The 62,306-nt window shown below is 44.8% G+C and overlaps 2 protein-coding genes across 2 annotated transcripts in view; both read left to right on the plus strand.

The window, feature by feature from the left end:
- Nucleotides 1–3,341: 3,341 nt before the first annotated feature.
- Nucleotides 3,342–23,326, plus strand: BDNF (brain derived neurotrophic factor). The gene is made up of 2 exons (XM_075094940.1): nucleotides 3,342–3,431; nucleotides 21,915–23,326. The coding sequence occupies exon 2, from the start codon at nucleotides 21,936–21,938 to the stop codon at nucleotides 22,674–22,676; it is 741 nt and encodes a 246-aa protein (XP_074951041.1). The 5' UTR covers nucleotides 3,342–3,431; nucleotides 21,915–21,935; the 3' UTR covers nucleotides 22,677–23,326.
- Nucleotides 23,327–61,243: 37,917 nt separating this feature from the next.
- LIN7C (lin-7 cell polarity scaffold C) overlaps nucleotides 61,244–62,306 on the plus strand; it is an 11,617-nt gene continuing 10,554 nt past the window's right edge. Inside the window, exon 1 of the mRNA XM_075094941.1 lies at nucleotides 61,244–61,310. Within this exon, the coding sequence (XP_074951042.1) occupies nucleotides 61,274–61,310 (37 nt within the window). The 5' untranslated portion in view covers nucleotides 61,244–61,273. The remainder of the gene's footprint in view (nucleotides 61,311–62,306) is intronic.

A 62,306-nucleotide genomic window follows, 5' to 3' on the forward strand; every position in this document is an offset into this window, starting at 1 on the left:
GCGTGCTTCTGCTTTCTTCTTTGTAGCATCTACAGCATCATTAGTGCTTATGCTACAGTTTAAATTGAATTCAGCAAAAAGCAATGGTCTTAGCCCCCTGCAAGCAGTCTGATACTGCTGCAGGAATAAATCAACGTTACGTTGATTGACAACTCGTACTCTTTCTTACTCCTTCCCTGTCGCTGTATGGGAAAGGGTGAAGTGTAATTTGTGTATGCAAAAAGGAATTTTAACTAGTTAGGTATAGGAAAAAGATACCGGGTTTCAAGGTGAATGCTGTCAAGGCGGGCATCCGCCTGGGAATCCGTGGAAACATCAGGACGTCTGATCATTGCATCGTACGCATCCCGCAAATTTCAAAGGCGAGGGCGTATGTATCCCTCTAAGCTTACAGTACGTCTCGTGGACAAAGGAGTGGAGCTCTGACAGGGGCAGCGTCTCCATGTGATGACTATCAGTTGCTTCACAAACTAATACCTTGTGGGCCCAATCTTTTGGGGCTCTTTCATTCAAAATTCTCCTTGAAGTCAGGGCCTGATTGAAAAATAAGGAACCCAGCTTGGATGTGCATTAAAAATCCAAACAGATAATTATTTACACTTTTTTTATTTTTTTTTCAATTTTCCCAGTAATCAAGCACTGGCTGGTAATAATCCCCAAAGGGCCGATTATACCAGCTAGATAGAGCAGCGCTTTGACCTCACCTCTTCCCTGGGAAAACCTCTACACTGGGGCAAAAGGCAGCGTATTTGTAGCAGAGGAAAACGGGAATTTCAGCGCCCGGTTGCCTGGAATTGATGGTTCTCACGTTCTTAGCAGAGCCGAGCTGAAAGCGCGTACCACAGAGCGAGGACTTGTCAGGCGGTCCATAACACGCTTCCTTTCCAAAATTAAAAAACTTACTCTGATTGCAAGCAGACTTTTTCAGAATACGTGCCTTCTCCTTCGCTCCCGAGAACACGCCAGCAGATGCTTCGGTGTCTCTAAAGCATGATACTCGCTGCTGCTCATCTGCATGTCTAGTGTACCAGGATAAGAGTCCTTCCTCCAGGAATAACATGTGTGTAATGTATTACATTACAGCTGATTAAAGTAGCCTCTGCTGCTGCTGTTAAACTTGACTGGTAGATCATCCAAATATTTGCAGGCATCATCTTATGAACACAGAATATTAAAACTGTGCTGTCTTATCACTATGCAAAAAGGCTGCTGAAAACATGCTGCCCTGGTGAAATCAGGCACCTGCACTAACACGGTCGTACCTGGAAAGCTGAATGGTGTCCTGAAGTCCAAAACTGCAAAATAAAACGCACACGCTAACTTAGCGAGCTCCAGCTGCCATCCCTGTGTTTGAAACCTGCACTCCATCCTGCACTGCGATCCCCGTGCACCCAAGCCTGCACCTGGCAGTATCGCGGAGAGATACGGGGTCGTACCGCTTTATTACAGTGGGGAAAGAGGTGGCAGATGTATTCCTAATGGCAGAATTTGAATATTACAGAAATAGCCGAGCAGGACTTGGGCTGAAGAGCTACCTTTATTAGCGACTATATATCAGACAGCAAGAGCTGGGCGTGATTCCTCAGGCCCAGGCTGTTAGCGAGGACTTTGAAAACCACCTCCCTTCTGGTAAATTGAGTAGATTCGGACTGGAGATCACCGGGACAAAAGAGGTGGAACTGTCTTCACAGCTCAGTGATGCTTTTAGTTCAAACATGCGAAACCAAACCCCCAAGTGCAAGAAGGATAGTAATGTGGCACTGGAACATGATTTTTAAAGAAGTTCTTAAAGCTGCAAAGGATATTAACCACCAGGATTGTTTCCCTTAATATATATTAAAAGCTGTTTTATATGGAAGGCCTTAGGTGTACTCAAATTTCAAACGCCTGGGATATTTTATTACTTTACTGATCTAATAAATGCAGGTGTTTCATAGCAAAAGCACACAGGCAATCAGACTGTCTGAAGGAGGCAATGAGTTGCACACATTTCTCCCAGTATAAATAAACGGCCGCGAGCGCACTGAAGCGGACGGGCCTTTGGCGTTAATTGCAATTAGATGGCAGTCAGGCTTTAAGGCGTAGAAAGGTACTTGTTTTAACCGATTCATCCAAGAGGTGGGATATCTTCTTCTGAAAATCGACCGCCTCCGATTTTCCCAGCGAGGGGACAGGGCAGGGCGGAGGTGAGGCCACGGCGCCCCGTGCCAGGCTGGGGGCAGACCCCACGCTGGCTCTCGCCGTGGGACGTGGCACAGGCCCTCGCGCCCCGCCGGCACAGGCGCACGCTCCCGCTCGCCAGTGTCCGCTCCCGCTCGCCGCAGCTGGCCTGGCCGGGGCGCGTGCCATCTCTCTGTCTTTACCAAGATCAAATGGAGCCAGTCAATCAGGGGATGCCATTATTGCCTCCACCACGCAATTTCCACTATCAATAATTTACCGTATTTGCTGCACGGGCAAGAAGAGGGAAAAGGCAAGACAGATTTTTGACAGGAGGGAAGGAAAAACCACCCCGCGGGCAGCTGGGCAGAGCCGAGCGGGGCGTTTTGCCCGGGGTCCCGCGGGCACCGCGGCTGCCCCCGACTTCCCCGGCGGGCGCTGGCGGGACGGGCGGCTCTGGCCGTCGGTCCCGGTGCCGGTGCCGGTGGCAGTCCCGGTGCCGGTGGCGGTGGCCGGCCGGGCAGAGCCGCCTGCGGGCCGCCTGGATTGAGCACCCGCGCCCGCCGCGCGCCTCCAGAAAGTCACCGGTGTAACGTTACCTGGGGCGCTCATTAATAAGCAATGCCTGTTATTATCTTGATTGCATTCTTAATAGGCAAACTACGGAGAGGTCAGCGCCGGAGCGATATTTAAAGGGATCGGGCTCGCTTAATACCCGGCGGAGTAAACCAATATCCCGCGGCGGGCGGGCGAGCGGGCCGACCCCCCCCCCCCCCCCCGCGCCCAGCTCCGCTCCCCGCCCGGCCCGGCCCCTCCGCGCCCTGCCCGCCGCTCGGGGGGCGCCGGGGGAGCGGGGGCCGGGCCGGGCCGGGCGGGCGGGGCGGGGGCGGTGGCGGGGCCGGGGAGGCGGCGCGGAGGCTTTAAGCGGGGCAGCGCGGGGCGGTGCGGTGCCTGCGGCCGCCGCAGCCGCTGGCCGGAGGTGCCCGGGCGGGGGGCGAAGCCGCTCCGCGGGGAGGCGGCGGGACCGGGAGCGGGAGCGGGAGCGGGAGCGGGAGCAGAGCGGGGCCGGGCCGGGCCGGGAGGCTCCCGTTGGGCGGCGGGGGTGGGGGATCCGGCTCCGCTGCCCTCCCGCCCCTCATAAAGCTTTGATGAGACACTTGAGCCGCCGCCTGTGTTGCCGGGGCGGCGGGAGGCGGCCGGTGGGACTGGGCGCCCGGGAGAGGATGTGACTTCCCGGAGGGGACCCGGACAGGCTTTGTGTGGACGACGAGGTACGCGGCGCCCCGCCGGGAAACTTGAGGGACCGGGGGTGGGCGGGCGGCGGCGGCGGGCCGGTGCGGGGAGCGGGAAGGGCGGCGGGGCGGGGAGGGCCGGGCCGGGGCAGGGCAGCCCCGCACCCCTTTGTTCCCGCACCTGTCGGGCCGGCCGGTGCCCGGCGGGGTTTCTGTGGGGACCCGGCCCCGCGGAGGCGGGAGCGCGCTGCCGTCGCCCTGAGGGGGAGCGCGGGGCCGGGGCGGCCGCGGAGGCGCCGGCGGCGCTTCTTCCCTCGACGGCGCTTCCCCGACGGCGCCGCCGCCCCCCCACCCTGCGGCGGGGCGAGGCGGGACCGGGCGCGGGGCGCGCGCTGCCCGCGTGGCGGCGCCCTGCGCGGGGCGGGGCGCGGCGGGCGGGCGGTGAGCGGCGCCCCCTGGCGGTCGCCCCGGGCCCCTCCCGCTCGGCGGCGGGCGGGGGCCGCGGTGCCGGTGCCGGCGGCGGGACCCCGGCGCGGGGCGCGCCGCGGCGGCCGCGAGGGGAGCGGCGGGCGGGGAGGCACCGGGCGCCGCCCCGGCGCTGGCGGGCGAGGTGCCGTCAGGGAGGGGAGCGCCGCACTTGTCGGAGCGCGGCCGTCGCTGGAATGTGAAGCACGCCGGGCACCCGCGGCAGGACTGCGGTGCCATGGGGGCTCTGCCCTCCGCCTCTCCCGCCGGGCGCGGGGAGCGCGGAGGGCGGGGAAGGCGGCGCGGAGCGGGGGCTCCGCGGCGCCGGGCCGGGCGTCTGCGCACGTCGGGGCGCGGGGAGGAGGAGGAGGAGGAGGAGGAGGAGGAGGAGGAGGAGGAGAGGGGCGAGGTGGGGTCCTCCGCTCCGCCAGCCCCAGTGGTTTTGGTTTCCTGTTGGTGCGGAAAGCACTCCTCCGCCAGCCAGGAGGGAATTGATGTTAGACGGTAAATTTGGTTGGCGAAGATTTAATTAACACTTTGGAAGCCTCCCCTTTTTTTCCCCTTCTTCTTTTATAGGATTAAAAGCATGAAGCGTTACAACTGTGGGCCATGGTTGCTTTGCTTGTTTGTTTTTAAGAGGTGCTATTGGTGTCTTGGTTTGTACATTACGGTGAAAATATGTACTTTTCCTTTCGGTTTATTGTAGTTTGCTGTTCTGAGGTTATGACTATTGTGAGATCAATAGTCATTACTTATTTATGTTTCTAGTAACACAGTTCTAATGAATGCGAAGAATCTATCCTGGCGATACATTTTTCCTCAGCAAGTATTTCTGTAATCTTCAATTCATGGCGTGATACGTACATAAACCAAATTTCCTTGGTCATCTTTAGACAGGAGCGAAGGGCCGGGCAACAAGCTGCCCGCTCGTGGCCAGGAGCAGCTTTCGCGTCGCCAAGTTTGAGTGGCTGTTGGGTAGCGGAAGCGAAAGGCTTCGCTCTGTCCGCGCGTGGTCGGCTGTCCCAAGCGAGAAGGTCATCGCGTCGTCCTGCTCGTCTGTGTCGGGTAGCGCCTTGGTGCAAAGCGACGGCTCCGCTTGCAGAGCTGGAGGGCTGCCTGCGAGCGCGTGGGTGAAAACTTGACCCTGGTGATGGCCCAGAGTTAGCCTAGGTATGGAAGAACGTGAGCAGAGGAGACGCTCGTGGCTCTCCCCAGGCTGCGAATCCCACGGTTTGGGACGCGAGAGGGGGCAGCAGCTGTCAGGGGGATGCCACGGCTCCCTGCGTGCGGAGCGGCAGGGCACTGGCTGTGTAAACAGACCTGGGGCGAGGGAAAGGAGAAGGCAAACCGCGATGTTCTGCCTGCTCTGGGAGCAGCAGGACGGAGTGCCGTCCCTCACCAGTGTCTCAGGGCAAAGAAATGTCTCCGTTTCAACTCTAAAATACCTTGAAGGAGCTGGTAGACACTTCAGCTTTACTTAACACTCCTAGATACGGGAGCCTTCCTACGGGGCTCTGTAACTCACAACAATTTTCTGCTGTAGTACTACCACTTAATGTTCAGCTTCACTGAACCTCGGCTGGGAAAACCCATTTGTAAGTAGCGTGCCTTCTGTTCGCGTCGCCAGCGCTCTCTGCTTTCCGGAGCTGCAGGGTAGATCCTGTCGTTCTGTGGCTGTGAAATCAGGGTAAACCGGGTCAGGAGGATCAAGAACACTTTATCTGAATAATCCAGATATAACAGTGGAGCAAAGGACTTTTTATCTTGGAGGGAGTAAGGCTAAACTGAAAAATGTTTGATTTCAAGTGGCGTGCTTTTAAACACGGAGGCATTATGGTGTAGCATAGTGCTACGGGAGTAGTACAATATGTTGGAATACTACGAAACATAGTGCACAGATGCAAAGGATTTTAAAGACTCATTAAAAAGTTAAAGAATATAGTGGAAAATTCAAGATCTGCACTTTTGCTTAAAGGCTTTGCATATAGTGACAGTGCTGAGCTGAAAGTAGCTGCAGTTAAAAGTCCTTGCAGGACCTGTAGCACTTTCTTCAGCTGGTACTCTGCTGTTACAGTGAGGAGAGCACAAAAGCTGCGTGTCTAGCTCAGATAATCGTTGTCTGCTGGGCTGAAGGTATAAAAGCAGGTCACAAGAAGCTCGTGAGCAGGAGACCCTCTCATCCCTTCTGTGGGTAAGCCTGCATGAAGGTGAGAAACAATCCACTCTGAGTGAATTGTGTAATAAGTGTGGTCATATTAAAAAAAATATTTCCCATATCTGCCTTCCTGGCTTGCATAAAAGGCTAAAATGTTGTTCTAAGAATGTGTCCTGCGCCTACACAAGAAATCTCACGTTAGGCTTTGTGTGAATTGGTGGAGGCTCCACTAGAAGAGGATATATGCTTTTAATAGGTTAATTACTAACTTGTCTTGACCTGTTTTCAAGCATGTGTTGTGAGCACTTGGTTCCTCCTCAATAGCTAAAATGCTGCTTAATTAGGAAACTCTCAATCATTTCTTAGATCGGTTCATATGCTGGCATTCTTGGTAATGCTTAGCTGTGAACACCCTTTAAAACAAAGCTTTTAAAAGCACTGAAGCTAAGCTGGTTTTGTGCATTGCCAAAATGAAGTGGTAACTCAATAACCTACTGTCTTCAGTTCCAGCAGGGAAGGTGCTGCGTATAACAACGCTTTTGCTCCCTGCGCCACACCATTAGGAAGCAGTACAGGTGTGTGCTGAGCAAACTGCCTGATGCACAAGCTGGGATGGGGCTGGCAGGCTGTGCCCGCCGTCTGTCAGCTCGCAAATCTTACGGTTTCCTTTCCTTATCCATGCCTATTATTCAGTCTTATCTTTGACTGTGAGTCGTTTGGGGCAGAGATCATCTTGCCTGCCTTCTGTTCCTGGTACCTGACAAGGACTTCTCAGAACTTTTGTAATACAAACAATAATTCACAGCTTTTGCTACGCAGTGTGTACTGGCAACTCTGTTACGGTGCCTTAAGCTGACATGTTATCGACAGAAATCCTCATGCTGCTTGGTTTGGAAACACCAGAATACACAATAACAGAAGAAGAAAATGCTTTAATTTTGGAGATATGTGTGAGTTGACAGGGCAGCCATTATGCCATGGCCTGTGTCCTCTGATATAATCTTATGTTGGCCATGTTGCTTAAAATTCTAGACTCTGGGCAACCCAACGAGGAACACTCTAGTAGTTGTCCATGCAGAAGAGGACAAACAGTCACATGCACAAAGTGTAGGTTATCTGTAGCGTCAGGCTCATATTTTCCTCCTTTTCAACATTCAGGACCTAATTATCGGGGAACTATAGAGTGGTAAGAGTTCAACTCCTACACCCAACAGTAGCAGTCAGCGTGGAATGGTCTGAAATACCGAAGATGCTGTGGACTTGACTGAATGGGCAACAGTCTTACACAAAAAAAAAGCCAACTTCATCTCAGGGACAATTTCTACCCATTATAAATTGTGAACAGAGGGTTGGCTGGGATGATGCTGATTTGACGTGATTGTAATCCTTCAATAACGCTGATACTAGTGGTAGCAGAACATCCCATTACAGCATAATTTAGGCATCACAAATGGCTACAGCTGTCTGAAGATGAGTCCCGTGGACAACCAGAGGAAGTGAAAGGGAACTTCATTTAGTGAATTTTCGTGCCCCGGTGACAGCTGCCATAAGGCTGTAGCAGTTGTATACTTTCTGAAAGATACAATATTCTTACCGAGGAGAAGTCATTTTTTGAAACCAGTTAATTAGGACAGTTATTTCTGGCCGTGGCATTTGTACAGAACAGAAGGCATGATTGTTCTTATGTTTGTTTCTCTGAGTCCTTTGATCGACTAGAAGCTCTCAATGCTTTACGCTATAAATTACCTCAATACTTTGGCAGTTCATTTCTTTTCTTGTGTACTTGGTTAGGAAAATGCAGAAATCCTTGTGACTCAGCTTCAGACTACTATAAATTATAAAGAAAGGGGGGAGGGGGGTCACATTTCAAATTAGGAAAGGCAGTTCTGGGAGGATGGGAGGAATACTGGTTGCTAAATTTGAGATAAGCATCTCTCGGTATCTCAAAATCTGAGCAGCTACCGCCACCTAGAGATGCATGGACCAAACACGCTGCTATGGCTGGCTCTTGCAAGTGAGGCTGGACAATTAAAATGAGCGAGGCTGCTAATCCCAACCACTCTTACTCGCAGCAGTAAGTTTAGCGCACGGATGCGGGCGCTTTTTAACCCTGTAACTGAGGTGGCACCTGCGAGTCCTATTACAGCGATGCACATAACTAATCTTTATACAGTCTTCCTTGTGTGGCTCGAATAGGTAAACAAGAAGGCTCACTTTCCATAAATCATTTGCTGACTGAACTTTAGACTACACCTGAGGAAGTATTTGCAAGCCAAATTTATACTGGCTTGTTACAGCTGTCCGTAAGACTTGATAGCGTGTCTGAAGCTTGCACCAAAAAAGTGCAATGTAGAACCAGTCCCTTTAAGGATTTGAGTTGGTTTGGGGGAAGATGGGCTTTGTTCCCCCAGCTCATCACTGAAGTCGACTTGGTAGGAAGTATCCTTTAGCAGATATTTGGAATAGAAAAAAGTGTGATTTTTTTTTTTTCTTTTTCCTTAATGTATTGACTCAGCAGCTTGGTTTACTAGATGCAAGATTTTTCCAATGTCAGTATTAAGTATGGAAGTTAACTTGGGTATGTGGGTATTTCTTAGATTTAGGATAGTAACACATGGAACATACCTTTTATATCTGCCCCTTAGTTCTTAGGATATAGTTTCCTGGTTTGTTTTGAGCTCACAACTTCTGATTTGTATGTTTCGTATATCAATCTTTGACTTTAGCAGGGTTTTCCTCTGCATTTGGGAGAGAAGAATAAGCATTGTTACTTATTTAATTTGTCAGGAACTGCTTATAAAGAGAAACAATGTGCCTTTTTTACCTGCCGAGCTCATAATCTCGTGTGCAATTATTTCTGTTTGACTCTTACAGACACAGTACATTTCGGGGGCTTTTATAATAACTGCTAGCTTATGGCTATCAAATGCCCAGTGGACTAAGAAACCCAACACAACTAAACCTCACTGGGAGTTGAGAACTTCCATCGTGCAGAGCCTTGAAAATGCAAGCCACTGGTTGATGGCATGCACTGTGTATCTTTCCAGGTGAAGGTCTTGATAATTTCTTAAGACAGCTGAAATCTGTCAGTGTGAAGTGTATCGGGTTAGTGCTTAATGTATAGCTTCTGAGGGAACAGAGTCTTCCTGTGGGAAACTGAGGAGCTGTGGCACAGGGGTATTTGCCGTTCAAGCCTAGGAGGCAACTGCAGGCTGCTGATGCCATACGAGGGTGTGTGAGGAGAGAGCCATTTTACCAAACTAGTGTTTGAAAAGCTGCCCTTGGCTCAGCTGGAGTTCTACATCCAACCTCTGTCTCTCCAGTATGTGCACTGGGCTACAGGTAGGCTTGTAGTCCTTTGCAGGCGTGTAGCGTAGCAGGAGGAGTCTGGAAAAAGATTGAACTAGGTGAAGTCTTAAGCAAAGTGCTGGTATGCGCTCTTTATTAGCTCAGCATGCGGAAGACTTGGAGCATGTTGCTGCATTTAAGGCTGTAACAATAAGAACAGGACTCGAGTCTTTCTCTTCCCTCCCCCCCGCCCCAAATACTGTAGTACATATCTTATAAAAGAGAGTTAAACATAATCTTATGCCAATTCTAGCACATGTTGTGCCTTATCTAACGTGATCAAAACACTGCGTTCTTCAACATCACAGCTCCTGGAGAAATGCGGTTTTGCCTAGATCAAGGAATTAAAGGTTATGATCTCTGGATTCCTTAGTCTGTCATGCCATTTACTTTCGAAGCTTGGTGCAACACTTAGTGTCCATATGGTTTAGTTTACCCTTCTTTACGCTGGCCACGGTGCTTTTGGTGACTGTTCAGTACTTGATATACTGAGATGAAAAGAAGTGAAATATAAACTTTATTCAAGGGCTGGATTAGTAAGTAAACCAACCTCCCCCTAGTCATAGGTGTCACCGTACTACAGAAGGGTATGGGCACTGTTGGGATGAGCGACAGGACTTGTTTTGCGGTATTTCTAGATAATTGTGCCTGCTGGCTGCCTGCATTGAGACTTGGATCGTCACTTGCTATTTACATTCCTTTTGAGTTGATAATCCAGTTTGACTGAGCCATAAATGCCAAGAGAGAAATGCTATTTGATAGAATTTGTACTGAAAGCCAGTGTGAGTCCAAGGGGGAAGCAAAGCCACTAACAAGTTCAAGCTGGCAAGGGTAACTTAACCAGAACCCTTGCCAGGAAACTGTGGTGAAGTACAAATTTGCTGCCGAACATCATGACTGCCCTTTATCTTTATAATGGGTTGAACCAAAACTAGAAATAAACACATCTGAAGTTCTCCATTTTTGCTTTTCCAGATACAAACATTACAGTTTATGTCAATGTCATTTTTTTTTTTTTGTTGGCAGCTAATATCCTGCAGGCTGGTGAAGAAGGTTTGTTTTTATTTCATGGGAGGCAGAGAAGGATGCTTTATGTCTCATTACAACAGCAGGGTACTTACTGGTATGGTGTCTGCAGGTTGCTGCCAATGAAATGGTGCAAAGAGAGGATAAGCAGGTGCTTTTTTAAAAATCTCACAGAAATAGGAATTTTGCATAAAGACACGCAAAAGAATAGCTTTTACGGGGAGAACTAATATTCAGACAATGATTCATACCTGAATTTAAAGCAAAGGACAAAGCTGCCTTCCTTGGAAGACTCTTTTTACATCCTCTTCTCTCTCTTTGGCACTAATGATTAATTTCTGCTGCACCCTGTACAAAACTTTTTTGCCCTTGTAACTGCAAAAGTAGCAGCAGTGTTAATGATGAGCAAGGATGTTGCAAAAGGGCAACTGAGTCAATTCCACATGCCTCCATTAAAACAACAACTACAAAAACACCACAAAAAACAAACAAAAACCCAACTAGCAGAAATAAGATTTAAGAAACTATTCATAGGTCTAAGTCTCCAAAGAAGGCTACCTCCCAGTCTGACAAACCTAGATGCAACATCTTGACTTCCACAATCCTCAAGCATGAAGTCATATCACGTGGTTCTTAATCAGTTTTGTTCAACATAGATATTGTTGTATATTTTTTTCCTTGCTCTGATTCCTGTAACTTATGAAAATTATAGAATCTTATGCTTGGAAATACCAGGAATCATTTCCCCTGCCTCTAGCTAATGGAAGGACAGGTATACAATGAGAGCTAGAAAACAGAGTAAGGAACTTTCATGTCTACTCTAAATCAAACACTTTGGAGCAAGCCTTCAGTTGCAAAGCACCACCAGACCTGTTAGTATTCAAGTTATACTCTCTAGAAAATGACTGCAGGGGAACTGCCGATACTCTGCATATCTTGTAATTAGTCATGTTCGGGCATCCTTCAAAACATGACCCGTAGTTTTGTTGAAGACAGTTGTGAGCCATTTGTGTTTTTAACAAAAAGATGCCTCTGTGGAGATGCATTGGGGAAAAAGAAAAATGACCAGATGACTCAGTCATCTTTCTTCCTTTCCTTGTTTTGATGGGGATGGTGCTGCTACGCTGGCTTCATCCCTTGTAACGGCTCAGCGTCGAGTAGGCATAGCCTTGCTCTTCTCTGTTTTATACAAATGAAGGCTGACCTTTGGTCCCTGGCAAGCTGCCTGGTTTGTGTTTGCAGGGCTGGTAAATGCCTACTTGTGCAGTAGTAGTTCTCCATGGGAATACGTCTTTCTTGATTTCCATAGCAAATTTGCTGTGGGTAAAAGCAGCCTCTGGATGAGACAGGAAGCTGTGTTGCATTTCAAGTCAAACCTCTTAGAGTTTTAATGGAGAAGAATGTTTCTATTTTAACACTAGGTTTGCTTTTCTTGTTGTTGTTTGTTATATAATGGTCGAGCCCACAAATTAGAAGCATGAGGCTAAAAACTGAAGAACGAAGCAAGAAACAAAAGGCCATATGGCAATAGCAGGAGGTCCTGCCACCCCACCTTAGGCTCGTGACAACATGCCCTACATTTAACCTACAGTCAGAAACTAATTAACGACACAGATGGAAGTGAGCTAGCATATGTATTCAAAATAATACCCCTAAGGTTTTAATCAGCTGCCCTGCCTCTTTCTGGGTTAGACATCTAAGTTACCATAGAGAGATTTGCAAAATAAGTGAATGATACATATGGCTAAAGCAGCTTTGTGTAGTGGCTGAAGCGAGGGATTGGGAGCGGGGGCTCCCCTCTTCTCTGGTTCAGCAGCGACTTGCTGGGCAGTCCGGGGTAAGTTGCTTAAACGTGTTTATGGGCTTCAGCCTACCCAGAGGAAAACGGGATTTCTGATGCGGTTCCTCCTCACCTAAGTATGTTGAGATTCAGTGGCTGCAAAGCACTTTGGAAGCTTTGACAGTGCATTCTCCAAGAAATGTCGTACAAGTGGAGAGTCACAGCAGCATAAGTACCAGGTCTCTCTGCTCTCTCAACTTCTAAGTGTGGTTTTTTCCTCTCTAGAACTACCAATTAACTCTGATAATACAGCTCTGCTTTTGATTTTGGATAGGATGGTGACTTCTAGATAATCTATCGTGTTGTGCAGAGATTGGGGAGAGAGAGAACACTTTGCTGTTTTCAACAGACTAATTGGGTAATTTAATGTTTCTCGTTTTAACTTTCTCTTTCCTCCCCCCCACCCCCAGCTATCTGGAGAGGCTCTCCTTCCCTGCAGGGCAGTTGGATCTGCTTATGTGAAGGGACAGGTATTGAAGTTTTTCTAGAGAAGTGTTTATTTAATGACTGAAATCCCATATACAAACCTACCCTTTGGAGCTTAAGGGCTCTCACAGTGAGAACAGTGCGCTGGCGGCAAAGCCAGTTTCTTCAGCGGGGGTGCGCGCGCGTGAAACAAGACACCCAAGTGCAGAGCAGAGGAGAGTTAGGTGGTGTTGGGCTGGATTTTGCATGCTTCTGTTTATAGGCATGTCTGGGCTATTTATGCGCTTATATCAGTGGGGGAAGGGAGGAGCTAGTCTGCACACCTAGAAAGCTTTTTTCCCCTTCCTCTTTAAAGTGTAATTATGACCAAATATGCATGTATCCCTCAGGAGTCCTGAGCGTGAGGAAGCTGTTTTGCTGAAACCTGTCACGCTTAGTTCTGACAACAGCTATTAGCTATAGTTTAGGTGTTGGCCCCATCTGATGTTTTCTATGACCACCTTCACAGCTGGTATAAATCAACGAACGGAGCGCTATGGATTTACCCCAGGCAGTGACTGTGTCCACCAGAACTGGGTCCACTGGAACATACTGCTTCAGTGAACCTCAGCAGTTTTTGTGGAAATAACTTCCCATGATGCCACGATGTGTAGTTGTAGCTGGTGGCAAGTATGAACCAGGTAAACTGCATTTTTAATCCGGGAGGGGAAGGACCCAATGTCCATGTAATCCACAGGAATCACAGTGTAATACTCCTCTGTGAAAGAAATTACACCATTATACAACTAAGGGAAGGCAGGAGCCTGATAAATTATTTTTCCTGCAAGGCTGCAGGTTTTCTTTATGTTCCATTAGACGTTTGTACCTTGAGCAGTACAACTAATGGAAGCTTGTTTTCAGACACTTGCACCTTTGCTAGATGTACCTCCTTACCCCTTCTAGTAATTCCAAACCCGCTTCTTCGTTGGAGCTTGTGAAACGAAAGCAACAATACGCAGTGCTGTGAGTGGGTGAGCCCGTACGCTGGTGATTGCCTGACTAAGGATGGAGTGCGGGGGGGCTTATTTGTGTGGGTCTCAGCTACTTGCATGCAGCATGTGACCGTGGAAATAGTGTTGTCTATGGAACTTGTACCCCTCTATTGAATCTGGTTGAAGTTGGCCCCCAATTTCTTAAGATAGATCAAGGATAGAGATGCAGGCATAGCAATGGGAAAAGTCTTGTTTCAACATGAAACCACTTAGAAGGTGAAAAAAAGCTGAAAACTATAAAGCTTTGAAATATGTGGTGTGCTGCATTGTCGTAGTAAAATATCACTGGTGAAAGAGCTCTTCTTGCCAAAGTGTTTTCAGTACAATTACGTTAACATATTAACATAATTTTCCAACAGTGTTATCTCCAAAGATAACGCCGTTATCACAGCAGGGCACATGCAGGGCTGGCTGCCGAGTGAGGCGGGTTAGATTCCTAATGAGTACATCCTTGTTAAATACAAATTCCTCATTATTCCGTCAGTGTAGGGGGCTTTGCAAACTTACAAACTTCTGCTCCTGGCCTGGTTGTTCCCATGTAACTTTGGACTTGAATACTCCCAGAAGCTGCTCTGGTACCCCAGTGTAAGCTTTTATCCCTTGCCCCGTCTATGTAAAGTGTTTCCATAGAGATCATAGAACCATAGGTTTTATGATTCTATAGAGAGATGCTCTACAGAGATGCCGTGCTAACAACTGGAGTGAGCATGTGTCAAGAGAACTTTGCACAGGAGGGCTGGCAGCCAAAAGATGACTGATAACACCACTGGCAAATGCAGGCATAGTGTTAATACCTGTCAGGGCTCTGCCAACAGGCATTTCCAGTTTCTGGTTCACGCACATCACAACGTACTGATCTGCTTCATTTCAAGGACTGACTATGGCTAAAAGCAAGGAATTCTCTTACAGCAATGCCACACACAGTCAGGGTCTCAGCAAAGGTAAGAGTCTTGCAATAAATGGGTATAGCCCTTGCTCTCCTCCCTTACCTGAGAGAAAGCACTGCCTGCCCAAACCATGGGTAACTGCTCCATGCGATGCTTATGCTTTTTTAACCGTTGATTTTCCTTGGCTAAGCTTCACTCATGTTCCTGTTGAGTGCATAATGTTCTATAGGTCCTAGGAAGTTTGCCACTTGCAGCAGAGCCGATGGGTGCGTGGGATGTTTTACATGCTGTTCAATAGTTTATAGGCACTCGTAAGATCCAAGCTCAACTGGTACAGCAGCTTCTGGGTTGTTCCAGGGCTGCTGGACACATGTCACAGTACAAGGGATCCAACTCACGCTAGTTTGCATGCAACGTGCACCGTTCTGTTCCTGCTCTCGGGTGCCAATTATCCTTGACTTCAGTGGGAGCTTCATGTGTGTACTTGGCAGAATAGCCTAGTCCTGTGACAATTCAGCACAGTATTTCATAGCAAAGAGCCCTAGTGAAACAGAAGACAAACCACAGAGGCTGCTCAAAGGTCTGAGGTTCTGCCCTAACGTTCTTCTGTGCACAGGTTGAATTAACATTATATAAAGCTCTAGTGAATATCGAAGCAAATGATTTCAGAGAACGGTAATTATCTTCTCCCACGGAGGAACCAGATAGTATCTTGGCACAGAGTAATTATTTCATGGAGTGGTTTTTGTGGTTGTTTTTCTTGGGGGTGGGGGGGTGTGTTAGGTAGCCTATTCTGTAGGTGAACTTTCCTTTCACAGAGGTTGTTCCTTTTGAATGAACACGGTAATGGCATGAATATATCTTGACATACTCTAAAACAGATCAATGCAGCTTTCTAAGCCTGAAGTCAGTTTTGAAATTGGAATTTGCTAATACTTAGGTTTTAGGCTTGGAAGTGGTGTCCGTACTGTACAGTAGAAGTACGTCATGTTACCCTACCCATGATACTCCTGATGAGCAAAACCAAACCTGCTGGTAGCACTTCTATTTAGGGGGAGACTTTTGCTGCATGCCCTGGTGTTTCAACATGAAGTTTTGGCAAAAAAAGGTTGTGGTAAAGCATATTGTGTTCAATACGTACAGTGGCATGCACACAAGTACCCTTTCGGGGCTGAGTTGTGTTGTTCACGGTAGGGATCGTGCAGCCCTGTGCAGTTTGAGTGTCCCGTGTGCGGGATGCTGTACAAACAGCTGGAAAGGCAGTGTGTGTGTCACTGGCTCAATAATCAGTTCCCATTGTAAAAGTATAAAAATAGTACACATCTGTTCTCTTCCATGGGTGTTGTGTCTCTGAAAGCTCTGATACCAGCTGTGAGTCTGGCCTCCTATTCTTTCACTCATGCCTACTGCCAAAACCCATCCTGCCTGTTTCCTGGTATGGGCAGAATGGGTCTGTGATCCATCCAACAGAAATCCTACTGGGAACTCCTCGTAGTTCTGCACTTGGCCAATTTAAGTATAAGCATGCTTGTAATGAGGAGGCTGTCTGGTCTGTGCCCATTAGAGCAGCTGAATTCTCTTTCTCTGAGCTTTGAAGCAAGCGTGCCCTTTGCATGGCTGTTTGAGTGTCCAGAAAGGTATGATGGAAGTTCGTAGGAAACTCTGATACATAACTCTGTGAAAGATAGGGGATGTAATATTATGGCATTATTATTTTGCCGTTATTTTCTTTGAGTTCTTTCCCACCTCTGGTTGACAAGAGAAGATGTGATTTATTTTTTTTATGCACTGGGTAGAGAGTCTGATAAAACCTTGGAACCGCACAAAAACTCTATGTAGTGCTTTAAACAGATGCACACTTCTCCAGCGCCAGTGTAGGCATGGCTGGAGTTTCGGTGCTCTCAGAAGCTGTACCAAAGGCAATATTTAGCAACATAAGATGAAAGCAAATTTCTTGTTTTAAAAGTTGTAGTTTACAAACTACTTGTAAATTTGCTTGCTATTTATCTTAGTCTTCAAAATGGTTCTTCGTCTCTGCCATCTCTGGCATTATGGCTAAGTAGACTTTATTACCTCAGGGAAAACCAACATGAGAATAAAAATAAAACAGGTTTCTTCTTCCTGACATGAAAACCAACTTACAAGAATACAAATTGGGTGTGGGTGTGCATGTGTATGTATTAGGGGGGAGGGCGCTTTATTTTCAGTAATAAAAAGTAATTATATAGTTTGCTGCATAAATAGCCGCAAGGATAACCAGAGTGCGTCAGACTTCCAGTTATGCATGTGTTAAAGGTTAATACTATTTGTTCTCAGTACATTTAGTCTTTGCAAATCATGTGCTGACATGCATCCCACTTTGGTATCTGTTCACACACTCGGGTAATGATGCGTAGAGCAGGAGCTCATGCCTGTGCCATTCAGTAGTATTTAGTAAATTGAACTTTTGTATAAAGGTCTTAGAAAATGGCAAGGCAGAAAACGAATGTCTTGCTGCTAATTTTATCTTCCACCACACACTCCTTTCTGGAGATTAAAGCGTTATGAATCTATTCACTACTGAAAGTTATTTCAACTTTCATAGCACGTATCAGAATGCAGAAAAGCAAGTACACGTAGACAGCTGTTCCTCGGGTCTCTCTGCTGGAAATACAACCTGTTAGGCTGCTAGATTTCTGCTTAAAGTAACTAAAAATAATGAAATAAAACAATTAACTGGTGAATCCTCATGAAATACAAATACTGAAATAAATAGTACAGCTAGGTAATTGACTGCATATGTAAACTAGCTGTAGATAATTGATGTGACCTTCATTTAACGAGCCACCTTCCCGTTAGCCGAGATGACTCCCACAATTATGTGCCCTTATTCTAGCTGTAATTGTATGGACTTTGTTGAAGTACAAAGTAGGTCATGTCTTCCTGAGATCTGGTCCATAGTGGGTGACCTCTTTTTCATGGCTTCAGCTTTGCTATGCTGCATGAGAGAAGGGGGGATGTTCTTGCAGCCAGGAGAATGGCTGCCATTTGGGAAACAAGTCTCAAATGTTACTTTGACAGGCATATCTGTGTGACCTGAGGGACTAGCTGGAGGCTAGCATGCATCTATTTTAAAAAGCTTATATCTATTTTATACGAGTTAGTAGGTGTATACAACAGTCTATGGGACAGCAATTGAATGAAGATTTCTTCTCCTAGAGAAGTCTTTGACCTTTTATGCCTAGTGACCTAGCTGAACAGGAGGAGTGCAAAAGCTGCAGCCTTTAGTTGTCGTTCCTGGAAGGTGGGGAGTAGAGACCTGAACCTCCTACAGCTGAGAAGGGAGGGGATGGGTGCATGATAGCACTGCAGACTGGGGCAGTATCGTTAGTGATCTTTATATTGCATTTTTCTAGCTGCATGTCTGACTAAAAGTGGCCATGGCTACTCTGTTTTGTGTGGCATTCAGTTGTATTGATGCCCTCAGAACATAAGGTGTCAGCCAGTTTGCTCCAGTTAAGAAATACTCAGCGCTGATAAGCCTCCATGGGAAATAGTTGCTCGGTCTGCTGGGGTAGCATCAGGCGTGGGTGTACCCAGCAGTACTGGGACATCTCCATGCAAGGCCCTGTAGCGGTGGATGAGCCCAGCATGGAAAGGGGAAGCACCTTGCTCAGTAGTAGCATGCTGGGAAATCAGGTAAATAGAGCTTTCTCCCACATTGCCACCCCGATTCTGCTTCCTCACAGGGTGCCACGGTGACTTCCTCGTAATCGGAAGAGTGTACGTAATCTGTCAGTGTTCGGGGTTTACAAGGCACTTACTGTAACAGGACAGGTAGTATCTTTAATCTTTGCAAGGTAATGAAGGTTTGATCGTGGGGGAACAGGAAAAGGGCTGGAAGTTGCCATCCAAAGTGTTTGCAGTGACCTTTTTGGTGTTGCCTTGGGCTATTAGTCCTGCCTCACTAAGTAAGAGATGAACTGTGTATTCATCAGTCAGTTCAACAGTAGCTGAAATGTTGTGTTTCTGCCTATGGAGTGAGATTTAAATCTTATTCTGCTACAGTGTTGTAATCCAGTAGATCTTGAGCAGCTGCTACTAGAAATTGCTATGGCTCTAAATGAAGAGACTTCCTAGGTATTAAAATATGACTTCCTCATATTAAATCAGTGATACCATTTTGCTGCCAAAGACGAGGACTGTGTATATTGCTCAAGTCTCTGTCAAGATAGAGAAGACTCTTTCCACATCCTGCCTGCAGAGTTCAGCTTAGTCTGGGACTCATTCACAAAGTAGATGTTTGATCTGTGTTTGCTTGCTAGCAATATTCCATGTGTCTGTGCTGCTAAAGCTTACTTTGACATATTCATCTTCTGTTATAAATGGGAGGAAGATGGGTGGCTTTTAGGGGAACACATTTTCTCGTGCATTATCAGTATGCTATGTGGATAATGGCTGTCTTAAAGTTGTTGGTTTTCAGAGCCTAGTTGTACATGGTATCTTGCTACCCCAGAGAGGAGCAGCAGTCGTATGTCATCAGATGGGATGTAAATTGATCAAGCTTGACAGGAGTTTCCTTCCTAAATGGAAGGCAAAATTGATTCAGGAAGGATTAATTTAATGTGAGATAAAAAGGTACTGTTAGATCTGGTGACCAACCAGCCATTGGCAGAGGATGCTGAGGGCTTATTGATGTCAATTGGTGAGGTTTCTCTGCACCTCTCTGTCCTCTGTCTTCTTCCTTGTAAGAAAAATGTCCATGCAAATGAAGTTGCACAGCCGCTATTCCATTAGTTTCACATCCCTCCAAGTTCATGGCTACCATAAGATGTAAACAACCCAATGACAATAGTGAGGGATGTGGCCTACTCTAGGAATCCGTCGATCCTTTGTTCACCTACCTAACTTGAAAAGCAAATGTTCAGCCTCCTAGTGGCACACTTAGCTGATGGGTGCAAGCTTCCCCTTCTGTTTTGTGCTTGTCTTGGTGCCCTCCTGTGTTGTATCCTCTCTGTTACACTGGAAGGCCCTTTGGGGTACTACGTGCTCAGACAGAGTCTATCCTCCAGAGTCAAGATATTGGCTGGGACCTCTGGGCACTACTCGAACAAAAATAACAGGAACTTGATTAGGAGCCAGAAGATCTGTGTTCTGTTCACTGCTCTGGTGGTCACAAAGTGTGATGTGGGTGTTTGGTGGGTTGTTTTGGGTTTTTTTTTTCCCCCTTTTAAGTTTTATATAAAGCAATTCTCAGAAGAGGGAATGTATGAATATTATTATTGTTGTTGCCTGTTCCACTGGCTCTGCATTTGTATGCTAGCTGAACCACCCCTGCTCCCTCTTGTCTTGTCTCTCCTTGTTTGAAAAAGGAAGACTGATAACCTTCTTCCTTGTGTTGTAAATCTCTGTAGTGTCTCTCTTCCTCCCCTTGGAGGAAGAAATACGTTATTATTCCCTGTAGAATGTTTTAAAAGTCCTAGGATGAAAAAAATCTGAAAAAAATATTAATGTTGTGCATGGTTAGAGCAAACACTCTGTTCCTGTGAGTCACAGATGTCAGGTTTGTTTAATCTTAATAAATCTATGCCACAATAACACTTTTAAACAGGAAGAGAGATGGAGGGATGAAGGAAGAGTTGTGCTGGGGTAGAGAGGATTCTAAGCCAAAATCTTGTTTAGTGGGGGTGAGGGGGCCATGGACACAAACCCAAACACCTCCCACACACACACGCTTCATTAAGTAAACATTGAGACCTACATTTTGGGCACTGCCTTTCTAGTACATATTTAATTTTCTTTGTATGTTTTATGATAGATTGTCTTTCCATGTTAGAGTCTTAAGAGTACTAGTTTCCCACAGCATATTTGCAGGAGATGAAGTAAGGCTTTTTACATAGCACCCTGTTGGCAAACAGAAATAGCATTTACTCCAATGAGCCCTGCCAAGTATGAGGTACTTCCGAATGAACTTCAAAAGCTCTGAAACAAGCATTAGCTGCTGCTTCAAAAATGTGAACAATGCCATTGCTTTCTAGCAAGCAGAACTGGTGAGAGCAGGGATCAGAAGGAGGAGACATAACAACTGGATGTGATGGATGTTGTAGTAGCACTTGGGATCAGACAGAAAACATAGCTCTCTGTCACTGCAGGATTTGGGGTGTTCTTGTTCTAATAGTACCTAAAGTGTGTACTCTGCACTTGAGGAGGAAACAATTTCTACCCTGAGGAATGTACAATCTACAGAGACTTGAAGTGCTTGGGAAGGATCAGTCGTAGAAGCCCAGGCTGTTGGGAGTGCTGATAGGAGTGAGTCGCGCTGGTTCCAAGGCTGGTGAGGAGTGGTGCTACCCATCCATGCTCAATGAGGACAGAGCCAAGTGCACACGTAAGCCTCAAAGCATGGCCCATGCGCCAGAACTTGGGACAGAATGTGAGAGAAGCAAGCAAACCGCTGTGTTTCAATGTGGCCGTAGGGCTGGTTGTGCTTCTAGTTTTCGTGCTGAGCTCTGGGCTTTAACTGGGTTTAAATACGTGCTTTGCCCACTTGAGAACAGGTGGTACAGGGCTCTGGGAAAGTATGGAACCGTGGTTCTGGTCCTGTCATTTCAGTATAGCTCTTTATCAGCTCTGTATTCCAGCAAGTCCTCTCCAAGGCATTCACATGATGCAAGCAATCTTTCCAGCTCAAAATCAGTATGGTAGCAAGCATACTGTCCTGGACTGTTCTGTCGTTCTATATTTATGCATACGTACCTGCTACTTTTAGATGAGGAATCGACCTGCTGAGGCCTCAGAATTTGTATGGCCTCTTCCTGTGTTTTGAAGGTTGCTTTCAAAATACAAGTGCAGTTTTTCCTGGTGCTGTTCAGTTTCTTGTGGATAGAACGATGAAATATTTTTGGCATAGAGAGATCTTAAAAATCAAATATTTGCATTCGCACTTGAAATGGAAGTCTTGCCTTTCACGCTTGCGAAGCAGCCTTTTACTGCTGAAATGCTGCATTGCTAAATAGCGGTTCTGCTTTTGCTGTTACTTGAAATAGGTGTAATCAGTCAATAAATAAGGAGTCTGCGTAGTATCTAATCTAATGCTTACTACAGAAAGACTTTGGCACATAAGAATTCTGACTTGCCGGTATCTGTGTTGCCTAAGCATTGGCACGTGCTCTAAAAACTAAACTAAATCAAAGAACGCCCTTGTACAAGAGTACGCTTTGTCACCGGTAATAAGTTGCGGCTGCATGCAGCAGTTCTGTGCAGAAAATGCATAATGTCTCGTGACAACTCAGATGAATTTTTATTACTCCATCCCTTGTAAGTTAAATCTTTTGTTTTGTTTTCTCTTGTTCTTGTCCTTAACAGTTCCACCAAGTGAGAAGAGTGATGACCATCCTTTTCCTTACTATGGTTATCTCATACTTCAGTTGCATGAAAGCTGCCCCGATGAAAGAAGCTAGTGTAAGAGGACAAGGCAGCTTGGCTTACCCAGGTCTTCGGACCCATGGGACTCTTGAGAGCCTAAACGGGCCCAATGCTGGTTCAAGAGGACTGACATCGCTGGCGGACACATTTGAACATGTCATAGAGGAGCTTCTAGATGAGGACCAGGACATCCAGCCCAGCGAGGAGAACAAGGATGCAGACTTGTACACATCCCGAGTCATGCTAAGCAGTCAAGTGCCTTTGGAACCCCCACTGCTCTTTCTGCTCGAGGAGTACAAAAACTACTTGGATGCTGCAAACATGTCCATGAGGGTCCGGCGCCACTCTGACCCAGCTCGCCGCGGGGAACTGAGCGTATGTGACAGCACGAGCGAGTGGGTGACGGCGGCAGAGAAAAAGACTGCAGTGGACATGTCCGGGGCGACTGTCACAGTCCTGGAAAAAGTCCCGGTACCCAAAGGCCAACTGAAGCAATACTTCTATGAGACCAAATGCAACCCCAAGGGGTACACAAAGGAGGGCTGCAGGGGCATAGACAAGAGGCACTGGAACTCCCAGTGCCGAACTACCCAGTCTTACGTGAGAGCTCTCACCATGGATAATAAAAAGAGAGTTGGCTGGCGCTTTATAAGGATAGACACTTCCTGTGTATGTACATTAACCATTAAAAGGGGAAGATAGTGGATTCGTGTTGTATAGATTATATTGAGACAAAATTATCTATTTGTATATATACATAACAGGGTAAATTATTCAGTAAAAAATAATTTTATGGACTGCATGTATAACTGAAGTTTATACAGTACAGTGGTTCCACAATCTATTTATTGAACATATCCATGACCTGAAGGGGAACAAAAGTCATTTGCGCACAAGTTTAAAAAAAAAAAAAAACCAAAAAAAAAAAAAGGAAAACAAGCAAACAAAAAAGTCTGCATTACATTCCTCGATAACATTGTGGTTTGTCGCCGTTGCCAAGAATTGAAAATATAAAAAGTTTAAAAAAAAAAAGAATAAAATTGCATGCTGCTTCAATTGTGAATTGATGATAAACTGTCCTCTTTCAGAAAAATAAATTGAACCAAAACATTCCGTTTACATTTTAGACAGTAAGTATCTTTATTCCTGTTAGTATTAAATCTGTTTACTGCTTTTAACTTCTGATAGCGTTGGAATTAAAACAATGTCAAGGTGCTGTTGTCATAGTTCTACTGTTTCTCTTTTACTTTTGAATTCCCATCAGATTGAAAAAAAAAAAATCATTACCTTATTCTGGATTTAAAAAATTGTTTTTTGTATGTTGTGAAGGTGTTTGCGATAGCAGTCCAACTACTGACAAAAAAAAAAAAAAATAAAAAAAGAGGCAACTGAAAAAGAATGGTGATGTTCCACTTCACATTGTTGAACTTCAGGCTTAAAGACAGCACTTATTTTAACTGTATGGCAACATGCTTTTTTTGGGCTTTTTTTTTTTCTTTTTTTTTTTTTTAATTTGCTGTCTTTTGAGACCTGCATTTGCTTATACCATGTTTGTTTGTGTTTGGGGTTTTCTCTTTTTGCCCCCCTTCCTCCCTCTGGAAAGATGTTGGTTGTCATCTTTAAAATGTTTCACTTACCATACAACTGGAGCTTGTCAGATAGAAAATATTCTATAGGGTGCTGAGAGCAATGATTTTCATGTAATAAAAGACTCTGTGCTTGGATCAAACGTCTTGGTGAAGGACAAGAATGTTGTAGCAAGATGATAGTGGATCTGAAATCAGGTTGGTCATGGGACTGGGTAGCTCAGCCAGTTCAGGGACAAATAACGGTGTTATGAGTTGACTGAGGCTATCCAATCTGTAGCCAGCACTGCCTGAGGTCCTGTGCATCCTCTGAGTGTTGCAGGTAGCACAGCCTTACCCTCCAGAGCTCGTCCAGCAGCCCCAGGCCCGCAAAATGCGGCGTGCAAACTGCTGTGGCATCCCTGCCCGAAGGAGCCCTGGGGAAGAGCTAGGGCGTGAGGCAGACAGGCCCTGCCTCTAAGTGAAAGCAATTAGCCTTGACGTTCGTGTGGCTCTACTTCTGCTGTCAGCCTTACTTTATGAAACAAATATTGGCATAAAAAATACTCTGAAGTTCGTGAAGAGCAAGTGCTGGAGGAGTTGGCTTAACATTGCTTAGGTTTTGATAGACGTATTTAGCCCTGCGCTACCCCTCTAACTGTTCTGACAGAAGTATGTCTAAAAAGGCAGGGTGTAAGCTGAAGAGCTGTGCATAGCACTTGCACTGACTACAGTGGGCAGAGAGGCAGGAATAGCTCGTTAATGAGCTCACTGAAGACAGATGCTATATTTGTAATTCCTGTAGATGAAGAAGAGTAGCTGAACGAAGAGGAAAATACACTAAAACATAACTGCCTCTGAATGCTGCAGAATCTGCATTGGTCTGTCTTGCTCTTGAAGTTAATTAAAAACCTGGACTGGGCAAAGCTTGTCTGAAATACGATCCCCCATGATAATTCCCTTTGAAGACTATATCTAATGCTGAGTTTATGTCATTACTAGTAGAAACCCGTGCTAGAAGCTGAGAGACACTTTTAAAATCAGTGATCTCTTCTACTTAAGCTAGAAGGGCCTCCCCTTCCCTAGGATAACTGACTATCCAAGGGGAACCATCCCAGCTGAAAATAGAAACCTTTTGCACTGGCCATGTGTTTGCTGGACAATGAATTAGAAGAGAAAGTCGTGTGACCCACCTGAACCTCACTCCAGCCTTCCCAATCAATTGCAGATATTCAGGCTTCCACACAGAAATCAGAAGTGACGAAAAACCCTACTGAAATGTCTCAAAACTTCCGCTGAAGTATTCTTCATGCAAATTGAACATCGGTGTAAGGGAGAATTTAATGTCACTCTGGCTAGTATCTGTATGTGTATTATAATTCTGTGCATTTAATAACGCAGGCGTGGCTCAGGAGCTATGCTCAGCGGTATTCCTAAACTACAGCAGAGGGACGGTGTAATGGTGGCTGCCCTCAAAACTGGGGTGGGCTGCTTAGGAAAGGGAAAGGGCCATGCTAATGAGTGAATAACAAACAGATCACTCATCTAGACCGGAAAAAGAAATGCTAGCTAGGATGTGACAGTAATCTAATTCAGATACAGGAGTAAAATAATTCCCAGCTCAAATAAATTGGATTTCCAAAAGAGGAGTATTAATGCATAAATCATGCTAGAGATAAAGTTCCTCATTTCCTGATGTTAATTATGGAAATATCTGTAAGTCAGAAGTCCTCACCTGGGGTGAGTAAGGGTGGCACGGGTGTGGCAGAATTAAAACCGTGGGATGGTGGGTTCGGAGGGGTAAAGGGCAGCCCAGGCGAGTGGGGGACTAAGGGATGGAGTTGAGAACCCACAGAAGAACCGTGTCCTGTAAGTACCGAGGGCAATATTCCCCGTAAGGCGCCAGTCCTGTGCCTACTGACAGAACATGAAACTGGCAATTAAACTGCAGTCCCGCGGCTCTCACCCGCCTGACCGAATACATCCACGATCCCCGGCTTGGCAGTTCTGGTTAAAACAGAGGTGGGGGCGGGGGGTGGTTTTCTTTCATGTCACTTAATTAAACTCTTGCTGTGGTCTGTTTGTGACAAAGGTATATCATGCATGTCAGCAGGCCTAGTGCTGTGTTAAAGTAAAGACTCTTGCAACTGTAAGTTAATGTCTGTGGCCTTGTTCTCTATTATTCACCTTGTGTAACATAAATATTTATTGTATATTTATATAATTTTATGTTTTTTGGGAAAAACTGAAATTGGCATTAAAATTTAAAAGCAACTGCGTCATATTGTAAATATAATTAAGCTATATTTAAGTGTACTGATTAACATAATATATGTTTAACTATAGAGTTTTTTATGTTTTTAAATATATTTTCAAAATATATATATAAAACTCGGGGTTTTTTGGGGGACCATGTGACTCTTTTCTCTAATTGTAAAACAAACTTGAGTTTTACTATAAAGATGTGTGTTCTTTGTTTTAAAACAATTTTTACTTTATTTTAGCAATAAAATCTCCCTCGGAGGGCAGACAGCCCCCTGTTTCACAGCCGGACAGTTAGCCTTGGGAGGGGAGGGGTGGCAAGAATTTACTTCCCATAAAAGTTGGGGATACTTGCAGAATGATGTATTTCCATTTAATTCTAGCCCATAAGTCCTCGTGAGACTAAATATCCATGAATGACACGTATAAATTATTTCATTCAGCCATAAAATAATGAGCATAATGGAAGTAAGAGGGAGGGGTTAATAACCTTAGTAACTAAGCAATAAATGAGACATAAACTCAAGAGCTATAGTCCAGTCATGTACCTGATTTTTAAATGCTGTCATGTATATTTATGTCCCCTGCGCTGAACTTATTTATGACCCCACGGAGTACTAGGAGTGGAATTCCTTGGATTTAACATATTGCTAGCATTTCTAAAAGAATATGCTCTACTATAACTGCCAAGCCTTTGTATATTTAATTATCCCATAGCCCTAGAACAATCAATAAATCTTCATGATGAATACAAAACTTTCATATAACTTGTGGGGGGAAGCACAAACCCAAACTCTTAAAAAATTCCATTGCTGCACATTTCCCAAGAGCCCGGTGCCAGCACCGTCTCCACAAGAACCGAGGAAATGGTGCTTCTGCAAATTATCATTTATATTAAACACACATGCGTGCACATTGCTTGCTTTATTGTTGTCTTAAAATAAGCTAACGGAAGCAGTAACAGATACTCAAATCATTGGCGTATGGAAGGATGGGGCCACGTTATTACTGCACCATGTGCCTGACCCTGGCCGCGGGAGCCGGCTCCGCTCGGCCCCTGCCTCCTCCCCTAGACAGGACAGAGGAGAGTGAGGTTGCTTTAACTTATTTTACTGTTAAATATATGGCATAGCTACCTAGGGAATGAAATGGGCACCCTCAAAATACATATTTGAAGCACAGGGAGACATGGGAGCTAACCCTCTATCCATACGCTCTACTGAATCCTAGCTCTGTAGGGGAAGAGAAAGATATTTCCATAGCTTTTACCATTTGGAGCAGAAATAAAGGCATATAGCTAGACTTTTAAATTACTCGGCCTGAGAGCAATAGCAAGCAGTAAAAGATTTTTGAAGAGAATATCAAGGCTACATTTAAGTGCAATGAGAGGGGGAGGACATTTATTTCAATTTGTCCCAGATGGATCCAACACACTGCTTCCACAGGCTACTTCTCCTAATTATCTTAATTAGAAAACACCTTCCCATTGAGAAGACACCTTCTGGCAGGGCAATTAAAAAGCAATGGATGCACTTGTTTGGAGTAAATATAAAGAGCACCAAGGTCTTACATTGTGCTACAGTTTTAAAATTAGGGAGGTTTTGTAGGGGGTGTTTTGGAAGAAGAGGGAAGTCTGGGATTTTTTTTGTTTTGTTCTTAACCGCTTGCTACCATTCTGGGTAGTCAAAGGCGGTGGTATCGATATAAATCAATGGAGTTGAACTGTTAGCTTTTTTTTGTTGTTTTTTGGATGCCTACTGGAGAGGAAGGCCTGGAGATGGCATGAGTGGGTTCAACTTTTCCAAGCAAGATTTTGATTCACTGTGGAATTTGAGATGCTTCTGGAAATGAAGTCTTTTAAATCTCATCCTGTTAGATGGCAGCAGAATTCATTTGGAGGTAAGCTGCTCTTTACTACACAAACCCTCTGTTGAGGGACACAACACGTAGCTGCTGGGTTTTGCTTTGCTGTGCAAGAATGCATCTCTAAAACCTACCTGACCACATCTCTTTGGGGTCTAGAGGGAATTCATGTATATGTATCTATCTAGACGTAAAATACCTGCTGGTACTGCTGGCTGGTCTCTGTTGATCAGGCTGGTGCTGTGTTTGTTGACCCCATATGGGATTGTGGCCACCTTACCTGTTGCTGCAGGTCCCCGTCTCCGTAGGAATAAGCTGCAGAAGGAACTGAGGAGTGGCAGTTCCCAGTAATTCCCAGTGCCCAGGAGGGCTGCGCAGGCAGTGAGGGCCTCCCTGCTGCCAGGAGCCCTCAGCTACGTTGGCTCGCAGCAGGCACCACTGATCTCGTGAGCCCAACCATTGCCAAGTAGCTCACGCAGGGATTTTAGGGGATGACGAGGAGGATGTGGCACAGAGGTGCAAGCCACCTTGTCTAAATCCCTCCTTTCTACTTCTACCAGCTGGGCAAAGTACCCGTGTGGCATTGGGAAGAGGCAGCGAGCTGCAGGGCCAGGGCTGTCCATAACCACAGGGGTTTGCTCGTGGAGGTTTGCCTTTAGTCCCCACCATGGCAAAGGGATGCTGTGGTGGGCCGTCCTGCCCGCTGCCTGGGACTGGCACCACCTTCCAGCTGCAGAAGGCTGTGACTGGGCTTGGATGCCTTCCCAATAGGGCCAGGTAGAGGGCTAGAATAAAACAGGCTCAGGAAAATTGGGCTAAAATGGAGAAGAAATCTGTTTGTGTGTACTGATACCAGTGAGCAGAAACCTAAGTTCCTGGTAGATGTGTTGCTCTTATCCATCGGCAGAATGTGAAATAATGCTCTCCCTTATCTTCCTCTGAACCTGAATAAGCTCCCTTCATACCACGGTAAAGAATGCCAGAGCAGGAACTCCAAAAGCATTTGATTTATTTAATAGGAGTAATCTCTCAGGTGATATGCAAAGGGATGGGTTACAAGGAAGGAATATATCCTGCTAGGATTGTAGAGGTTTGCGCTTTCAGAAACAGCATCTCATGCATCTGCACTCTGAAAACGTTTCCCCTCCCTAAAATAATTCTTTCCTTACACCGTTCCCTCCCCCCCTTTAGTAAGAAAAGACCTGAGCAAACAGTCTGGTCTAGCCTAAGCCTATAAAGTACTGGTGTTTCCAAGTTAAAGCTGCCGTTCATGTTTGTAAACCAAGCTATCTTCTCCTACTGTGTCATGTTGGTTATAGCAGCCTTTAAAACTACTCAGTCTCTGAATAAGAGTATAGGTACTCACAGCACTAAATATTCCTTCAAGTGGCAACCACACTGAGGATTTTAAATTACACTAATAAGATTTCCAATTAGAATTTTTTTCTGACCTTTAACTAAAACTCCTCTGCTGGAAGACTCACTTTTGCTCTAACCCTAGCGTGGTCCTTCATGGAAGTTTCACTATATTTGGACTCCAGTCTTGAGAATCTGTTACTTAAAGACAATACAAAATACGTGCGGCCATGTTGGTGTTACAAAAATAGTTAGTGCTGCCAACTTTGTCATTTAGATCCATGAAACAGCCCAATGAGGCCATTTCACTCCCAGTTCTAAGCTCTGCTCTTACTTGAATGCACGTAATACAGGCTCCGATTGGTACAGCTGTAAAATTGAATGGAAGGACATAAGCAAAAAAGCTTTGAGAGACGTAAAAAGAACAAATCCAGTGAGCTTTGTCAAAAGCAAAGCACAGATGATGTGATGCAGGACAGTTGCAACTGATGTGCTGCTGCTGCTCCTTTTAGTAGCAGGATGGACATCCACCCATCTTTGCCAGTCAACTCTTTTGGAGCAGAAACAAAAACAACAAATGCGTACCCAAAGTCCTGTTTAGTTGCAAGAAGTACACTTACTTGAACAGTCAGCACAAAGACAGCTCTTTTCTTGCCCAGACTGTGCAGCATCTCTCCCCTCCTCTGCCCCAAGTCTGGCTTGCTTTATTCTTGGGACAAGCAAGATTGCCATCCTTGGTGTCCCTTAATGGTGCAGCCCACCTGGAGAGCAACAACACTTGTCTCAGCAGCAACAGGAGTGCATTTATTTAAAAACTAATTTTTAAAAAATCACTACATCACCTTGTAAATTAATGTCCTTTCTGCTCCAGAGGGTATGGTCAAATGGAAGTGGTGCTGGTGTAGGTGCAGATCTCTGCTGACAGAAGGCACCTGCCAGTGCTGGGATGTAGCAACAAGGTGACTTGTGCTCACTTTATTTAATGTCAAATCACCTCCCAGCTAGTTACATCTCTTGGCCGCTATTCCCTTGGATTTGATTGATGTATTAGTCTTGGATATGCCATAGTCTGGCTGTTTAATTTTGAAGGGTGCACAAGAAAGTCTCACTCAGCTTCAGCTTAACTATCCACAATGGCTATATTATCTTACACTTTTCTTCCTCTGAATTTCCCCTCCTTGCTGCCAGCTGTGCTGGCGTGGAGTACTTGCTTCCCCATTTCAGGGGATATAAGTTCAGACATGCTCATCCAGTCTTGTGAATAGCTGCTGGTACATACCTCTGAGCCGCACAGGTCTCTGACAAAGAGCTGCCACGGCAGGAGAGGAGCCATGGGGATGTGGCTTTGGAAACCTAAGGGGACCCGCTGCTTGGGAAGGCAGGGCATGGCAGCGTGCAGCTGGCTCTCCTTGCCTTGCTATGCAATGTTTGAATCGAGATGTAGTAGGTATAAAACAGGAGTCCTTGATAGTTCACTGCAAGGTATGACGTGGGGTGTAGGTGACCTCGTGCTTAATTCTGACAACTGGCAGTCTCCGCTTAGTGCTTCAGGAGGAATAAGCCCCATTCCTGTTTTCAGAAGTCTTATTGCGAGCGAGCTGCCTAGTGAAATGGAAATTCATCACCTGAAGTGCTAAACAGCAGCTTTGTTTTGCAAGGGGAAACTAGGGCAAACGCTCAGAAGAGGCTATTGGAGGGAAAGCATTGGTTTGCATGTTCCCGTGGAATATGCATTACCTTTAGCTTCCCAAAAAGCTGAAAATCTTCATGTGACTGTATGAATTGAGTCAATTACTCAATAGTCAATTACTTTATTCCAGTAAGCCTAGCGAGCACCGGGACCGCAGGACCGTATTTGCCAGCTGTTAAATTCAACTTGCGCAGCGTGGGACACAGAGGAAAGGCGGACAAGCACGTGAAATCTCTTCATAAATCTGTCAGGTAGGCATCCGTGGTTAGCAGTAGCAGTGCTCTTCTTGTCTTGCCTCCCCTAAATTAAACCACAGATTCCAGGCATAACTCTGCATGTCCTTACGGCTTTATAATTGTTGCCTGCATGGCAAGTTGGAGAAATAATGAGGATAAAGTAGTGCAAACAATAGCTATACAAGCTAATTACCCCTGCCTGCCACTGAAAATAATACCGTAGATGGGCTGACTATCTAAAGCCTTGCTTGAACTTTCAAGACAGGAAGTTAGTACAAAGAGATCCTGAAATAAAGCGTTCCTGTAGCCTGAGATGGTTTTAGGGGTCTGCAATCCATTACCTACTCAATGGTCACATCATAAATTCCCCTTTAGAACCACAGTACTCTATTACGTGCTTCATAACACAGAAGATATCTACTGTTTCTAAGAATTGGTGCAACATCTCTAATAAAGTATGTGTCAGGTATTACGCAGGGCTATAACTACAGTATAATTTACAGTTTGGTGCCAGACTACTGAAATGACCACCTACGCAGTGATGTGTTGGAGCATTCCAGGCTTGCAGCTTTGTTCTGAAACCTCTGCAAATCTTCTTTCTTGGAGCTTTCATCTTTCTCTCCTTTAAATAGGACAACTTCTCCTTTAGCACAGAGCCTAATTCTGCATTTGAAAAAGACGGTATCTACTGAATTTGGTGGGAGGACTGAAGAGCAACTCAATAAATCAACAGAGAATAAACCTAGCAAAAGTCATTCTGTACAGTATCAGGTTTTCGCTCAGGAGGTCCCTGGGATGAAGACTGCTGAAGGAGTATTCTGGGAGGAAATAGCTATGAAATTGCCTGGATTTTACCCCCATATTGGGCACGGGCTGTTGGCCACCACTGGAGGTCAAGCCTGAGGGTGGCCAGACCAGTGGTCTCATTTGGTGTGGGCTTTCTCAGAAATGCATCTCTCTGCTTGCAGAGTAATGTGAAAAAAAAAAGGTGCTGTAGCTGGCGGGGCTGACAGGAGGACCCAGACCCCGCTGAGGCATGCACCTCTGTGGCTTCCAGCTCTGGTGACCATTGACCCTGGGGGAGGAGGGAGTGGGACCTCGCCTGGGCTGGGAGGCAGCTCCGAGTGCAGGGGGGGTGTAGAGCCTTCTCCTGGGGGCCTGAAAACAACCACATGTGTAACTTCTTCCTGCTACTTTGGTCTTTATGCTCTTAAATTGTGTGAGTTCGGCTTTCTGGCAAATTAAAGTCAGGCCAGTGGTCTGTTTCAGATTTACATACATGTATTTGAGATACAGCTAGCCTAGGGAATTGAGCAAGGATGAGAAACCCGTTGTGTCTCGGCAGTGCCACAGACTTGACACATGGCCTCAGGCACACTTGAGCTCCCCGGCTCAGCTTTCCCATTGAGTTTTGTCCTTTTTTTGTTGTTGTTGTTGCTCTGAATGTTGTTGATTATATTTTTTTTAAGCACGTTGCTAGCTGCAGAGCCCTGTGCCCACGGGTGGGCAGATGTCCCGCAGCTGTGCAGCTGGCCAGGGATTCCCACTTTGCTTTGAAGCAAATGAGCTTGTTCCACCCAGGGTTTTAATCCCCCACCAGACAGTGCAGACCCTGTGCTCTGGTTCAGGGCTGTGGCCACCATCTATTTCTGCTTCTTCATGTGCTATAGATCATACCCAGGGGTTTTGGTCATTACGCAGGAAGGGCTTGTGCTGTGTCTGTCCCTAAGCATCGTCGTGTCCCAGTAAGGAGGCACTTATGGACTTGCCTTTAGGATCCCGCAGTGTTTTGCAATGTGTTGGTGTTAGAGAAGTAAAATTATTTCCGAGCTGGTGCGCTGTTTGCTTTGCAGTAGGGGAGGTTGGTGTGTTTTTCAGCATCTGGTGTGAGGGCAGTTAAAGCCTGTTGGGTGCTGCCTTTGCCCAGCAGTGCCCTGATGGAAAGGCAGTGCGTGACATGCACCCACGCTATCACGCCACCACCACGCCACCGCCACACAGGCAGCGCCCTGCTGTCTCCTCCCAACCCACAGCCTGGGGAGCCCCAAAACTTGCTGAAAATGAGCGTGGGTTTGGGCTGGAGGAGAGGCACAGCCTGGCTCCTGCGGCAGGAGGAGACGGGTCACCCAGAGCCCTGTGGCAGGCGAGGGCTCCCGTCCTGGCTGGCTGTGCCAGGCAGGCGCTGCGCCACGGCAAACCCCACAGGGGCCCTTTTCCCCTTGGAGTCCACACTGCTCGATGGCTGCTGCAGATCTGCCTTCATGCAGAGAGATTTTGAATACTGGCTCTTCTTAATCCTGTATCACCAAACACACATGTTACCTTGAGACCAGAAAGCATACACGGGAAGCCTCCACGAGCTGAATGGGTGCAGAGCTCCACCAGCATCCCACAGCTGGGTGATGGGGAGGCACCCACGTGTTTCAGGCTGGTATGGGAGTCCTGTGGACTTTGCCAAGCCTCATCCCAGCCTACCCTAAATTCCATGACCCCCATAGATTCCCATCCCACCATGGCTTTTGAACTTTCTGTCTCCAATCCTACCTTTGCGCACCGAGAGGCACAGCAAACCCCACACTTCAGGATGGGGTGGCTGCTGTGCCTCGGGCTTTTTAAGCTTGCTCTTTGGGTGCACTCATCCTGTTGCTCAGCTGTTGGGACCACGAGTGCCCAGCAAGCAGCCCTGCATGGTGCTGGGGCCTGTGGGGAGGCAGCCAGGCATGCACTGGGCAGGAGGGTTGCAGGCAAGAAGGTGCTTTGGCACCTGTGAGCCTAAAGAGTAGGGAAAGGTTTGGCATCTGATCCAAAACGCTCGGCACTAATTGCAGTTCAAAGAATCAGGACTGGGAAGTGGCGTTTCCGAGGCACTGAAAGCAGCAAGCAGGAAGTTGTATTTCCCATGAAGTGCTGCAGAAGCTGGCAAGTCTCTGTCATCAGGGAAGTTTAAATTGTCCACCCCTCTGAAGTCTCAGAGAAAAAAATCAAAATGATTTTTTGGAGAACTTTTTCCTTTCCAGTGGCTACCAAATGTTTTGAAGCCCTTTGTGGCTTGGCTTCCCTACAGGGGAGACGTTTATGAATTCAGATACTGGTGCTGTGGTTTCTGCCTGTGTAGATGGAGGTGGACTCTGCTGAACACATATATTTAAAAAAAACCAAACCCCAAACCAAAAAACCCCACCACACAACAGAAGAGACTTTCTGCCAAAGCTGTGATTGCTGTGAGTAGTAACTAGGGAGCTGAGAGAGCTTGTATTCAAAATACAATGTTTGAGCTGCAAAGATAAAACTCTGCCTCCTCTTGCACGGCTGGCACACTGATCTGTCTTTGTGGGCCAGCTCGGTCTACAGGGCAGCAAACCTAGAGCTATGCCTTAATAGATCTATTCTAGATGAACCAAGTGTACCTGGGAGAAAAATTTGGGCCAGTGACACCACTTGGGTTGGGAAGTATAACAGGATTTGACTAAACATTAATGTGATTAGGAGAAGTGTTTCTTTCAACTACTACACCATACTTCTGACCTACAGTTTTCTTTTGAGATGAGCAATATATGATGTCAAAAACGTTTTAGTTTTGAAAAACATATTTATGAGGACTTAAGCACGTCACTGCATGAAAACTCTATCCTTTCTATAAATATGTATTGCGAAATATCTGTTAATTGAAGTTAAAATATCTACAATATAAATATTTTGTAATATAAATATAACTCTAAATAACTAAACAAAACCCATGACAGTCTGTGTGAGTCACTGGTGCAGATACATGCTGTATCGATTGCCAATGCAAAAGTCCACTTTGTAGGCTGATTTTATTTATCAGAATACATGCACCGCTCCAAAACTGGAAATACTCCTACCCGCAGAGTATTTAAAGGATGTTCAAAATAAAATCCCCCTCTGCAAGCATAAAACTCTGTCAAAGACTTCAGACTCCTCAAGTACACTTAGGCTTGAAATGACAGAAAATATGGGCTCCAGACTTTTCTTCTTCTTTTTTTTTTTGGCCTGGCAACCAAATGTTGTGACATCTCCCGATGAGGTCCCTGGATCCAGCCCTCCCCTGCACAGTGATGGGCACGCACTGCAAAGCAGCTCTTGCACTTGGCGTTTGGAGGGTCCAGCTCAGCTGGGATCCAGTGCTGTCTGTGCTCGTTTCCTGCAGATACTTGACTCTAATCCGAAGCTGGGCATATCAACGCCAGCCCTTTAAGATGGGTGCAACTGAGGGTCCGAGTGTCTGGCTCCAGTAAGCCTAGGTAATTGAGGACTGGGGAAAAATACCAGGACCCCGGTATTACCCATCCAAAAATCCCTGTGGATAATTAACTAGTGGCACTTTGTGATCACACCATTGTTGGTCTCATCCCTTTGGTCCCACTTCCCTCCTGTTGTTTCTCTAACTCCTCACTTGGGGGAAAGCCCAGGGTGAGAACAGGCTTCCTCCATGGCCAAGGCCGCTGCACAAACCTGGCTCCAGGGCTGGGCCATGTCGGTGCAAAGACACTCTGCATCCACAAGACACCTCCGGAGACCCATCCCCATGGATGAAGCAGCGGTGGCACAGCTCACAGCACATTTGTGGGGGGTGGCCCTGGAGGTCTGTGCTCTTCACCAAGGGGGTAAGAACAGTTAACAGCTTCCTGCAAAGGAAAAAAACAGGACAAAACCATTCCTGGCAGAGGGGACAGGATTTGTCCCAGGAAGGAGCAGCCCGAGGGATCTCTGCTGCCTGGGAAGTGCATGGGAAGTTGCCTTCCTGGCTTCTCACAGCCTCAGGGAGAAGAGGCCAAGATGTAGCATGTGGAGGTGACTAGATGGGGCAACTGGAAAGAAAATTTGGGGAAACTAAACCCAGGGGAAAATGCTGGCAGGTGGTTGAGTGTGTTTGCAAGAAGGAGAAAAATAAACAGGGGCGATGCAGCTGGCCAGGGCAGCGGGTGAACTCGCAATACTGCATTGAGCTGCAGGCCAGGGGATGCTGCTGAGCACAGTGGGTTAGTGAGAGGCTGGAGGTGCTGGGAGGGGACCGGGGTGGCCGAATGCAGAGGCCACAAGCTTAATGTGGGGGTTCAGCCATGAGCAGCCTCTGCTCGGGCTTGTTGGTGCTTGCGCGCTCTCGGTGTCTGAAACAGAGCAGCTTTGCTAATGAGCAGATGTTTTCTCCATGTGGCTGTTACAACATCCTTTAGGGTTCCTGCTAGAGATCTGTAACCAGTCCCTCCCCACCCACGCTCTGGCTTTGGATGCAAGCCGTAATACACAGTTGTGCAACAGCATTTGCTTCACGCCGCTCCTGACGGTCCAAGGTATGTACAGAAACTGGAGCTTTAAAAATAAAAATAATCCTGCTACTGCTATAAATGACTTGATGTTTCTGATCTTCAGACACTCGGCGATCTGCCTTGCTCGGAAACCTGAATGTGGGGTTCTCAGTGTGCCAGCCACCTGCGCTGCCTGCTTTGCAGTTTCTTCTTCTCTGGCTCTGGAGCTGCTTAGTAAGGTCACCCCAGTCCGTACCCAAATTGAGTACAGGGCACACGGGGTACCAGAGCCGCGTTCCCATCACCTCCTCCAAACTGAGCAGCCATTTCACTATGATGATACTAAGGGTGTAAAAAACCATCGGGGTAGCGTAGAGTAACAACGGAAACGGCACTCGCGTGAGCCACAAGTGCTTGCTGCTTTCCTGAGCGCTAGAGTGGGATATCAGAAACTTTTCAGAGAAAACCCCCAGCCATCTGCGTGCACCTAATCAATGCAGCAATCAGTTAAAACCACTGGCAGGGACGTTGTACAAAGGATGTTGTTTATGTTGCATCCAGCTGTAAAGCAAAAAAACAATGCTGTGGGTTTTAGATAGTGCATACTGTAATTGATGGCTTAATTATAGCCTACCTGAGGCATAAGTCTGATCTCTTCCATTTTTCTGGAATAGTCTTGTTCAGTTTCTCGTTTATCACCTGAGAATTAACGTCTCGCACAGGCACCACAGAAGGAGGAAGAGTAAGCATTGCTTCGGTGCTAAAAACATTTTCATGAAAATGGAACAAATAATAATAAGTGCTTGTTTGTTTTTCCTAATGGATTAGCTGGCCTTTTAAAAGAGATTACTTTTCTTTACTAATCTCATTTAAATATGCAGTTGTGCGCTTCTCATATTTCGCTCTCTGTGTTTGAATGGTATTTCTGAACCTCCCTAATTGCTGCTGTTATTTGTGCCTGAGCAGGGTGAGGAGCAAAATTCTGCTTTGATTTAAGCAGATGTGTTTGCATATCGCCTAGGTTACCATTTGCATGGAAGGGAAAAAGATTGCAACCACGGCATCTTCCGTCTTTCCTGGCTGAACTGTGGTCTGTGGAAAACGCTAAATGCTGAAGAAAGCATCAATAAATCATAACGCTCTTCCCTGTTTGAGCAGTTTATCCCAGAGAATCTGAAATTGCAGTTATTTTCAGAATACTGCTGTGAGGTCCGCGGGTGTTTTATGGTGGGGTAAACTCGGCACAGAGTGTTTAAAGGATTCACTCAAGATCTCGCAGCAAAGTAATGGCAGAATCACCATGTCTTCTTTCTTCTCCAAATTGGCCCATCATCTTTCATTTGAAAGAAAATGAGAAAATCCCTCGCGTCTCCCTTCTCCAGGTTGCAATGCAGAAACAGGGTTCTCAAGGGGAGGTTTCGGGTGCAGAGGCACTTGGCACTGTGGCCAGGAGGAGGCGAAGGCACTGCAGGCAGCCTGGCTGGGGTAAGCTGAGGCTGAGCCCTCTGGGGCCACTGCCACAGGGGACAGGGCAAGGGTGGCAATGCCTGGGGACCTGCTGGTACCCCAGGGGCTGCCAGCGGCCACCTGCTCTCCCTTCTTCCACTCCCCTTGTGTTTGCCCTGTTTGAAGTCCCTGTGGCAGGGGAGCAGCCAGCCTTGGGGTGCAAGAGGCACGGGGAAGGACCAGCAGGTTACAGCAGAGCCGATGCTGGGGCGGCTCTACTCCGTGGCGTAACTTCTGCGCTACGCAGGACCATGTGTTTGTAACCCATACTACGAGTGTGACACGTGGCGCCTGATGTGCGTACGCTCCGCTGCCTGGGATGCTTTTGTAGTCATCTTTCTCCTGATGCCAAATTAAGTTTCCCACGCAAAATGTTCAACAAAGATTATCTTTTATGCAAAGCAACAGTATCCTATCTGCAAAGCTTGCCTCCGCCGCAATTGCTGTTGACATTATCCTTCGAGCAGCTAAAGTTCAAATAAGAAACAAACTGTCTCGGGAATGGGGTGAGGGAGGACTCAGCGAAGCAGTAATAAACGGGGGTGAGGAGGGAAGCCGACATCTTCTAGCAAGGTTACAGCCTTGCCTGAAACGTTGGGATTAAAAGGCTGTCAGATGCACAAATAAGACTGTTGCAGTTAAATTAATTCTAGCTCAATAAAGCTGAATCTCTTCCGCAGGCTTCACCAGCACTATTAAATGGCGTTAAAGCCTAGCTATGTAGTGATACGTGGAGATGCACATCGCCAGATTTGGGCAGGGATCCCAAAGGGTGGCAGCTCGGATAGAGGGGGGGTGGCTAAACTATTTTCCCCTACTCTGTGTATAATTTTCCCACACAGCTACACTGTCTGTAACGCTCATGGTTATAGAAGCCCAAAGTGTAGAGCTGAAGCTCTATTATTATGGGTTTTTTAACAGTAGATGCTCAGGTACCTCTCATTTGCTTTAGGAGCCTTTGGAATTGACACTTTATCTGTATCCATCAGGGTTGGAAGCCTTTATTTCCCTAATAAAAGCTGTGATTTTCACGTAATAACATGATTCTGGTAACTAGAGCTTTAAAAAAAGGTCAGATAATGAGGCACTTGCAATAAAAGCTCAAGATTTGACAAAGCCATATTTAGTGCAGTTCCCAGCTGAATGGGGAGTAGCCATTATGCGTTCAGTTTATAGTACACTTACATTTATTCCAGGAAAGCTCTAATGCAGCTTTTCCTATTAGCTAAATAAAAGATTAAGTTAATGCTGCCACTTATTTTAAAATTTACTGAAAATATTGGGGGTGGGGAGGAAGGTGAAGACTTTTGTAGATGATTGCTATAGAAATACACAATGTTGGTAAAACTTTGCTTGGCATCATTCATTAATATTCACAGTAGAATTCACTAATTATAGTCTGAAGCAACGCTTCCTTGTGTTCTTTTATACCTTTTTCGTCGTTTCACAGAATTTCTGGTGTTGTTTTATTAGCCAGTGAGCATGGGTCTCTTGAAAGCAGGGACAGGAGAATGAGTTTCAGGGCACGTACTGCTCAGAGGCAGTGAAGAGGGTGAGGGGATGTCTACAGACATCTGCTGTTAGTCTTTGTCCTACCAGGGGTTTGATATCAGGACAGGGTTCTCGTGGAAATTAAGCATCCTCCCTCCTTTCACGTGGAAAAATTGCTTTATGTGGGACACCCACCGTCACGTTTTATCCTCCCAGTTCTTCCAGCACAAGCACATAAAGAGCAAGACTACAAATAACAAGAATACAAATTTGGGCAATGAAGTTACTTTTTCTTTCCAGCATGGGCCAGCTTGGATAAGAATTTTTTTTCCCCCGCACTTTCTAATGGGTGTCAAGCTTTTGTGTCCACAGTACGGAGCGTTCAGGGTTAAAATGGCTGAGAAATAATCTTTTTTGTTTATTTGTTTAGCTAAACCATGTCCTTTGCCCCAAAAGACTTTGCAAGGGTACCTCTGACGCTTTCTTTAATGAAAAGGATTCCACCACATGCTTTTTATGAGAAAAGAGAAATATGTCAAAATTGGTCAAAAATAACCTGTGCAAATAACATTCAATATTGTAAATATGATCATGAAACCATTTGTGGTAAAATTTGTGTGTTTATATTCATAAAGATTCTTCCAGAAAGGATATTTTATTCCATTTTCCCTTATTTCACTACTAAGCAACAACATTTTATTGCTTCTCATATATCCATGCTTGCTTTTTACCAGCACTGCTGATATATAATGTGATTTCACATATTCTTGCCACTGTTTACCAAAACATCTTTAAATTATTGAATCTGGTCCTGTATTAGCCTTTCGCCATGGGCTTCATTGGGTAGGCAAAGCATGGGGTCTGATTCGTAGCCTTGCTCCTTCCTTTTTGCTTGTTAATTAATCAGTTTCATACCATTCATCAAATTTTGAGGGCTAAAGACTGTTTTCCTGTGTGCTAAAAATACACAAAGAAATGTTGCTGTAAAGGTCTGGCGTTCACAGAAGGAGCGATTACTGGCTCCAGCAAGCATCTAGAGTAGAGTAGCATCTACTGGAAATTAAATGAAATGACAGCTCAGAAATGAAAAGTGCAATAAAACCTTGGCAATACAGAGGAGGTGGCTGCTTCCACTCCTTGGACGCAAACTTTCCGCAGCCCATGGGACAACGTGACTAGGAGAAGACCAACCTGGATAAATCCACATAGCCAGGCTGCTTGGCATATCCCTCAGTTAGACTTCATTGGGGCTCTTAAATGGAGGAGACGACCTCACAGGGCACAAGTCAGTGCCTGGCCCAGTTGCATACCTGTCCCCTCCTCCCTCCACAGGTTTTCAGGGACCAGTGTCCTGAAAGCATCCATGAGGGGGAATGGATGCTGGGGCACGGTCCCCCGCCTCTGCCGGCCGGTCCCTACATTGTCCTACATCTGGGGACAGGCACCCTTCTCCCCCAGAGCAAGGCTTTGACTGAAGATCCTCCACGGGAAAGGAGAAGGGGTTTTGCCAGAGTTGAAAGTGAACTCCTTCAGTATTTTGGCTTGGGATTTCTGTACTCCCCTGTCCCCCCAGAGGTAACGCATGGCCGGCTTCTCTGTTAGCATCGCTTCACGTAGGTAGCTTGAACCATTCGTCTGGAGCGAAAGAGGGAAGGTACTTTCACTAAGTGAGCTGCCATTGATTTTCATATGTTCATAGGTATTAGAGGGGAAAAAGTTCTATTAAATCATCTAGTCAGTATCATCAGTGCAGAACTGTTCCCTGCTGGACATTTACGGGTGGTTTGTCAACTCTAGTTCAGGAAATTGAGTTGTAGTGTTCAATATAATGGATTCTAAATTTCCATTTAATATCAGTTTTCTTTGGTTTCTGCTTTTACATTAATGCATTGATGCGCATTATATTGATTGACTTTTCTTAGTGTAATGAGAACAAAATGCCACTTATCATTTAAGTCATTTAACTCAAACTAGCAAGCTATCAAGCTAGCTCCTCCCAGGGGAAAATCGTAATGGCTGTAGCAGAGAGCCATGTCAATACAGAAGTGTCGGTAAGATAGATAATTCTACAAATGTTTTAATTTATTTCAGAACAATGGTAGAGAGTTATACAACTGACTATACCATCAAAAACTGCTCAAACAATGAATTAAGCCCTCAGCACTAATCTTCCCAGTCCTACTTCTCTTCCAGATTCCTAGCAGTTTTATACATCTTACGTGCTCGGCTGCCTTTTCAAAAACAGAGGAAATTCTTCAAAATCATGTGAAACAGAGCAAACATAACATTAACCTTTGAGCCAAATCCCTATTCGGTTATGACCGCTATTCCATGGAGATCTGCTTGAGAAGGACTGAAAGAAGAAGAGTAGACCCATTGCTTTCCCGCCCCTCAACTAATAAAATGTGATGCTACTAGCACTGGATTATTCATAGATTTCGAAGTAGCAGCAGACCTAGCGTGAGAATAGGTGACAGAAGGAGGTGTTTTGATCCTTATGAATAGGTTGCCAAAAAGATGCTGTGATTACTGTCATATATATCATTACTTAATATGAAAAATATAATACCCCTCTAGTACCAGGCTCTTATAAATGTGTTCTAACACCCAACTGTTTCGCAAATGCTGCCAAACTGTTAGTCACTGGAACAGAGCTCTGGGCTTAAACATCTGTACAGTGCAGATGCGGTGCAGTGTGAAGTGTAATCTAAAACTGCCAGAAAGCAATTAAAATCTTACTGTTCTTAGTAACACATCACTGTAATTATTTATAGCATTATTTTTGAATATCGGTGAGGAGCCTTCCCTACATGTTGGGTAAGAAATCATCGAACTGAAGATGAGGTACTCCTGCGATACGCTCCTTGCACTAGATTTTTATGAACTTTTAAGAAGTTTGGGGTCAAGAAATAAGGCAGATGATGCAATATTTTCTCCTTGCAGAATGATGCAGTCGTTTTTAATTATGAATTCATTAGAAGGTAGTAGGAGGAAAACCCATCCAGATCCTTTCTTACTCCCTTTGTGTTGTCTGCTGTCACGTTTACGGTATTGCAGTAGTCTACGTCTCGCCCAGAGCATGCAATTACTGGCAGAAGTTCAGTTTTTACCCAGTATTTCTCTGAGGTGTTCCAATCCAGCCTGAAAATATAAAAGCCTTACGACCACTTCTGACTGTCAGCAGATCTGTTCTCATTCCCTGCCAAAAGAAGTTAATTACAAATAAACTATTTCAAGAGAATCTGAAGTGCACTTAGACCAAGCATACTGCTGTCAGTAATTCTCTGCAGAAGGTGAAGAATCAGAAAATTTCCCATGACCTCAGGCTGTTTCCCTGGAAAGGTGTCAAAGACTGAACCGAGGAGAAGGTGGCTGGGAGCACAGCTCATTTCCAGAACTAATGATACTATTTACATATGGCTGCTCTCCAAGGAAAACAAATCTATCCATGCTTTCTCCATCCATCTTACTTCATTCCAGAAGCTGCTTTCGATTCATCCTCTGCAATCTTATAAACAAAGGCAGAGGGAACATAAGGGCAGCCAGGCTGAAGGTCCCTGCAGCCCCGTAGCCCATCTCCAGCAATGGCATGAGAGGCTACAGAGAAATAAGAACAGGGCAAGTAAATATCATCCTTCCCCTAACAGCTTCCCTTTTTGCAGACGAGGGAACTTCTTGAGCTGATATTAGCTGAGCCTCCTGTTGTTCCCCCAGACGTTGCAGCCTTAGGCAGGGAATGCGGGGGGCATTCTGTGAAGGATTGTGTCTGTGCGCCTTTTTCAGCTCTGGCTCTTCCTGGATCCCTCCGATCCTTCCCAGTGCTTGTAGTAGATGTGTTGTGAACGCCTGACCCAGCTCTGGTCCCTGACCCAGTGACTCGGGGCCTCTGGCTTGCCTCCTCAGTTATCCTTTCTCCAGATGGAAGAGCCTTAGCCCACCAGCTTGCCCTCACAGGGAAGTTTTTGATATGTGGTCATGCTTGTGGCCCCTTTTTTTACTTCCCCTCTCCCTCTGCCCCCAGTTCTGCTATAGCTGTTTGAGACCAGAACTGCATACATACCGAGAACATCCAATCCGTACTGACAGAGTAAGCTTATAGTAGCAACATTGACCTTAGAACTGAGATAAAACCTGATTTTTCTCTTCTTGTTCTTTTTAAAGTGGAGACATCAGACACTAAATCAGAAGCAGCAGCTGGAGCTGTGTACAGCCCCCCAGTGCCAAGAAGCAATCACAACATGCCACCCTGCCCATCCATCCACTGGGGTCTGTCTTAAAATAAAAAGGATTTTCTGCTCCCGTTCTCCCACTCCTCATCCCTGTTCTCACATCTTCCTTCCTCTTTTTGGTTTAGAAAACTTTTTCCACCCCCTTCATTTTCAGTCTAACTTCATTTGGACTCAGATTATATCTCTTGTTCTTGTTGCTATGGGTTTTTCTTTGGCTAATGGATATTTTTCATGTCCCCTCTCAGCTATATTTTGGCTAAGGCAAATGAAACAAGCTCTTCTAACTGCTGCTTAGGCTGAGCAAATCCTTCTGGGACAGTTCAAGATAAATCACTCAAGCCAAGGGTCTCTCCACTAATTATGATACCTTTGGCTCAGGCAACTGTCCTATAGGTACAGTTTACCCTCCTTTTAATCAAACGGAAACAGTAATAACATTTAGTATTCAACATTTTAATGATACAAAATTTCAAACACATAGAAGAAGAACTTGAGCCAATCTTAGCCCCTTCATGCCATGTGGGCCTGAGCATAAATGCCAAAGCATTTAGTTTCACTTTGTGCGACGGTGGTGAATCATTCGGCTGTGATTGCAGCATGGATTTGATCCAAGTTACTTCATCTATCATAATTATTACCACCAGTGTGATGATGAGGGTGGTAAGACACTGCCACAGGTTGCCCAGAGAAGTTGTGGATGCCACATCCCTGGAAGTGTTAGAGATCAGGCTGGATGAGGCCACCTGATCTAGTGAAAGACATCCCTGCTCACTGCAGAAGGGGTGGACTAGATGACCTTTAAAGGACCCTTCCAACGTAAAGCACTCTGTGATTCAATGACATTATTAGATGAGCAACGCAGTAGCTGTGATATACGCAATAACTCATTTATCTATTATATCTGCTGGTGAGGCTACCTTAGGGGAATGAGGATGTCTCTTGGAAATGTGGAGAAATATATTCCTATTTTGATCCAGAGACCAATTTTTCCATCTTTGGATATGGGTTCTCCTGATTGACTTGTCCTATATCATAACCACGTATATAATGGCTCAGTAATGTTTCTTATTCTGCCAAAACTTCTTAATCTGTTGCCTTTAGTCAGGCTGGTATGTTGAATGCAGCTCTGGATTTTGTTCTGCTAGCTGGTCAAATACTTAGAAAATGTCTGCAGCGTGGAAGTGTTTATAATTTGTGCACAATTTGCATATGGCTATATCTGTTTCTGGGGATTTTTCCTTGTAGATATCTCAAGCACTATTTTTCCAATGGCAGTAACATCAGTTTCAACTATGGTGATCTCTCAAAAGGTGATATTAAACTTTTTACACCCACGTGCAAAACCCAGAGTTGCCTCCTCTGAGCACACTTGCATTTAGTACTTTCAGTACACAAAGATCGGCTGCCCTGTGGTTTAGACGCTGCTGTTGTTACCACAGTAGTCCTCTTCATCCTGCCTGTGAGGAAACTGAGTTCTTCCTCTGATCAGAGATAGTCAGAGGGCCTCAGGAGCAGGGCCTCATCAGTTAATTTAATAGAAAACAATTGACGTAATAAGATTTGCCACACATGAGAAACCACCGTTGTTTTCCTAGTGTCTCTGGTTGCTACCTTAAGTCCACATTTACCGTAGCAAGGCAGGTTTGTGCTGCGTTCTTGTCCCGTGGGGTAAGCCCTTTGCCACCACCTTCTGCTCCGCTAGCTCAGCGCTTCCTCCAGGCCAGTCAACCTCCTACAGATTTTAGGGTTTAAGTGTTTACTGCCACTCCGTGCTCAGAGGCGACAGTGCCCACGCACGTGGTCTCCTCCCGGCGCAGGGATGTGCCGGGGCTGGGGCAGGCGCGCTGTGACCCGTGTCCGTGCAGGAGTACTTCACTGCTTACGGACTCATTTTCATAGATGATTCTCCCTTTTCTGCACAGCATGTTCAGTACTAGGAGTAGTTTGTTGCTTCTGAAGGCTGCTCGGTTAAATGGCATTTATTATACGGCATTGATGCTCCCTCTGAAGCAGCCTCTGAGGTGCAAATCCTACAGCTGTGCCTTGCATTAAATACAGGTGAAGCCCTTGAATGGTGGAACATAACAGGAAAAATAAACAGAGATGACTTCCAAGCTAAAAACCTTAACCACCTCAGAAAAATCCAATAAGTGTTTACGCTCTTTCCTTTTAAGCAATTCAATCTGCTTATTTTAAACCCAGAGTCAGTGTGGACATGTCCTGTAGGGCCATAAATCAGTGCGGTCTGTCTCTTTGCCAGTACAAGATGGATGCCTGCTTCATGTTAATGACTATTCAAACTGTATTCAGGCTCCGAAAAGCAACGTTGAAGCACAGGGCTGTCAAGGCATGGTGCTGAGGGTGTATCATCTGGTTCTCTTCATCCCATGGAGCAGGAATATACCAGCAGCTGCCTCGGCCGTCTGGCCCCAGAGAGGCTCCCAGGCCGCTCCGGCGCGGCTCCATAGCTTGTTTAGTGCCTCTCATCGAGCATCTGCTTGTAACTCGCCCAGTAACTGTTCCTTAGTGCTCTCCCTCCAATTATCTCGATTTCCTGGATCCTGCATGATTGCTCGCATAAACGTTACTTTCATTATGTGCATAGCTGGGGCAATTTCTGCAGCTCCCCCATGTCACTGGTGCGCCCCCTCCTCCACCGGCGAGCGTTCCTGGTGGGTTTTTATTGCCGCAAAGCTGGTGCACAGCTGCTGGAGGACGGCGAGAGCTTAGGCGAAAGGAGTGCGGGAGCAGAACCATCTTTTCCCAAAACTGAGCCTTTTCTGAAATGCCAGGTATGAGAGCTAAACTTTTCCTGGGGCTGTAAGGTTCCCTGATAAGATCCTGCATAACGCACTGGGAAACGATGTGGGGCAGGCTCGTTCCTTACCTCACAAAATGAATTTGGTGGAGGTTTCACAATGTATAAAATAACAAAGAAAATATGCCAGTGGGTGGCAGGGAACAGTGCTTAGTCACTGGGTATTAAGCAACACAGGGCAAGACAAACAAGGATTGCAGACTCTTTGGGGATGCCGCGTCAAGGAACCATTTGGATGGAAGTGGGAGCCCTCGCCTGACACACACAGGCATCTGTCACCGCAGTCGTGCTCTGGCCCAGGGCAGGGAGGCAAGAAAGCAGAGCTCCTCAAAGCAAAACGGCTAAATGCGCCTCGGCAGGGCCTTGTTACTCACCTGGGGAAGGCAGCAGCTGAATGGAAACAGCTCTGGAAACAGAGCTACAAATGCAGCTGGCTATTCCAACAAATCCTGATTTTATTTTACTTTTTACTGTACTTTCTTAAATAAAGACATATGTCTCCAACTGAGTAAAAATTAATATCACCCTGATTTCCAGCAATGTGGAAATTATATGCTTTTTAAACCTGGTAATGGACACTTTATTGCTAAATTTCAGCTCAAGTATTTAAACACAATCTTTAGTATACCATCAGCTACATATTTTATTTTTTTATATTACCTTCTGAAACACTAATATATTCAGGCATGAACAGAGGATGTCCTCAGATGTCCTCCTCAGAAAATATTAAATGCTCAAGGTATGTGGTAACTAACTTGCGCTTAGAGACCTTCCTAAGAAGCTGTTGCATAAATCCAAAATTATAGCACCCAGAATTACTTCAGAGTTTATTTCATTACATAAATATGCATCACCAGACCCTGACATTTTACTCCTGTGGACAAAAATAGAGTTGTAGCTAATATTTCTTAACCTGTGGTTTTGGAATAGGTCAACGTTATAGATGCTAGGAACCAGAGAGAGCCCTTAGCTGCCGCAGAAGCCAGGGAGCAAAGAGGCTTGGGGGGAAAAGGCGTATTCTGAGAAACTGCGAGTGTCAGACTTGCTAACTGTCAGGCTTATGTGGAGAAAAGCACCAAGACATCTGCTGAAAAAAAGATAGAGACAATTTTAGTGCAGATTTCTTCAACCTCACACAGCCGGGCTCTGGGCTGAGTAAGAAATCGCACCCGGCTGTGCTAGGCGCGAAACGGCACGTGCAGAGAAAACAGCCACGACAGGTCCGTTTGAATACACAAAGGGTTACTGAGGCATACAAGGGACTTTAACTGTTGCTCTAAAATTAAATGCAATTGCATTATGGAAACCCTTTCTGAAAACAAAATACAGCCTATCGACATCAGGGCACAGCGGCATTTCCAGGCCCTTAAAACATTATGAACCAAGTTAAAAGGTGCCCTCGCTTTGCAGCTCTGGCTTTTTGGGCACCCTGCTCCTGGGGAGCACCCACGTGTGAGATGGCATCATGCCTCGCCTGAACCCGTGAGCAGCTCCACTCCACAGGCACCACTCCCAGCTTCCAAAGATCCGGGAAAGCGTGCCCTTAAAGAAACCTGGTCGACAGAGACACAGAGAATGCAGCCGTGCTGCTGCCTGACACACACACTACTGCGTAAATAGCAGTAACAAGTGGTGCAAGGGGTCACCACCTCCCCTGCCCAAGCAGCCGCTGTGCAGCAGGAGGGAAGAGGGCTCGCCTTCCTGAGCTGTCTCAGCAAGCTCAGCATACTACTCCTTCCTTACCTGTAAAGAAAGCACTTTTTTAAGCCCATAGGAATGAACACCCGACACTTTCTTAGAGTGGCTTGGTCTTTTTGCTACAGTTTAACCCATCAGCTTTTTACCAGTAGCCCATACATAAGTGAACTCATTCTTCTGGTTCTGCCTGTCTGTTTTGGTTTTGTACCTTTGCAGGCAGCTGGTCTATTTTAACTCACTGGCTTACCGAGTTTGTTTTTCCTTTAAAAGAGAAATAGTTTGGAAAACACTTTGGTGGGCTTGCTTCTTGGGTCTAGCCAGAAATAGTAGATCAACATTTTCATGTAAATAAGAAAAGATTAAGTATGTTATTGACCAAATTTGGAGTAGGTGCCTTAAAAATATGTTTACCGCTAAGTTGTTGGGCTCAAACAAGAATTTCCAGTCAAAACAAGAGGTGTGAGAAAGAGGGAAAATGATGGAGCCATTCCAGAACAGGCAATATCCTCATGATTGTTTTATTCACCTGGAAAGAGGTAGCTTAGGATCCTAATTTGGAACTAGAACTGCGGGGGGGTGGGGGCTTTAAGTATCTATATGATTTCTGTAAGTGATTATATACTTGGCTCTTTCTTTGAATGGAGCTATTCAATTTTGCATAAATATGTCGATATACATTGAGCCAAAGACTGCAAATTATGCCATTATTTTCACAAAAAAAAAAAAAAGAAAGAAATCTGTGACTTTTAGAGTCGGTTTTGCTCTGCACTGCAACAAAAACAAGCATTTAAAGGACTAGAGAAAAATTACAAAAAAGCAATGTATGGTAGAAAAACCTTAAAAAATACACTAGCCCTGTGGTTACTGAGCTGACCTCAGACTTGGTGCGTGTGGGGTTGACTCCCTGCTTTGCACCCCACCTCCTAGGGAGCTTCCTAGCCACAAAATTCCTGGTTATTCTGGAGTCTCTTTCCCTCCTTCCGGCTTCATTAAAAATTTTAAGCATCTTGGTTTCATGTTGATGCAAATGAAATTAAGCTCCAAGCCTCTTTTGTTGTTGTTGTTGTTGTTTTTATTTAAATTAAATACCAATTTTTCCAACCAAGCCTGCTCCTTTGTATTCACTTCTAAAGGAATCAGGCTCTTGCTGGAGAGCCAGAGACCCAGTCTGGTTTTTCTGGTTTTTCCTCTTCCAGAAAATCCTTTACACTTGAAGCACCACAAAGCTTTTAATCCTTCTCTTGACATATGAAATGCCTTATGTAACCTTTAATAAAAGCAAGGCTACAGAAATACCCATAATACTGCCCAGACTTGTGGGTGATAGCTCCGATTAGGGCTTCCTGTGGTTCTCGGCTACCAGCACATTTTATAAGGAGTATCTCGGACTTTGGGCTCTGGTAGGGTGTTCTTCACAGTTCTCTGAGCAGAAGGGATTTGCCCTGGTTGTTATGGGCGGGGAAAAAAGGACCCAAAACAAGATAAAGTTTATCACTGAGTATTTTGGAGCTGAGCCAGGCTCCTTACTGCCTTACCGCACGCCCTCGGGCTGGTAAACCCGGCCACTGATGGGCACTTGTTCCTCTCAGATTTACCCATCATCCACCCCATAATAAAATGGCGTTGTTAATGCATAAGAATAGTCTTTCACTCCGAGGATATCATAGAATAACATACGGTACCCTGCTCAGGATGGTGATTGTGAGGACCGTTGCACCTGCAGAGAGGGGACATTTCACTGTGTATTAGAGCCTTCTGTAAGTTTTAGTGTGTGGTGAGTTTTAATGACAAAATTATGTGCTCACTTTAAAAAGTTTGGAATTTCACTACAAGAACAAAGATAAAACAATAAATCTCACCATTATGATTACGCTGAATTTAAAAGTTTCTTTCCTCTTCCAGCTAACTGACTTTTTCCTTTTTTTAAGCAGAATCTCTGTAGCATCGTGGCACCTGAACCATAATCCAGAGCACAATGCTACTGAACATTATTGAAATCTTTTTAATTAAACTTCTCCTTCTGAGGAACTCTCCTCAGGAGGAGAAACGCTTTTGAGAGAGGTCTCTCTGGGTGCTGCAAGCAACCTGCAGAAAATTAGGACTTCTCACATCCACTCCACTGGAGTCCCTGTGAGCTTCCTAAGCACTTTCTGACAAGCATAACATAAATAGGAAGCAAGCTTTTGCCTTTATGAGATTCCCACCTGGAAAATAGAGGAAAACCCAATGGATAAATAAAATGTGTCTGAATTCAAAGATTCTTGCCAATTTGGCAAGATGGTTCATTGGCCGGGTTGGGACTAGGTTGTATTATAAAACAAGAAAAACTGAACGAGTCTAGATAAATATTGTCTCCAGCTGAATGTTGTAATTTTAGAAATTCTTGTGCTCTACCATCTATGCTGTCCTTTAACAGCATGCATTATCTTTAATGATGCAGTTCTTTTAGCTGCGGAGGAACACTAGCAGCAATTGGACAAGCGTAGCTGGCCTCAGAGTTTAGCGTTCTCTGTTTTTCTTGTGTGGCTCAGCACAAAGCCCTTTTTTATTTCTTGCTAAACAGAAATGGCAGGGTGTGGAGAAGAGGTGGTGTGTTTGCACTCCGGAGGATGGGAGCTGGCTGTACTCCTTCGAACCACCATAAATTACTAGGAGCACAGGAAAGAGATGAAAGCTACTTACAGTCCTCCCTGCATAGTTGAGAGACAGTTTTGTTGTTTTATTTTGGTTTTATACCCAGGGCCCCAGACTTGTCATCATAAACTCACAACACCTGAGTAGAGAGGATAAAGCCTGGATCTCATCAGGGTTTCTTTATGTAAATTCAGGGTTTCTATATGTGTATTTACTAACGCAATCTCAGGGATGTCGTCAGGTCCAAGATGTGTTCAGGGCTCCAGATCAGTTAATCTTCTGATTTTTTTTCATTTTTATTGTCCTTTGTATTTTTAAATGAAAGCATTTTACTATTACTTGCCTCCTGACTTTTAAGTGTATTTACTCAGTATACAAAGACTTTTTAGATATTTTCATAAAGTCTGCTTTCTGTGTAAGCCGAAACCAGACAACATGACAAGTTTAAAAGATAAATCCACATAGAACTTTCTGAAGAATAAAAAGATATTTATTTCAATGCACTCTTATATTTCAAGATCACCTTAAAAAGAAGAGAGATTAAAGACTACTTCAAAAAGGGTATCTATATAATATTGGCTTATATTGATGAGACTATATGGAGAAATAAGAATTGCCAGACCATTTAAATAGTCATATAATTTGCCATAGACAGTTGCCTTGTACTTTGTAGAGTGTTACAGGTAGGATTAGGTAAATGTACAACAAGCAGAGCTTAAAACCTTTCCTATTTCATGAAAAAGGTAAGACTGAACGACCTCATGTCCATTCCCTTGCAGATGTCTCTGCCTTGATGGGTATTTCCATTCCTGTTCTGCCATACTTTTTAATGTAGTAAAGCTGAACTACTTGCGGATGAAGATAACTCTTGGTTGTTGGAAAGCTTCTAGAACAGCTTCTCAGAGGAAGGGATGGAAACTTGCTTGAGAACACTGGGACTGAATGGTGTCGTGGCAGCATAAGAGGCTCTAAAATCATAAAAAGTAGAGTTAAAATGCAGGCACCGGTCCTGAGGATCTACCTGTTGGAGGCTTATGTAGCTTAAAAAGCAGGTGTGTTCAACTGAAAATAAACAGTACAAGGCAGAACATGGACGGAGGTCTTCTGAGGAGAACAACTATTTTATCTACTGTCCTGTATGGAGAAAGGGAAACTATAAGTAAAACTAAGGCTGGTGTTTATGAGCCTTGGAAGTATTAGCTCCAAGGCTTTTCATCAGGAGGGTAAGATACCAAAGGGTTGGCTCGCAACAGGCTTGCTTTCAGAAGTTTGCCGGGGCTAAGGAAATTGCTTACACTGAGCTGTAAGTACCCCCCTGCTTTACCATGGGAGAGGTTTGTCTCCCACATCACATCGAGCACCTGGGGAAGATGGACACAAAATAATTCATCCTACAGAAAAAACTGATAGCGCGGTAAGTTGAATTTTATTTGCCAGAATTGAGCTTAAGATGAAGGAGGGCAAGCATATGATTTGCCATTACTGATGCTTTCTGCTCTGCAGATAGGCAAGGGAAGGACTGTCACTTGTTAGTGAGTGTGACATTGGGATCGCTGCTTTGGAGAGCCCAGCTGTCCTACTGTGCTACACGTGGGGGCTAAAGAGAGGCAAAAATGATGCGGAACACAGCTGCCTCAAAAAGCACAGTGGTCTCGCAGGAAACCCAGTCTCTCTCGGTGAGAAACCATGTCATAACCCCTTTCAGAAATTATCTTCCCTCTAAAAGCACATTTGGGGTTTTTTTGCCTGTTTCAGCTGCAAAGCTCCTTCAGAATCAGATTTCATTAATGGCAGGCAGCTTGTTGATAATTCCTAACTTTACTACTGGCTGATCTATATCTAGTTGTTGTCATCTATCTCTGTGGCCCTCCCTCAATCCCCAGCACATATTCCCCAATATACTTAAAGAAAGTAATCCTCTCCTGTTCTCACCCTTCCTTGTAAGTTAGGCTCTCCCTTCACCTAGTCATCCGAGCAGTCCTTCTTCCCATCTGTTACGAATCACTGTTTTTAACATGTTTGACAAGAGCAAGAGAGAGTAAAGGTCTTTTTTCACAAAGGTTGGAGGAATCTCTTTTCTTTGCTGTTACAGGAACTTCTGTCTCAACTGGTACTGGAATCTGATTTTGAAGCTTTTTCATGCTGGGACTCTTCAAATGGGTGTTCCTCAGCAGGCCAGGGATGTCACGCAGAAATATTTTCACTGAGCTGCAAAGTAAAACCTTTGGGGCGTGCATCACTGAAACCACAGAACAAATAGCACCCAGGGAACACAATCCGAGTCTGTAAACACTAATGCACTGCTCTGATTAAAGTATTGATGCTCAGAGGTGCATTAACTCATGCTCAAATGTTTCAGAAGTGCCTAGGTTGCCAAATCTCACTGTCTTCCAGCCAGACTTAGGTTCTTCCTTCATTTGTTTGCTTTTGGTATTACCTGAAGTTCCAAATCTCACTAATTTACAAGCTGCCATGGAAATTCATTTTTTCATAGGCTGAAAATAAGGAGCAGTTGCACGTGCTCATAAACCCCTTTTATTGGCTTCCTACTCAAATTTAATTTCAGTCCTTTGGCTGAAATGTAAAACACAAGGAAGCACACTTAAAGAAAACTAAAACCCCATGTTACTAAAATGTGCAAATGCAAACAAATAAACGTGTTTCAAATTTCATTCTGTACTGATCACTGAAATATAGCTTGAAAAATCATATTAGGAATTGAATTGCTTCTTCCATTTTTTTGGCAAAAAATAATTTTAAATGTCAAATCAGTTGTAACCCTTTATTCTTTGAGCACAGAGCATACTTTTATCACCAAACGACAAAATATTTTCCCATGTGCATCATGCTCCCCATATGTGTAACTAGAAAACAGATCAGAAGGAAACGGGAAAAGATAAAATTGGGCAAATAAGACTTATTTCTCCCCTCAAAATATAATCCTAAATGCAGAATCTGAAATAATTAGCAGCCTTTTACACTCAGAAACAATTTTAATATAAATGATATTGTAACCTGGGGCCCAAGCCTGCAAACATTAAAGAATATGAAGTTATTTTATGCATGTGAGTAATTCCTCTTGAGAATATTTGCAAGATTAGAAACCAGAGTAATGTGATAAAATAGTATGGAAGGAGATTGTGTTACATCTGTACAGGCTGTACCAGTTGGATACCACTAACTTAGTCTATTCAGTATTAGTCAAACTCACAGGCTTCATAAAGATGACAAGATTAGATATTTTAACAAAACAAAATTCATCTATGTCTAGCACTGTTAGGTCGGCACCTTTGATGACAAGAGGAAAGTCTAGCTGAAGACTCCATTTGGGGAAACAATCACTATATATTCTTCAATATAGAGCAAGTAAGCTTTGAAAATCCTTACTGATGTGGAGAAAATATATTAATGGTGCATCCTGCGCCGTACACACAAAGCGGCAGCATACCTACTTGTTGGCTGTTCGGAGTGGTCCAGCCCTGCTGCTATGGCAATCAACAGCAAAACTCCTGGGACTGTAGGAACCAAACCCTGCCTCGACTGTCATTGCAGCTATAAGATACCAGTGAGCAAGAGACTTACAGAGAGCAGGGTTGCGTGCATCTGGATCAGCAAGTGGTCTGGCCCTACGCAAGTCTACAGGAAGATAATGTTAGTTTTTATTATTCAAATATTTAAAGAGGAAATTTTACATATACACTTTAAATGCTTTTCTCTGAGTTTTAAACGCGCAGTGATGTGCGACAGAACACTTCCGGAGCTCATTAAACTTCAGTGATATTGCTAAAATCACAGTCAATATCTTTGAAGCTTACATTCCTTTCTGTACAAGAGGACCTCATTATATGGAGATGGAGAATCAGTTGGGGACCCTAAATGGCGGATGCATTTTTGTAAGCATAAACAGTTCGACAGTAACTTCACTTTAATGTTATGTTAGCAGTTTGTATCCGTCTTGTTACAATCAGACCTTTGAGAAATGGTATTTACAAATCATTTTTGGCCAAAAACGCTGGAGAAAAAAAAGTCTCTTTACAAAGCCAGAAATGTGTTACCCATCATACAGCCAAGTCCATCTGCTCTTCAGTCCGAAATCCTAAATATATATCTTAATGGTATTCAAATTTTCTCACTTGCACCAGAGAAGAGCAAGAACCACCTTACTGAACTTAAACGGTCTTCTGGGGTTTACTCCAACTCCCGCTTAGGTCAATGGCATACATTTAATGACTTAAGCAGAGCTTAAACAGAACAATTTCAGATTTTAGGAGTCAAACCAGTGCTTTCTTGAGACTTTTCTGATCCCAGTGAGATTTCTTCTGAGATAGCTCATCTGAAGGTACACAGAGAAATGGTTCATTGCAGAAGGACTAGCCAAAGAACACTGGAATCAGTGAAAGCCTCGAATGCAGCCTGAGACAGCAGAGAAATTACCGCAATGCAGGGAAAAAGCCAAAAGGTGAAATTAAATTCCAGTCCAAACACTCACAAGGTGCTGAACAGCACAGATGCTTATTCTGTACCGTGACTTGCTGATCATAACAGTTCATCTGCTCAGGATAGCTATTCTCAAAAGATGTGAAATGGCAAACTTTGTATTGGCTGATGAAGACATATACTGTAAGATTTCATATAACTCTGGTACGTTTTGGGTCCTGCTCAGTTGTTTCCCTATGTAAAGAGAAAAATCTCTCATACTTACTGTAGAAATAATATATTAAGTCTGGCTAACATAAAGTCTACTTTGTGTTACAAAACAGTGAAATCATGACCTACAGCCAGTGGTTGTCTAATATGTAGTAAAAATATTTTCCTACTATTATTTTTGTAAGTGTGATTTTTTCTGTGTGTAGTAATCGAGACCTAGAAAGTTTTCCTAAGTCTCTTTATGAAAGGCTTTGTGGATATTTGCATTATATTTTAGGTGGAAACATTCTCTACTTATGAATTACTCCCTTGCAACGCAATCTAAATTCAATTAAAGCTGATCTTTGGAATTCACTGCTAACTCACACCTGTATTTGTGAAGGACATGCACTGAATTTGCAACTTCCACCCCTTTCCTACTCAGAAAGCCCTGCCAAGTTAAAGTGGGAAGAAAAGCATTCTGCAGAGGCAGAGTTTCTTCTTTTGACCACCCTTCCCAGAGGCTGAGGCCACACGTTGCTTCCAGTGATGAAAGCAGAGGGAGGCTTAGTGTGTTTATATTCTTATATCAAAAAGCTGTGCTGCCAAATCTATTTTGCACAGCTTTAGTTCAGCACTAGTTCTTTTTTAAAGTAAACTCAAACCTTTAAGGGTTCAAATAACTTTTCATAAAGTAAAGTGAGCTCTTTTTTTTAATGTTGCCATCTGTTTGCCCACCACTTTGTCTTGTACGCTACTTTAAAAGGACATTAAGCAAAGCACTTGAAAGGCAGGCAAATGTTGCTAATGCAATCTTATCTCTGGGACTGCAGAGAAAGACACAACTTACTAGCAGTCATTTCAAAACCATCCCTGTGCCATTCAAGGTGAAATTAACCATCCTATGTTTCTTCTGAAATTCACCAGTTAACACAATTTCATTCCCTGAATTATTTCAATTGTGTACCAAGGAAAATGTGCTTACAGGTGAGAACTGTGCCAGCTTAATTATTGTATTATGACCACTTGCACATAGGGGTGGTAAATTCTATCAAATTGGTGTTTGAAAGGAGGTTTTGGTTCTGTATAGAATACTATAATAGATAACAATATATTAATATAATACAATTAATATATAATAACACTGTTCTGCTTTGTACACAGAAGTTCGCTGTCTTTCAAAGTGTAGTGGTGAAGGGGTTCCTGTGAAGCTGTACTACAGAGCGTATGCTTACTGCGTTGTACAATAAGGTGAGTCCATCTCACCTGTATGAGGCCTTTCATAGATATTTTACATTTTATTAAAAAGGAGCATTTGCAAGATCAAGTAGTTTCCTCTGAAAAAAAAAAAAAGCAGATGCGTTTAATTATTTCTGAGTATTAATACTAATTAGCATTTAGCTGCATCATCGCCCTTCCAGTTTGAGTTTGCTTCCTCTGTCAGCCTTGTCACCAGTAAACAGCATTTTCATCTATAGAAAAGGCCGGGGAGGGTGGGGGTGGGTGCTAATGACAAGATTTCCAAAAAACTGAGTAACAGGCAGGGCTTTCTCTAAGGCTGTTATGTGCTCCCACATTCATCAGGAGTGACTAGAAAATTTCAGAGTCAACTCACATAGTCAAATTTTATGTGGAAAAAATAATTGGCATGGAGATTAAGCGTCACACACCAAAATGCTGGACTATTTCTGCATGTTAATCAACTAGTGCGTGAGAGATTAATCGAAAGGCATATTCTGTAATGTGTAACAACGCAAAAATCTCTTCTGCCATATGAAGACAGAAAAAATTGCTAGTATGTGCACGACCAAAAAGGTACGAAGTTCTTCAATAGGTATAAAAGCCTGGACTTTGACAGGGACAATAGCAATCAATCACGGTGTGTGGCAGACCATGAAACTGACTCTGGACGAGGGCAATGAATCAAAGTATTGCTGAAATTGCAAATACTAATGCAACTGTCGAAGATTTAAAGTGATTAAATTCAGTGGTATTAAAGCAATAAAATTCTACCAACATGGTAGTCCTGAGGCAAAGGGATGTCTTAATAACCAAAAAAATTGAATTTGCACTTTCGTCTCTGCCTTGGATCATAAATAAAAGACCTATCATGGTTAATTTGGCCCTTCAGATTTGCAAGGCAGACATTGTTCTTTGTAGACAGCAGACATTCCTCTGCAATTTTTATAAGCGTATATTGCATCCCGACACCCATTTCTAGCCACATTTTTTTTGCTCCTTATTGGTGTACTGTGTTACATGATTGCCATGTCCCCTGTAAAGGTAACTGGGTGCATACATATCTTCTACAGCAATTAGCTAGGTAATTATTTAAGTAAAATTCCCATCAGTTTGGACTTTAATATCTGCCTAATAACGTTAAAAGCACTTTGAGATCATTCTTGACCATATGCATGTGGAAACACATACATAAGTAAATGCTGTGGGTGTGTGATTTGTACTATCATGTGTTTTAAAATAATGCACTAATTACCACTGTTACACTTCTAAAGATGTCATTGGGACAATGAAATTTTAGAAATCTGTTTTCCAATGGTTTTTTATAGTGTCTAAAGAATCTTATAGTCCCTCCTTGTGACTAAATTCACATCAGCTGGATGTGAAGGAAAATACTACCTAGCTACAAAGCTGTTACAGACTGGTCCTGTTAACACCAGAACACCCACACACATGTATAGGTCCATACACAGGGAAAGTAATTTTCCAATAGAATGAAAACATAAGTTTACACACCGATAAGAATTGTACAGAGGTGAAGCCACGTGTAGCCACAATACATGTGCATTTTCTTAACCTTCTCATGGCTTTTTTGTGTACTGTGTTACATGATTGCCATGTTTTTGGGTTTAGCACATCCAGTAACAAAGTATTTAAGCTAAACCCAATCAAGCTAGTCTTGTAAAAAAAAAAAAGTCCACATAAGAGAGGTTCATGAGAGCGACTGCTTGCACAGCTGTAAACAGTGTCTCTTTCTCATGTGAACCTTGAGCCCCAACCTTGCACCCCAGCAAAAGCCTGAAGGAAAGCGAACAGGGATTCTCGAACCACTCTTCTTCCTGCATTTTGCCTAGCTAGTCATAGAGTATATCCTGCCGTATTTGCATTCCTTCCACCGGTGTCTAATGCCTAGAGTAAAAGAGCCCCATGTTTGGCTACCTGCTAGGACACTATCATAAAAATATTAAGACCTTACTAATTAATGTATAAAGAAAGCTAACCCTTTTACTCAGTCATGGATTAACCTCCTACACACTAAGACCTCTCACCTAAAACAAACTGTCCTTTCACTTTAAGTTGGCTTATACTACCGACTGATTTCTGTTTTCTCTTGGACTGGTAATGCAACTATTTTCCAATAAAGACATAGGCTGTATCACTCGACTATTGATAATCCTTCAGCCATAAGTCTGGCGTGTCACCACACACACAAAAGCCTACAGGATGTGCTCGCTCCCAGAAGCCCTACTGACATATACTACAGCACCAATGCTTCATGTGGCATTGAAGTGCAGCTGGTAACGCTAGGCTAATTCATCCATGAAGATATAAGTAACTCGGGTAAAAATGTCTCAAGCTTGAACGACACAGACAAATGGGTCTACACTAATAATTTCATTATAGTTAGCAAAACCTATCACTTGAAGTTTAATGTTTAGATCTTTCACACTTCTCAGCCGCTACTGTGCAAATACATTTACCTAGTCATTCAGGAGGAGCATCCCTCATTCTTTGGAAATCGCTTCTGGGACCTGTTTTCCTCCAAATGCTTACCAGGATATGGATTTCCTGACTAGGATGGCACAAACAGTTTGTCATGTTAATACTGAATCTGTCAGCATCCACCTATGCTTTGAATTTTTCTTGAGAAAAATATAACATGCTACAGACTCAGAAGTTTGTTCCCTTCTTTTGGGACAGGATTAAACTTCTGACCTGCACAGTGGCTATTTCTGTAATTCAAATATATTTTCTTATTTTTGAAGACAAAAAATGCACTGAAATACCTTTGCTATAGCAATGTCTTGCTTTGTAACTTAAGACACTACTGCAAAAATCTGGCAGTCCTGCAAAAATACAGCAATCCGCTTAAATGCAGTACCTCAGAAAGGAAAAAGCAAATGGGTATTCGTACTTTTTCTTTTTCTATATATTCTGTAACCTTATTTTCCTTCTCTCCATTGTGATCCTGCACTGGCATTCCATTTCTTCTTGCACTGGAATGTCAAGCCTATCATTCTTCGGTTCTCCTGGAGGACACAGAAAAGGCCCACATGCCAACTTTTAGCTTTTTTATTAAAACAGACAGCAATGTCAAATTTATACCAAAGATTTCTCTCTCTCAGATATTTTTCAGTTGTTTGAGTTCCATAGGTGTTAGAAAAGGCAAACACCAAACAGAATAAGCAGTTACTTCAACTGCTTCTTTTCCATTCTTTTGTAAGATTATAATTCCACTAGTTTTCCTGCTACCCACAGAACTTCTGGTGTAAAAAGACCTACCTTTCTCAAGTAAAAGATGATCAGAGAAAGTAAGTTCCCTTTTGGAAACAAAGAACAAACAAAAATAAGTGACTATTACATTATCAATGATCTTCATAGATCACAAACTAGAAACCCAAACTTTGTGGTTTTTTTTTTGTTTGTGTTTTCGTTTTGTTTGTTTAGTTTAGTTTTGTTTTGTTTTTCTGCAGGTATAAACCAGTGCAAATTCGTGGAGCAATACAGTTTAAGTTGGACACAGCTCTGAAGCAGATAGCGGAAGCACTACATAAAATTTGCCTTTCAGATTTTCTTATTCTCAAAATATCACTCTCCAGTTCACTGGGTCTACAGAAAATTAAAGCCGCTGTTTTAACTTCAGAATCTTTAGTCTTTACTGAAGTCAAAATAATGCTACTTTAAAGGTGTGTTTGAACATGTATTCTTATCACACATCTTTTGGAAAAATCTTAATATTGATGAAATATTGCTGCACGCTCCTTTTTCTCCATGGGCTCATCTGTCCAAAGTCAGAGCAGGATATTTAAAATTTCAATCACTTGTAAGAGAATGGTAGTTCCTGCACCACTGTGATAGAAACATCTGGATTCTATTCCAGAAATGCTCTACAGTTCCAGCTGCTAAAACACTTTTTCTTGCTGGAAACTAGTCTGTGACAATTTAATTTTGTTCACCTGCGAAATTCCATTCATATGACCTTTTCCTTGCAACACACACGCAGCGTCCTTCAAACTGAGAGGAGCTGGCATTAAAATGAATCACGGAAAGGAAAGAGTACATCACTGTCACATTAGCGGACACTTTGAGACCTGCTGAGAACTATTCTCTTTCAAAGCAAAAAAAATACAGAACGCAGACAAAATCAAAGCTGAACATGAAGAGTCTTATACCCTTAGAATAAATTAACAATATAGAAATATGTCTCCTTTTCCAGTAGAAGTCTCACAGTAGTGTGTTGTACTTAAATCGATTGAATACAGAAGGTTAACGCAATACATTAGCCCCAGACGTAGATTTCATTTACGCCGAGCGAGGAACATAAAGCCCACGCTTCACGTTTCCCCCTGGCAGAATATTTATATATATACATTCCATCTCCAGGGGCACTCGAGGTGCACGGAAAGATACGCACTCCCTGCGTGGCGTTTTTAGCCTGTGAAAAGTCCTCAATAATGTCTTGGGGTGGGGGGGAAGAAAAAGGAGGGAGCATTTCCTAGTGAAGTTGCCACAATTTTGGCTGGCGTTCAGGCAACACGCAGCCAAGGGGAACCATGTCCCGCTGCCCGGCCGGGGCGGGGGGGCAGCCCCAGCCTCCGCCCGGGCCCGCTGCTGGTCTGCGCTGCCGATGCGCCTTTGCACATCGGAGGTGAGCCCTGCAGTGGCTCCCGCGCCCCGCACAAGGAGGCCGCCGCAGCCTGCCGTCCCCGCCGCGGCCGCCATGCCACCCGCCTCGGCGCCAGCCCCGCCCACCTCCACCTCCCCGCGGCCCTTCCGGCAGCGCTGCGTCACTTCCTGTGCGGGCCGCGGCGGCGAGAAGATGGCGGCGCTGGGGGAGCCGGTGCGGCTGGAGCGAGGTGAGGGCGGCTGCGGCCGCGGGACCGGCGCGGAGCGGCGCTGCGGCCGGGGGACGGGCGCTCCCCGCCGCCTCCTGCCGCGGGCGAGCTGGGGCGGGGGTGCTCTTGGGCCGCCCCCTGCCTTGGGACTGTCCTACGCGTCCGTCCGTCCCTCCGCCAGCCTGAGCCCTCCGGGAGCGGGCTGTGGTGGCGGTGCTGCCCTCTGCGGCCCGCCCGGGGCGCCGAGAGGCGCCTCTCTCCCGGAGGCGGCCGGCCGGAGGGCGGCCGTGCGGTGGCTGCTGTGGAAACGTTTCCCTTCGCTCCCGGTGCTTGCGGTGTGCCGGTGGGACTCGCTCCTTCGGCTTTTCGTTATCCGGCCCCCGAAGATTTTTCTCGCGTTTCAGGTTGCGGCTGGGTTTCCACGGATGCCACTCGCTCCAGACCTTCTGTAGGAGCGTCTGCTCTGCCTTCCCTAGTGTCAGCACTTCTGCCAGCTCTTAACTCAACCTGCCAGCTCCTTGTTTCTGTTTCTCTCCTGGGAAAACTTAGTCTTGAACGCAGCTGAGTTCTGAGCTTTAAGTTCAATCTGTTAGGCGGTGTCTCTGTAATAATAATTCACTTGTTTTTATAGAAGACAACTGATACGTGCAGGAGTCCCTCCACTTCATGGTTCTGCTCGACTCTCGCCCTCTCACGTTTATGTTTTCATCCTGACTTTCCAGTTTATAGGCTTAATTTGCGTTGTTAATACTGTGCGGTGTGTAACTAGAATTAGTACGGAAACAGATAAAACACAAAACCTAGTTGTGTATTTTTTTCTGTAGTACGTTTGTGTTTTTTATCCAGGGTTTTGAAGAAACAGTGATAAACTTCCTTCAGGGTGGTTCTTTAGAACTGTGCAAGGTGCACGGTAGCTCAGGGAACATATGCTTGTGTAATGACATATATGACTGGTTTATTAGTATGTATTTAGGAAAATAGGTATGGGAAAATGGAATTTAAATGGGAAAAGAATAC

The sequence above is a fragment of the Phalacrocorax aristotelis genome, chromosome 5 (assembly GCF_949628215.1).
Source record: "Phalacrocorax aristotelis chromosome 5, bGulAri2.1, whole genome shotgun sequence".
Lineage (NCBI taxonomy): Eukaryota > Metazoa > Chordata > Aves > Suliformes > Phalacrocoracidae > Phalacrocorax > Phalacrocorax aristotelis.

Bases quoted from the DNA above. Each gene is read 5' to 3' on its own strand.
- BDNF (XM_075094940.1), top strand. From the start codon at position 21,936: ATGACCATCCTTTTCCTTACTATGGTTATCTCATACTTCAGTTGCATG.